The following is a 72,089-nucleotide window of genomic DNA, read 5'->3' on the forward strand; positions in this document are numbered from 1 at the left end:
ATACAACTCTGCCTTCTTTTCTTCCCGTGGACGTAGATTTACCTCAGTAAATCGAACCACGTAAATTCTCTGTGTCGTGATCTGTATTTTCCTGCATTCACAAACATCAAATTTTCGCGGAACCATCACTGGCGCCGTCTGTGGGAAACAGAGAACCAAATTTGTGATAAAGCGAATTTTTGACCCTTTTTCCACCCCAAAAAAAAATGCATACCAGATCACATACCACCCGTAATACCGTTCGTGATCACCGTGAGGAAGCTAGTCCAGCTCGCAGGTCTGAAAAACGGCCTCGGGAGACATCTACCTCCGGTTCTCACGAAGGAGGAACAAGCCACTCCAGGAGTCATCGCACCGAGTCTTCCCAGCAGCCCGATTTAAATGAAGCTGTCAAGCTGTTCTTGGCCGAGAAGCAGGAGGAGTTCTTAACCTTCCTGCAGAAGAGCCAACAGCCGGAGAAGACAACGGCGGATTCTCCCTCCTCATCCAGACATGAAAGTCACTACCGCAGTAGTGACATGTCTTCCAGGAGAAAGAATCCTCAACCCCGACATGTTCCTGCTCCTCCTCGGTACCGGAACCACAGGAGAACTCCATCTCCTCCGTACCGAAGAGATGTCGGGTTCGCCATGTACGGAGCATTAAAGACTCCGTTCTCGGACGATATCACCCGAACTCCTTTGCCGCGGAACTACCGGACACCGTCAATGACTTATGACGGGCTAGAGGATCCTCATGACTTCTTGGGACGCTATCAATATAATATGGCGAACCAAGGTCTCAATGAGGTCCATATGTGCAAGCTGTTCCCCGAGCTGCTCATCGGAAACGCCAGATGGTGGTTCGACAGCCTTCCTCAAGGCAGCATTAGATCCTACCGAGATCTAATGGATGCTTTCCACAGGAGGTTCTTTCAGAAAGCGGAAGCCCGGATCACTTCGGCTCAGCTGCTTTCTATACGTCAAGGTCGCGACGAAAAGATCAGCGACTTCCTGACGAGATTCCATAAGGAATGCCTACAAGTAGATAATCTCAATGATCTACTTGTCATTTCGGCATTCCAAAATGGAATCCTGCTCGGAGCTCTCTACAGAAAGCTCGTGGAATGCAGTCCGCAAACAGCTCAGGAGATGTGGGACATTGCGGACCAGTTTTCCCGTGCAGATGAGGCAGACCGTCGAAAACGGTCTTTAGACAGCTCATCCCGAGGAGACGAAAAGAAGCCCGATCATAGCGATCAGAGGCTTTCTCGCCGAACTCCTTTTGAAAGAATTCAAAGGGCACCGGTACAAGGCAGATTGGGACCACGTCTCAATCCTGAGAAGCCGCCCGCTCAGTTCGTACCCTTAAACAAGTCAAGAGCGGAAATTTTCGAACTACATTCCGATATGTTCGAAAAACCAAGGCGGATGACGAAATCGGCCGCGCGCCGACCTCAGGATCAATATTGCTCCTTCCATCAAACCCACGGTCACGATACCGAGGAGTGCCGAAATTTGGCTGCAGGTATTGATGTTCTTGTGAAAACAGGAACGTTAAAAAAATACCAAAGCAAGCAGCCGAAAAAGAACAAAAGGCAGAGAGGTGCGAACTGCAATCCTCAGGATCCGAAAAGGCATGAGGATCCCGAAGACGACGACGAGCCGCAATATGATGGAGTAATCCAGACTATTGATGCTCTCCCTGCCGGGAAGACTAAGTCGTCCCTAAAAGCAGAACGCAGAGGTTCCAATCAAGAGGAGCCAACACATAAAAGGCTGAAGAAAGACGAAGTGATTACATTTTCAGATGCCGATCCCGTCCCAGCCATCTCTCCTCACCAAGACGCTATTGTCATTCAAGCCGGAGTGGCAAACAAACTGATCCACAGAGTATTTGTGGATACAGGAGCATCAGTCAGCATTCTTTTTAAAGAATGTTTCGATAAAATGGAAGTGGATCCAGCTCGGCTCAGTCCGGCTCCGCTTCCTCTGAAAAGTTTCGCCCAGGAGGACACCCGCCCTGAAGGTATTATCAGCCTTCCAATCACGGTGGGAAAAGCGCCTACAAGCTCCAATACGATGATCGAGTTCTTTGTGGTGAAAGCTCGGTCTCCGTACAACATCATCCTGGGGAGAGACTGGCTCAACACAGTTCGAGCCGTTTGCTCTACTTATCACCTCACCATCAAGATCCCTACTAAAGGAGGGATAGCGGTCATCCGAGGTGACCAAAAGAGAGCAAAGGAATGTCTGCAAATTGCGCTTAGAAGTGCCGAGCAGTCAGATCGGCACCACCAAGCATAGCAATCACAGCAGCCGGAGTCAGAGGCAATGACCGAAGTCATACCGGAGCTGAATTCGATGACAGTTCAGCTGTACGAAGACGATCCATCCAGAACGGTTAAGATCGGCTTCGCGGGAACGCCTCTACTTCGGGAAAAAACCATCCAACTCCTCAAGGAGTATAAAGATGTCTTTGCATGGTCTCCGTTGGACATGACCGGAGTGCCCCCCGAGGTAATCACTCATCGGTTAAATATTGATCCTTCAATCCGGCCAGTAAAACAGAAGCAAAGACTCTTTGCGGCAGAAAGAAGCCAAGTCATCCATGACGAAGTCCGCCAATTACTAAAAGCGGATGTACTATACGAGGTGAAATATCCTTCTTGGGTGGCCAATCCTGTGATGATCAAGAAAAAAGAAGGAGGATGGCGGATGTGCATAGATTTTACCGATCTAAACAAGCACTGTCCTAAAGATTGCTATCCCCTTCCGAATATAGATAAAAAAGTAGAAGTTTTGATCGGCTTCGAAATTTTCTGTTTTCTTGATTTATACAAAGGATATCACCAAGTGTTGATGGATGAGAGTGACGCTCCGAAAACAGCTTTCATTACCGATTTCGGCATTTTCGCTTATAAAAAGATGCCATTCGGTTTAAAGAATGCCGGAGCCACTTATCAAAGGATGGTAGACAAGCTTTTTCGGCACCTAATCGGAAAGCAGGTTGAAGTGTATGTTGACGATATAGTCGTCAAAAGCAAAAGCACTTCGGAGTACGAGCTCAACCTCAAGTCCACTCTCAACGTGCTCAAGAAAGCCAACCTCAAACTTAATCCCCAAAAGTGTACCTTTTTGGTAGATTCGGGAAAGTTTCTGGGTTGTTGGGTTTCAAAGGACGGACTCAAGGCAAACCCCTCAAAAGTTCAAGTCGTTCAGAACATGGTAATGCCGAAGTCCATACATGACGTGCAAAGGCTAACCGGATGTCTAGCCGCACTGAATCGATTCCTTTCCCAAGCAGCCGAAAAGCAACTGCCGTTCTTCAAAGTGTTGAAAAAGGCACCAAAATTCGAGTGGGGAGCTGAGCAGAAAAAGGCCTTTGACGAGCTCAAAAGTTATCTAGCCGAGCTTCCTATTCTTTCTGCTCCAACCGAAGCCGAAGTAATATTCTTATACTTAGCGGCATCCGATCAAACCATTAGCGCGGTGCTTGTACGAGAAGAAGGCCTAAAGCAGTTTCCCATCTACTTTACAAGCCGAGCATTAAGAGGTCCAGAAACAAGGTATCAACCTCTGGAAAAAATTGCTCTGGCGTTAGTAAATGCAGCAAGGAGATACTTCTATGCTCACAAGGTATGCGTCTTAACCGATCTGCCTCTTCGGCAAGTTTTGACCAAGCCAGAAGCATCAGGCAGAATCGCCAAATGGGCCATAGAGCTGGGAGAACACTCAATCGAGTACCTACCTCGGAAAGCCATCAAGGGACAAGCCTTGGCAGATTTTCTTGCAGAGGCCAAGTTCGATCAAGCAATTCCTGTTATTGCCGAACAGAAGAATTCTGCCAATGCCGAACTAGCACAGCCCTTGAAATCCGAAGTAGAGCCGCCGGATTGCTGGAGCGGATTCGTAGATGGAGCTTCAAACAAGATGGGAAGTGGAGCTGGTATTTTACTTGTCGCTCCCGACGGACACGAGGTAACCTACTCACTTCGGTTCCTATTCCCCACTACTAATAATGAAGCCGAGTACGAAGCCCTCCTGGCCGGACTCCAGTTAGCGCAAAGTCTGCTCGTCAAATCTCTCAAAGTCCATTGTGATTCACAAGTCATAGTAAATCACATGTTGGGTACAAGTGAAGCTCGTGACGAGAGAATGAAGAAGTATTTGGACAAAGCGCAAAGCATCAGCCGAAGTTTCTCCTATTTTCGGATAATCCGCGTTCCCAGAGCGGAAAATAGCCGAGCAGATACCTTAAGTAAGTTGGCCTCAGATCCAAGCTCAAAGGCGGAAGAATTAATGCATCGAAGCATTGATGAAGCCGATGTACATTCAATATCCAGCTCGCCGAACTGGATGACGCCGATCTTGCAGTATCTGGATCAAGGACAATTGCCCGAGGATAAGAGAGAAGCTCGGAAGATCACGTGCCGAGCACTTCGGTACGAACTTCATGAAGGAGTCCTCTTTAGAAAGTCTTACCTCCAGCCGTTATTGCGGTGCGTAGGACCAGAAGAGACGGACTACATCCTCAGAGAAGTTCATGAAGGATCGTGCGGCAGCCACATCGGAGCTAGAGCTTTAGCTAAAAAAGTTCTAAGATGGGGATATTATTGGCCAACCTTGGTACAAGAAGCAGTGCAGCTCGTCAAGACCTGCCCGAAGTGCCAAATCCATGCAAATATCCCAAGGATGCCGCAGACCGATCTATCCACTATGCAAAGCCCTTGGCCTTTCATGCAATGGGGCATAGACATAGTGGGACCACTTCCTCAAGCTCCTCGGCAAATGAAATTCCTAATTGTTGCCGTGGACTACTTTACGAAGTGGGTGGAAGCTGAACCATTAGCTACGATAACGAGCTCGAAGGTATTGGATTTCGTCTGGAAGAACATAGTGTGCCGATTTGGCATACCCCACATCCTCATCTCGGATAACGGGACTCAGTTCACCGACAAGACGTTCAAGAATTGGTGCCAAGAGCTGAATATTCAACAGCGGTTCACTTCGGTCTCTCATCCACAAGCAAACGGACAAACGGAGGTAACAAATCGTATCCTGGTGAAAGGGTTAAAAGCTCGGTTAGAACAAGCCAAAGGACAATGGGTAGAAAATCTCCCTCAAGTCCTATGGTCTTACCGAACTACACCCACAACCTCCAACGGTGAAACTCCGTACAGTCTGGTGTACGGCACTGAAGCCGTGATTCCGGTGGAGATCGGTGTACCCAGTCCCCGAACTCTAAATTTCTCCTCAGAAATAAATGACGACGGACTGAGAGCCGAGCTAGATCTTGCCGAAGAAAGAAGAGAATTGGCATGCATAAAAGCAGCCAAGTACAAGGAGCAAGTAGCCCGGTATTACAACCAAAGGGTGAAGAAGCTGCAATTTCAAGTGGGAGATCTCGTCTTGAGAAACAACGAAGTAAGCCGAGCAGAAAAACTGGGCAAGCTCGAACCCACATGGGAAGGTCCGTATCGGGTGTCAGAAGTCCTCGGCAAAGGGTCTTACAAATTGGCTCACATGTCAGGAGAACAGGTACCCCGAACATGGCACATTTCCAACCTCAAAAAGTTCCATTTGTAAGAGACAGTCCGGTCAGTCAGTCTTGAGTCCTGTTCAGTCAATGTGCTTTCTTTGGTTTGCTTGGTCTTTGTTTGTCTCTGTGCGTTTTATCTGTGCGTTTTGTCTGTCTATGTGCGTGTCGTCTCTTACAAATGTTACAGAGGTATCTTGTTCTTCGAAGGCTGATCCCCTTCTTAGAACATATATAAGCCCACGATTGTGAGTCAAAGCTTCTACAGAAGATACAAGACCACAATTCAGCTTAAACAAGCAGTTCGTCTGAAACGAGCTGCAACAAGCCAACGATTGTGAGTCAAAGCTTCTAAAGAGGATACAAGACCACAATTCAGCTTAAACAAGCAGTTCGTCTGAAACGAACTGCAATAAGCCAACGATTGTGAAGTCCAAGCTTCTAAAGAGGATACAAGACCACAATTCGGCTTAAAAATCAAGCACTTCGTCTGAAACGAACTGCAACAAAAGTCCGATTCTCGCGATAAAACTTGCCTGAATTAGGACAAGGGAAAGTCCGATCCACGCGATAAAACTCGCCGAATTAGGACAAGGGAAAGTCCGATCCCCAAATTAGGACAACGGAAAGTCCGATCCAAGCGATAAAACTCGCCAAATTAGGACCAAAGACGAGTCCGGTCAAAGATGTTTATTTCATCAGCCCAAAGACGAGTCCGGTCAAAGATGTTTATTTCATCAGACCAAAGCCAAGTCCGGTCAAAGAAGAGTTCACTTCATCAGACCGAGGACAAACATCAACTTACCCCATATCTTTATCCAGAATGCCGAAGTGATTCACTTCACTTTTCGGGGGGGGTAGTGATGGAGTACGTACTAAACAAGCCCAACAGCAGCAAAGCCCATCAGCCTAAAGCCCAAGAAAGAGTATCAGTTCGGCATGACTAAAGAGTATCAGAGTTCAGTTCGGCACGACCAAAGAGTTCGGCCTCAGCCTACAGCTCGGTAAAAGCCAACCAATCAAACTCTGCTCTCAGGTCGGCATCAAGCTCTACTTTCAGATCGGCAAAAGCTGCTCGGCAATAATTCAGCAGTTCGATCTCAGTATTCGACCGAACTAGGAGATAGTGGACTCATGCAGGATTTCCACCTCCACTACACCCACGATCTATTTAGTGGTGTCAAGCAGTCATTAACTCATGCAGGATAGTGGACCCATGCAAGATCGCCACGATCTCCACGACATCCACTACCTAGTAAATGGCTGCATGCCACGATCTAGGTCAATGTATAAATAGAACCTAGATCAGATAGATAGGGTTACGTTCTAAATACATTCTCTCGATCTCAGGAGATAAAATACAAAATAGCAAGTCTGTATTGTAAGCTGTAGAAAACAGATCAAGCAATACAACTCTGCCTTCTTTTCTTCCCGTGGACGTAGATTTACCTCAGTAAATCGAACCACGTAAATTCTCTGTGTCGTGATCTGTATTTTCCTGCATTCACTAACATCAAATTTTCGCGGAACCATCAATTAGCTGGACTCCATTGTAATTCTTCTTTGTACAAATGAGTTTATTTATGATTATGCAGCTCTTCAATTTAGTTTATAATGAGCAGAAGACAGATCAGACAATTGAAGGAGAAAACAAATGAGCAAAAGAGACAGGGGTGAGATGAGAGAGTGTCTATTGAAGTAAATGAAAGGGAGAAGAATTACAAAATCTACAATAGTAGTAGTAGTAGTAACATTTTTGGCAAGAAAATGCATGTCTAAAATGCCAATAGTTTTCTTTTCTTCAGTTACCGCACATGTAAAACAAATCTAATGGTAATGATAGAATATTTATCCAAGAATAACTAGAAGAGATAGAGAAATTACAAATAAATCCGGTTTTATTTACTTTGGGCAGGCATTCTGTAGACCATACACCAAAATCTACAACAATCAACACACGATCGAAATAATCGAACGATCATTTATTCTGAAGTACGTCTACCAAATTCTTACCCTTGGTCTCGAACGGGGAGAGGAAGACGCTGAGAGCACAGCCAAGAATCACAACCTGGAAAAGTATCACCGCATATGTCTGCTGACACTTAGCAACCAGAGCTACCGCTACGAGCGGGCATATCATGCCCCCAATTCTCCCGATAGCAGTCGTTAGTCCAACAGCAGTTCCCCTTATGCTAGTTGGATATACCTGCCCGACAACGAATTAACATGCCAAAACAAAAAATCAATAACGGTATCTCTAGCAACAATCCTATAAAAATGTCAAAAGATACAATTGTGTGATCCGTTGCTAACTTTATTAAGTTGCTGTAGTTGATATTTTAATACATTTTTAATGTGATCGTATTTACATTTTTAATACACTTAAGAAAAATTAGTATTATAACGCACCGCTCATCCTATAAAGATCATATATAACTATAGTGTTGCATAACATTGCTTGGATCAAGCAACCCTTTTTCACTAAACAATATAGTAGTAGTATTTTCAGGAAAGTGTACCTCTGGAGCGTAAATACAGGCAACTATGAACGTTGCTGACACTAGCGCACGAGCCCCAAACAGAAGAGCTGTGGTGGTAGCTTCAATCTGATGAGTTAATAGAGGAATGAGCAGAATTGAAGCTACCACGAACATGATTATCATGGAAAGCTTGCGACCGACTCTGTCCACAATGAAGGCTGCCACGATAAGGCCGGGAACCTCTGAAAGAACACTTGTTGTCAGCCTAATTCTTAACAATCCTAGCAATACATTCAGTCAGATCAAATTCGGTCTTACCTGCCAAACTGGTAATAAAAACATCGAGATAAAGGTTTGCGTGTTGGCTTTGGTTTGAATGCGCGTTGGCTGGGGTGCACTTACTTCCACCACTGCTCAGCTCGGACGTCAGCAGTATAACACCATAGTATGAGAAGGTATTCCCGAAAAACAGAAACCACAAAGCAAGGGTAGTTGTAATTAGTTTTGGGGAAAAAAGGAGAAAAATCGTTGAAGTAGACGGACTTGATTTGTGATTGTCTACTTCATCGATTACAGGGGCATCTTCTGGTGCTGCTGCAAACTCGTTATCATCCTTGATGTGATCAAGAACAAGTGTCCCATTCTGGAGCGTTGTCCCATTAACGCGCGCTGCTCTTTCCAGAATACCATGAGCCTCTTCGAATTTTCCTTTCATACATAACAACCTTGGAGATTCTGGTACAAAACGGTACAAGAGAAGGATGACGAAGCATGGTACAGCAGAAAATGCTAGTAACCACCTCCAGCCAAGTTTTGGCATGACAATCTGTAAAAAAGTAGTAAGTACTAATCATGTCTCAAGGTTTCAATTCTAGTTTTTCAAACAGTGTTCGATTAACATACCCATGCCAGACCGGCCTCAAATATCGTTCCAACGGTCCAGAAACTTGAAAAGACAATCATCCAGACGCCTCTGTTTGGTGCCGGGATGAACTCCAAAAACCATGTGGTGAAGGTATGCATGCCCCCGAGGCCTGCTCCAGCTAGGCAACGAAATACGAGCAACGATGCATAATTCGGTGAAAAGGCACTCAACAGCCCGGCAACAGATGTAACAATGGCAAGACATAGGATTCCCTTCCTGTACTTCAATGAATGAAAATCAAGCTTCTATTAAATTAAATGAGAATCCAGAAGATAAGTCCGAGCATCTCACTTTCGTCCATAAGCATCGGATATGACACCACAGACGTACGAACCGACCAACATCCCTGCGAACACCACAGTTGATATCAAGCTCTTCTCACCGGGAGAGAGATGCCACTCGGCTTCAACTGCTGCCCCGATAAACGAGAGAATCATAATCTCCATTGCATCAGCAATATAACCAACTCCTCCATAAGCTAGCAGAAGACCTTGGAATTTGCCAAAGCCAACCATAGCAAGTGCTTCATCCAGAGTGTACACAAGCTCAGAATCTCCCATCTGCACCATCAAGAATCAGAACATCACAAATTGCAAAATAGTACTACACTTAATAGGTGCAAGTCAATCATTTTATCAGCAACATATGTTGTGAATTACACATAGTAAAAGAGTATTAAAAGAAAGGAACAAACAAAGAAACTACTACCTCAGCCTTCTAAAGAACAAACAACTATCTAAAAAATTATAATACCTCCGTCCACAAAAAATAGACTAGTTTTACCCTGTCCACAAAAACAGACCAATTTCTAAATATATTAAGTTTTAAATAATTAAATATTATTAATAATATGGATACCACAATCCACTCACACGATTTTCACTACGTTTCCACCTTTATTTTTTTTACCAATTATGCATTAAAATCTGTGTCATTTACTACTCAGTCTATTTGTAACATAAATTATTGGGGGAAGTTTACATTAATCATTATTCATAAAAGATGGTAAATACATGTCTTAGCTACAATAAAGTGCCTACAAAAAGAAAATGAACGGAAATGGGGCTAACAAAGATGGTAAATACATCTATTAGTTACCATGTAGAAAAAAGAGTGAGTAAATTGCTGTAAGATATCTCAAATAAATATCTAAAACGTATTTATCAGTGTAAAAGAGTTCCGATTGTACACCATAATTAAATTACAAAATCAAATCGGATATGCGCATGCACTATTCACAAATACAGAAAGTTTGAGAAATTGCCTTAAAACTGCTATTTATGTGGTATTTTTTATATATAGAAGAATATGAGTACCTGGAAAAGTGAAGATGATAGAAATGAATAAAGAATGCGAACACATTTTATAGGTGCATAAAAATAGGTTAATAATGGGCTTTAAAAATGGGTTGAATAGTAATGGGCGTTAGATTAGTTATTTGAGTTTGCACAATCTTTAAAAATTCTTTTTATCTTTAGTCTGTCTCCTAAAATTAAAAACTTTCTATTTAAAAAAATTTCTTTAAGTGAAACCCATTTTCTACTAATACTCTTTTTTTTACTATTATTAATTTATCAATTTTGCATTTTTAGGGGACTGGGAGAGTATATTCTTTTATTTATTAAATGGTCACTCTTAGAGCTTAATTAATTGATTTGATTTGTTCAAATATAAATGTATTTGGTTTTGATTATATCAGTTTAGTCAATTTGACATAACTCAAAATGGGTTATTCTTCATTAAGTATATGAGTTTAATTACTTAAATTTGGTTAATTTCGTTTAGTATGGTCAATTAACTAGTTAAGTTTAATTACTTGATTTAAATAGCATTGAGTTTGTCTAACTGAGTGGACATTATATTAGTTGTTCATGCGTCAATCATCTTGACATAACTTAAAATGGGTTATTCCCATTCATTATATGAGTTTAATTACATAAATTTGGTAAATTGCGTGTAGTACGGTCAATTTTATTAGTTATGTTTAATTACTTGATTTAAATGGCATTAATTGAGTTTGTCTAAATGACTGGACATTATCTTAGTTGTTCTTGTTCATGCGTCAATCATCTTGACATAACTTAAAATGGGTTATTCTCCATTAATTATATGATTTTAATTACATAAATTTGGTTAATTTCGTGTAGTATGGTCAATTTAATTAGTTAAGTTTAATTACTTGATTTAAATAGCATTGAGTTTGTCTAAATGACTGGACATTATCCACATTTTTTAATGGTATGAGATTTTTGAAGGAATTATTAGGTGAAGTAAGTAAAGAGATAAAGGTACTCTCTCCGTACCAATCAAGTTGAGTCGTATACCTATTTAGATGTTCCTACTAAGTTGAATCATTTTAATGAGAAGAGACGAGAGAGTGATATATTTTCAAATATAGAAAGTGAGTACTTTGACCGGAGGGAAACTAAAAATAAAAGGTAGATATCATGAATGGGAGGGGGAAAACTTAAAAAAAAAAGGTAGATTATCATTTTGAGGGATATTAAGTTGAGATTTGTGCTTTTTTATTCTATAGTTGTCTTAATATTTCTCGGTTTCACTCAATTTTTGTTAAAAATATGATAACGAGAAAATGAAATCAAAATCACTCATTTCAACCATTAGAGCAAATAACCTTTAATATAAAAGAGAGAAAAGTTCTTGATGAAACAGAGGCTGTCAAATTCCTACTGTCAATATTAAGGTTATTGTATAAAAAAGAAGATAAATAAAAAGATTGGCCAATAAAATTTAGTGGCCCTATTTTCAATGAACATTGTTGAGTATTATTGATTCTGTTGCAAAATTTATTATATTTGTACTTTCAATTTTCTGATGCAAAATTTATTATATTTGTATTCTTTCAATTTCGGTAAGCGGCTATCAATTAAGGCACATTAATAAACTATTAAAATTTCTTTAACTTTATTTCTTCATGATTCTGTTGCAAAATTCATTAATAAACTATATTTGTATTATTATGTATTTAATTATATTGAGATAATTTTATTAAATAGTTTTTGTTCTTTTAATTGTTTATATTGTTCTAGGAGTACATTAGGAAAAAAAATCATTGTGTCTTCGAGTTTTGAATAATTGAATTATGAATTAAATTATGTGCTAATTCATGCTCATATTAAATTGTTGTAGGAGTATATTATAAAAATTCATTGTGTTTATTTCATATGTATTTCATTAATGTGGAATTACATATTAATTATTCTCGAACATAATTTTAGAATATTTTCCCTGTTGAATTTTTATCTATTTTTAGATCAATCGAAAGGTATTTTTTGAAAAGATATCGTGGTTCTTCTAGTGCTAATATTAATCAAGAAATACAACAGTTTATTGAATTTCAGACGAAATTGAAACTAATACAAAAATTTATTGATAGTTTTGATGTAAAAGGATTTTCAGTCGTTTTCTAAATATGGATATTCGTATGAATCAATTGTTTGAAAGTTAATGTTACTTAAACTATAATTTATTTTTATAATATTAAAAATTTAAATATTTTATTTATTCATTTATTTACTATGTTCGACCCACCAAAATATAATTTCTGAGTCCGTCACTGGTTGTATCCATGTTATATAAATGTATTTCAAAATTTAATATACTTGATGTCTAAGGGCACCCGCAGCAGCATCCCGTTGCTGCCCTTAGCTCGTGGGGGAGGGAGGATCGGCGGGCCATCTCGACACGCGCTAGCGCCACGTGGCGGCTCTAGCGCGGGGCGTGACGCCCACTCGCCGCCCCGCGAGTGGGCATCGTCATTGCTGACGCAATAAATATTTTTTTAAAAAAATCGATTTTTCATAAAAAAAATAATTTAAAATTAAAAAGTTTAAAATTTTCAACGGTAATGTTTCCGTTTTTAAACGGTAAAAAAATTTCTTTTCTTTTTCTTTTTTTATTCTATAAATACTCATACTCTTTCATATTACACACAAACACACTATCCCTCATCTTTTTTTCTTCTCGTCACTATCATATCATCTCTCTTTCCTCTCCAATTCTTGTCCCAAATTTAATCCATTCATGGATCCATTTGAGCAAATGCGTCGAATAATGGAAGAATCGCTAGAAGAAGAGCGACGTAGGGAGGAGGAGGCCGCCACAACGCGTCAAAAGCGACCCCGAAAATACATCCATCGTGACCGGGAGGAAGCCGCTGCAGGGTTAGTACGAGATTACTTTTATGAGAACCCGATATGGGGAGATACCTACTTCCGTCGCCGTTTCCGCATGCGGCTAGTTATTTTTGCATATCGCAAATACATTGGCGGCCTGGGAAGAGTACTTCCAAGAAGGGTTCGACGCTACTGGCCGTCCCAGTCTCACGACGCTGCAAAAATGTATTGCAGCAATCCGTCAGCTTGCTACTGGACAAACGACGGATTTGTTCGACGAGTACCTGCACATTGGGGATAGCACTGGGAGACTGTGTTTGACGAACTTCTGCAAAGGCGTCAAGGCAGCCTTCACCGACGAATTTCTGAAGAAGCCAAGCACCGCAGATTGTCAGTTTCTGCTCCGACTTAACGAACAAGCGCATTGATTCCCTGAGATGCTTGACAGCGTCGATTGCATGCATTGGCAATGGAAGAATTGTCCCGTGGCGTGGAGGGGATCATACACGAGACAAAGGCACCCACCCCACCGTTATACTCGAGGCCGTTGCCGACTACCGACTATGGATTTGGCATGCGTTTTTCGGAGTCCCCGGATCGAACAACAACATCAACGTGCTCAACCAATCCGATCTCTTCACCGAAGTTTTGAATAGTAAAGCGTTGGCCATCAACTTCACCACTAACAACCTCCAGTTTAAAATGGGGTACTATCTTGCCGACGACATGTATTCGAAGTGGCCAACCTTCGTGAAGACGTTCAACAGGCCGATAAACGAAAAACAGACTCTTTTTGCGCAAAAGCAAGAGGCTGCTTGCAAGGCTGTGGAAAGAGCGTTCGGGGTTCTACAAGCTCGATTCAACATTATCAAATCCCCGGCCCGTACGTGGTTTATGGAGAATATGGTCGACATCATGTATACGTGCATAATCTTGCACAACATGATTGTCGCTCTTCCGCAAGTAGTCCGCCTCGCAGTGGAGTGCATCATTCTTTGCAAGAGTGAATATCTGTTCGTGAAAGGACACGTGATTCTATGGCCCACACTCAACTCCATAAGGATCTAATGGAGCACATTGGACAAAATTTGGCAACCGTTAGACGATCACCACATCACTTTCTATGATTATGCAGATTTTAATAAATTGTAATATTAGGATTTCAATTATATATTTTTCATATTTTCGGATGTTATAATTTTCGTGATTTTTAATGATTTTATGAATTATTAGTATTAATTTAATAGTTCAATGAAATATTAATTGAATTTGTTAGAAATAAAAAATGAAATTGAATGAATAGTTAAGGGATGAGATGGTTAAGAGATGGATGGATGCAGGTGTTGTCTCTTAGTTAAGAGATGAGGTAAGTGCAGTGGAGCCCATAAATAGTGAATGGATGAGACGGTTAAAAGACGATATTGAGACACGGATGTGGATGACCTAATATCACAAAATATACATAGATCAAAGTCAACTATTTAATTTGTGATCAAAAGTGAACTCAGATGAAACATTGTCATTGAGATTTAATGCCATCGCACAAACTATCTATAACATCACATCACTAATAAAATTATAAATATAAGTTATATATCGCTAAAAAGCAACATAGTACTCCCTCCGTCTCATAATAAGGGCCTGTTCAAGAAACATGATATGAGTAGAAATGAGCTTATTTCTTGGACTTATTGGCTGTTCAAGGTACAAGGTGTAATTTACTGAAGCCCGCCGATAACATTCGGGCCCGCACTGTTCATATGGCAAATATGCCAAATCCAATTCTGTCGCTGGAGGTGCTTTTTGATTTCTGCATAGAAATTCGGATCCAGAAATGGAGGGGAGATTACCATTTTGCCATCTGAAATTTTAAAATCACCCTTGCTAGCTCTCTCATTCTTTCCCCTTCAACTAATGTCGACCCAACCCTAGCTCTGCACAAATCGAGCTCCAAACGGTGCTCAGAGCTGAATTGGTTGTACATGGAAGAGTTTCGTCGGTGGCCGACGGCGCACCAAACGGTGAGAATCGTTCATACCTTTCCCGTGCTGGTTTCCCGATTGCATTGATTTTGTTTTTATTCTTCAGTATGCATACAATAGCAGCTTCCGATATTTATCCCCAAAATTTGGGTTGAAATTGTGTTTGCGCCAAAATAGATTTCATGGCGGGCATCGACAGTGACGAGGGTAGAATAGGAATTTGTATTTTTAAAATAAAAAAATGCAAAAATCCACCGCCTATATCCGCAGCCATTTCTGTAACCTTGAACACACGATTACTTTTCGAAAACAATGGTGGAACAGTGGTCAATTAAGATCAGATTAGATTTGGGCTTATATGATTTCGCCTAACTTGAACACGCCCTAATTGCCACTCTTTTGCCACTCAAACATTTAGGTACTTGAACGACTTACCGTTCATGGATTGGTAGGTGCTCAGCCCCGCAGTGATGATGTCGACCTCGCTCCGGCCGCTCCCGGCATTCTGCGACTCCTGGAGGAAATAGCCATTGAACTTGCCAATTTCGTCGTTGGCTCGGCCGATGCAGTTGCGCACCATACTCTCGTTGCGCTCGATCGTTCCCGGCGGCCGGTTTGCATTGTACGTCCGAGAGAAGCGCCACCAAAAGTGATCGCCGGATTGGTTCATGCCAACCACCGCATCTTCGGAGATTTCCAAGTACGCCTTGAACAATCTATCCATCTCCTCCGGTGAGTACGGTGTGCGGACACCGACGCGAGATGGAGGAGTCGGAGTTTGGGAAGGGACGGGAGGCCTAGGCTCCGGTGTCCACCCGTATCGCCCATCGGAGGCACCTTGCTCGTCGACTGGGTATGGCCGGTAGCCACCCGGAAGCCCGAATCTTGGGTGAGAGGAGGGGCCGAATAGTCCGTTTCCGGACTAGGAAACGGTTGTGAACCGAACCATTCGGGGTTCCAACCGTGGGAGCCCGTAGGGTTATCGTCTTGGCCGGACATAGTGATGTTGTAGGGTATGAGAGAATGAAGATGAAAATGGATATGAGAGATTGAAGATGAAAATGGATATGAGAGATTAGAATTGTGTAGTTTGATGTGAATTTTTGGGAGTGAAATTAGGGGTATTTATAGATGAAAGTGCTTATTTTTGGGGTAAAAAAATGAAAAAAAATTAAAAAGTGGAAAAAAAAACGGTTATAAACGGATATATTTTTTTTGGGAAGTGATTTTTTATATTTTTTATCTGTTTTTTAATTAAAAAAAAATTTAAACACAACGGCTATGCCATTGACGAATCCCAGCGCGCCACGTCAGCTGCTCGCTGGCACGGCGCGAGCGCAGCGGCGGTGGGTAGCGTCCGTACCAGCGGCGCGGACGACCGTGGCGACGGACGCCACCGTTGTGGATGCTCTAAAATAACACACATATTTTCAATTTAGTTAACGTGGGCATCGAAGCATTAAAAGTTCGTTGTTGGCAGAGATATATCAAACTTCTTTCCACTCCCAACAATATTAAATTATTGAACATTCCAAAGCAAACATAACTAATAGTGGGTATCCAAACGTCAATATTTTCACTATAAAATGATGAGTCCTATTCTCTTCACTCCACACCTTCTTCATTGTTTACAATGGCTGATCATAAAAGCTCCAAACATACCTCATTCAAGAAAAATACTCCCACAAAAAGTCCCAAACCCAATTACCTAAATAGGAACCAAACTCCCGAAAGATAAACATACTTCATTCGTTTTATAGTAATTAATTCATTTTCTCATTTGAAATGTTCTATAGTAATAAAGTCATTTCCCTTTTTAATAAAAGTTAACACATTTCTTCTCTCTCCCTTACTTTCTTCTTTATCTCCACATATATATCATACAACTTCAATAAATGGGGTTGTCCAATAGCAAGCCATCAATTGGTTGGTCGTTACCAGCCGATGACAGCCGGTGGAACAACTCGTTCACTTCTTTCTTCAATTTTGTGTGGTCCTCTTTGAGGCTCCTGCACACGGCTTCCAAATTTTTGGAGGGTGATGGTTAATAAGAGGCTTAACTTTTTCTTCTTTTGTTGGTGTTACGTCATCTCTTACTGTTTTCTCTCCTACTTTCTTCTTTTAACTTTTTTCTCTCACATACTTTATTATCTTTTTATTTTATACATTATACACAATTTTTTTATCTTGATGCGGAAAAAAATGTATATGCTACTATGGAACGAAGGAAAGGCGTAACACCAACGAAGAAGAAAAAGTTGAGCCTTTTATGAACTATCACCCTCCAAAAATTTGGAAGCCATGCGCAGGAACCTCAAAGAAGACCACATAAAATTGATTGAAGAAGTGAATGAGTTGTTCCACCGGTTGTCATCGATTGGTAACGACCAACCAATTGATGACTTGCTATTGGACAACCCCCATTTTGTATGATATATTTATGGAGATGATATTGGATACTACACAAAAGGATAAGAAGGAATTTCCAGACTATTAATTAAAGAAGTATTAAAAAATTGGCTATTTGTTTGTGTTTTCAAAGTTAATTTTTATTTATATTTACGCTCTATCAGTGTACTCTTTTCGTCACATTGAAAATGACATGTATTCTTTTTTTTTATCCCAACCAATATGACTTATAACTAAAAATAGAATTATCTTTATCTTTACTCTATTTACTATCTTTACTTTACTCTATTTAATTCAGATATAAAATAAAATTACATAAATTCACGTGTTGTCCAAAAAAGAGTCATTTATCATGTGGTGGAGTGTTTTATACCACGACCTGCAACGTTATAACGTCAACCCTCTTTCTTTTATTAGTATGTTATTTTATTTTTCTTTAATATTCAATTTATCTATCTCATCCAATTTTCTTCTTTCTCGGCTTAATTTTTTTATCCATGCTTCCCACAAGTTAATAAATGCCAAATTATTCGCTCAATTCATTTGGAACATCAATGGAATTATGCAGTTGATTTTCTTGTCAAATGGGTAAAATTTATGAAAATAAAAAATAATGTTTTCAGATATATTTTCACATCAATTATATGAATGAGAAATAGTTTTCAATTAGAGACCCTAAAAGGGAAGATGAACAATAAACAGCGTGATAAGAAATTAAGAATGGGCAAGAAAGAGGCTGTGATAGTAAATTTGAGAATAAAAAAAAGATGAAGAGAGAGGAATTGTTAAACAGAGCAAAATTAACGATGAAGAAAGAGGCGCGTCGCTCAAAAGCGCTAGTTTGTGAAATATTAAAATGTGCAGAATATTGTGTGTAAAATGTAAAATGTATGCAGAAATATTAACTTTTTACTTTTCTTTTTAAATTGTAAAATATAATTAATGCATTCCTTTAATTTAAATTTGAAAAAGTAAAGCATAAGAAATTCAAATTTTTCATAAAAACGAAAATGAGGAAGGCTAATTAAGTATTTAGCAACTAACTACATTTAATATTTTAATATATAATTATTACATCAAATTACTAATCTATCTCATTTGATTGTACAAAATTTGGTTGTTTATCGTCACTCTTTCAAATCTTATCAATCCTAGGCGAAGTGTACAGAAATGTGTGGTTGCAGAAATGAAATTAGGCGAAGTTTGTGGTTATTAATCCGGCCACGAAATTGCAGAAATGTGTTTTGTACTATTATATTATTTTTTAAAAATCATTTACCTTTTATAAACCTTTTTCCTTTGAAATGCGTTATTTTTTGGACGTGTACATTTCACTTTTTGAGAAGGTAAATGGATGATATACCTCTTCTATTTACCTTTTCTTATTGGAGATGCTCTAAGTGATGTTTCCGTCTACGATTTAAAGAACCAATTTGCCATTTTGACACATCACAATTTAAAAAATCATTTATTTTTTTCCACTTTTGATATACAGACCCCACGTCCCACTAAAATTTTTCCACTCACATTCAATTATAAAATTAATATTAGTGGAACCTACATTTCACTAACTTTTTCTATTCAATTTTCTTCACAATGTTAAACAATTTCCTAAAATCCGTGACTTTAAATGTTGGACAAAAATAAAGTACAACTGCATAACAACCAACTCTTCTTCTACCATCCTTTATTGCTATGAAAATCTATAACAACCAACTCTTCTTTTTTCATCTCCTCCAATCCTCTCTGCCTTTTACTGTGAATGATCACAGCGAAGATCTCCAACAATAGCCCCATTCAAGCCATTAAACTCTGCTACCTTTCGACTAACGCGACGGTACACCAGCGGAGTTATTAGTTGACCATCGCGCCTATTTTCACTGGCCGGAAACAGCTTCTGGTGGAATTGGCGGGTCGGGACTTATCAAATCTTCTGGCAATTGCATCTCGACCGCTGAGTTTCCAACCGCCTTCTTTAGTAAAGATACGAGGAAAACCGGATGTATTCGAACCTTCCGGCTGCTGGAGTCTAGGCTACAACTCAGATTCTCCTTACAACTTTATAACATGAATGTTTGATATCGTGGTAAATATATGAATAATATTTTGGGTTGATATATGCATAATTACTATCCAAGTCTATATATTTTGTGTGACAGAATCACTCAGCTTTCTTCCTTTGGTTTCAATTGGGAAGAAAAGCACACTAATTCCAGAAAGAAGTATTGCAATTTCAAATAAAGTTATTGCTGCCATTTGATGGCAACCAGAGACGAGCTCCACAGCTACAAGAGGACATATCATCCCTGCAATTCTCCCCACAGCATTCGCAACACCAGCTCCCGTTGTCCTCACCGACGTCGGATATAACTGAAAACATGAAGGCAATGTTATTCCGAGGATAAGCGAGCCTGCAAGGGAAAAAAATGGAGCAACTAACCTCTGGACAGTAGATACCAGCCACAGTATAGTTACCGATGATGAACATTCGAGCTCCAAACAGTAGAGATATGACCACAGCTTGTTGCAGTTGGAACATCAACGGTAAAAGGCATACGAATCCACAAGAGTACATAACCACCATTGACATCTTGCGACCGATTTTGTCCACTAGTATTGCTGATAAAACGAGGCCGGGAAGCTCTGAGATTTGCATATTAATTTCTCAAGTCAGACAATGCATGTAATGAAGAAGAGAGGTGGAACGAACGAGGATAATACAACGATACCTGCAAGGCTGGTGATGAATACATTTATATAGAGGCTGGAATCTGTCATGAGGTTTGGATGCGAACTCGTGTGGCATTTACTTTCTCCACTGCTTAACTCCGAGGTCATCAACACAACACCATAATAGGAAAATGAATTGCCAAAATAAACCACCCATAAGAGAAGGGTTGTTTTGACTAAACTTGGCGAAAAGAGAGTGAATATCGAGGAGCATCCCGATTTGGTCTGTTGTTCCCTGTTGTGAAGTAATAGGGTGCCTTCCGAAGGAGTAAAATCCTCGTTCAGGTTACTCATCTTCACAGAAACAAGTTCGCCAGAAGGAAGCTCGGTTTTGTTGATCGTTGCCATTTTCTTCAAGACATCATGCGCATCACCGATCTTTCCATGCATGTATAGGTACCTCGGAGTCTCTATCGTGAAGAAATATAAGACAAGTGCTGCAAAACAGGGTGCTGATGATACTGCAAGAAGCCATCTCCATCCCAATCTAGGAATAACGATCTGTTTAAATTGTGGAGAGCGTGAGATTGCTAGTTAGTGTTTGACTCGTCACTTCGTTGAAAGACTGCAATAACTCAGGATGAATAGATATTGCCTCAAAAACCCATGCACGACCGGTAATTTTTCACATGACTTAACAATAGTGTCACTTACAAGAGAATCAACAACATACCCATGCCAATGAAGCCTCGAGTATTGTTCCGATTGTCCAGAAAGTGGAGAAGATAACCATCCAGATGCCCCTATTTTGCACGGGTACAAACTCAAGAAACCAGGTTGAGTACACAGGTCCGCCGCCCAAACCAATGCCAACTACCATTCGGAAGAGGATCAACAAAATATAATTCGGGGAGAGGGCACTGAGGAAAGCAAATATGCTAGTCACCACAGCAACACTTAGAAGGCCTACCCTGATTGATGACCAAGAAAACAGTATTCGAGCGTCAGTGACAGTTCTGATGCTTAAAAAACGTTGCAGCAACTATAAAATCAAAGTAACTAAAGCTTGTACTTGATTCTCCAATGGCCAAAAAGCTCTTATAAGAGAGTCCATATAAAAATGCTAGTTAAATTACTGAAGTAAGTTATGATCAAAATTTTGATTATGCAATAAGCACTTGTAACTGAAGTAGGTTGACAGAGGCCACATACTCTTCTAAACAATACTCCCTCCGTCCCATAAATATATTCTTCTTTTTCCATTTTGGGTCATCCCACAAAAATAGTCATCTTCCTCTTTTGGTAAGTATTTCTCTCTTATGAGGTGAGTACCATTCTCCCCTAACAATATTCTAATCACTTTTTCTTTCCACCTCTCTTTTAATTTACCAATTTTGCATTAAAACTCGTGTCATCTCAAAGTCTCTATTTTTATCGGATGGAGGGAATATTAGGACAAGTAATCTACAAGTTGAGGTTATCTTGGTTGGGAAGTCAACTATTACAAGAAATGCAAATCAGGAACCAGTTGAGATCCATATACTATGTCGGTGTTCGGTTTCCTAGATAAAATAGTACTCTCTCCGCCCCACTTAAGATGACACACTTTCCTTTGTAGTTTGTTCTTAAGATGCTAAATTTCTATTTTTTGAAACTTTCACTCTTCAACACCAACCACTTTTTTCTCTCGTCACTTAAATATTCAACTCTCTTTTTCTCTCAATTTAATACCTACACCTATCTTTTCTCTCTCTAATTAAACACATTAACCAACAATTCCTAAAATCCCGTGTCAACTAAGAAATGTGTCATCTTAGTCAGGACGGAGGAAGTACAAAGATATAATTTGAGTTGTGAGATTATTTTAGTTGGGGAGGATTAGCTATGACTAATTATCTCATGTTATCCATATATGATTGAGTTGTCGGATTGAATCTCATGAACAAACACACTACATATTCAATCCCGAGATACAATCTTGTAAACCGAACACGATTTTGAAGAATAAATAGCATTATAGTCGAGGAATAAGTAATGAAGAAAACTTGCCTTCTACCGTAATTATCAGACAATATGCCCCAAAAATAAGCCCCAATTAGCATACCAGCAAAGACCATGGTGGTGGTGAAGCTCTCCTGGCCTGAGGAAAGCCCCCATTCAGCTTTCACAAAAGGGCCAATAAAAGAGAGGATCATCACCTCCATTGCCTCAGCCATGGCTCCAAGGCCGGCATAAGCCAGCACCAGAGATTGAAATCTCCCAAAACCCACACCGGAAAGAGCCTCATCCAGAGTGTAAACTGGCCCACCATCCACCACCTGATCAAATTGATGAAGTTTAAGAGATGAAATCAAATGCCCTTTTCAAATTCGGCAATAATACAAGTACCCGAAAATTCAATTTGAGTTCTTGCTGCTACTGTTTTTCAGATCAATTGAAATAGTCGTATAGAATTATTACCTGAGTGTTCATGATGGGCTCTGGTTCATTAGCTTGATTGATCGAATTGTTTGCCAATTGGGGACTCTGCCATCAAACTATGGCAGCCAAGGGAGCTCTGTATACCGAACAACTATTTGATCCAATCTTTTGCACTAATTTTGATAATTTCAAATAGATTCAGTTTTAACTACGTTTGTAGAACTGATTGAGTTGCGATTTTCGATGACAGTGAGAAATGAGGCCAATGGATGTTAGCATATCAACATCTAAGAGTATCCGCCAATCTCGGCATACGTCGGACCGGCGTGCTGGACGTCCGTCTTTAGGCAGCATGCATACGGATACGGACATCCGCTGCGGACACTGGAGTTCCGCGGCTTTTCGGGACGTCTGTCGGGACGTCCGCCATTGGGTTGACACGACTGACGTCCCGGCGGACGTCCCGATTTTTTATTTTTTTTTTGATGTCCGTCGGGATGTCCTTAGAGATGTCCGTCATTATATAGTGAGATGCCTTTATGACGTGGCTGTACAGTGAGAGGATGTCTTTATGACGTGACAGAAGGTATTTTTAGGAAGTCAGTTAGATGTCCGCCGGAAGATCCATCCCATTGTGGATGCTCTAATCCATTTAAAATCGTTGTATTGAAAGCCCAACCAAAACCAGTCAAATGTCCACTGCATTGCCAGTCAAAGTTGAACAACTTTTTGATTTTAAGATAATGTTTAATGATACTCTAAAATTTAAAATAGAGTAGGTAATTAATTCTAGAGGGAACATTTTTTTAGGTTCACGAACTTTGTCAAAGTATCATTTTAGGTCCGGGAACTTTGAAAATATCATTTTAGGTCCGTCAATTACTATCATTTGAGGTATTTTAAACTTTTTCTGAACGAAAATGCCCTTAAGGTCTTCAAATGGCAATTTGGACAATTCTTTCGCCACTCATCTTGCGCCAGAAGCCTATAGTTAGGGATGTCAGTATAGCCCGCAACCCGTGGGTTGGCCCGAATAATCATCTAAATTTACAGGGTTAGGGCCAGAAATTTCTAGCCCGATAAAATCAAAAACCCGATAAACCCGCAGCCGATTGACCCGCAACCCGTTAGGACCAGACCTGAGAACCCGATTGACTGGCCCGAAAACCCGATAAAATTGCTATTATTCTATTTTTTACTCCTAATTCGACACTTCATTGACTAATTTTATGATATATATAACTAAAAAAATAACTTTCATTTTTATATTAAATATCAAATTATATATTAATTTTTTTATTAATATTATAATTGTAAATAAATTAAATTCACTAAAAAAATACTTAACATTCTAAAACATGCATTAAAATTTCATGAAATATCTCAAATATTAGTATTTGACCATATTTATGATCGAGTTTAAGCATATATCTCAAATTTATCACAATTAAATATTAAATATTTTACAAATATAACTAATTTTCATCATGATTTATTGGATTGTTCGCATCTTAATCTTATCGGTAGAAACCCGATTACCCCGCTGGGCTAGCCCGAAACCCGAGCTTTTAGGGTTAGCGCCAAACTTTTATAACCCGAAAGAAATCACAACCCGAATAGCCCGCAACCCGAGTAGGATTGGCCCAAAACCCGATGGGCCGGCCTGATTGACATCTCTACCTATAATCTAACAATTTTTAATTTGACAAATTTTTATAATTAAATTCAATTTGGATGGTAATTGATCTCTATTCTGAAATTCATATAAATAATACCCCGAATGACCATCCAAATTAATAGCTATCTAATTTCAAGACAAATAAACTAAATATAATTCACAAATCACCTAGAGTAAGTTCTTAAAATGCAGTTTAGATTGAAAAAATAAAATAAAGTATCAAGTCTCAATTCACTATCCCTATATAATTGGTCATCTAATAATTAAAAAATTAACATATAGTACTATTTTTACAGCAAATTTTAATTATATTTAAATTCAATTTGAATGGTAATTGAATTAAATAGTAGTAAAACAATTGTTGGACTCTAGGTGTTTGACGCAAGATGAGTGGCGAAAGAATTGTCCAAATTGCCATTTGAAGGCTTTAAGGGCATTTTCGTCTGGAAAAAGTTCAAAATACCTCAAATGATATTAACTTGTAGTTAACGGACCTAATATGATATTTTCAAAGTTCACGGACCTAAAATTATACTTTGACAAAGTTTGTGGACCTAAAAAGATGTTCCCTCTTAATTCTAATAATATTTTAAAAATTTATCTTAGTTCATTTAAATTTTATCTCATTTTAGTTTTGTGGGTAAATTATACTCCCTCCGTTTTATTAAAGATGATTCACCATTTTTTGGTTTGTTCCAATTAAAATGATCTATTAGTAAAAATGGAAACATCTTTATTTCTACTTTATTCTTTTCTCTTAGTGCTCTCTCCGCTTAACACACAGAATAAAAATCCATAAAATCTCATGCAATCCAAGGAAGGGGCCACCTTTCTTGAGACGGGGGGGAGTACTCATGTTAGGATTTACACTAAAGCAAATTCAAACCACTTTTTCAAATTTGGTAAGTCAAAAAGGGAAGTGGATAGAAAATATTTTTTTAAGTTTAAGTTTAACTGTTGAAGTAAAACTGCTATTTAATGTGATGTATACACGTTTGAATTTAGGGTAAATTGCTATTTGATGTGACATTGGAATTGATATATTTGTTCCATCCAACTTGAAATCAACCTTGGTTTTTTGTGTTGGAGTGTAAGGGTATCCACTATAAGGCGGACACGCCCAATAGCCTCGCCCTAATTTTTGTCCATAGCCCCAGTTTTGTTGTCCACGGCCCCAAAATTTTATTTCCGCCACTATAGTGGACACCTCTAATAGCTTACAAATTTTGTAATTAAAACAAACGCAGTGTAAACAAATAGAAAACAAGGTAATTAGGGCAGAATATTCGTTGTATTGCAAAGGGGAACCCGGACGCTGCTGGTGAAGCGCGTCTAGGTTGGGTGTATAATCTCCAAAAGCGGATCGACTCAGATTCCGCTGTAAAGGTGGGGGCTTTGGAGAAGACCTCCACGACTGAGATGGAGGAAGTGGTGGACTCGATGCCCACGGTGGGGGAGATTGATTACAACTCCAATGCTGGGACAGAGTCGCGCCAAAGCCAGATGGCTGAGAAGCATAGGCGCCAAATCCCGATGGCTGCGAAGGATAGCCCGACGGATGTGATGGATTGCTGCCATAGCCCGATTCCTGAGAGTCGCGTGATTCGTCGTCGCCTCGGTGCATTTTTAGAGAGTGGTTGTGTAGATAGTGAGTAGATAGATTTTGTGAAAGTGGTGAAAAATAGGTGGTGGGGAGTGGTATTTATAGAGGTAAATAAAAAAAAATTCGAAATTGAATCCGCCGCGCCGGTTGTCCGCCCCCTATAGGCGCGACTAATTCTCCCCAGCCGCGGGCTCGCCCCAACCCCGCCTATCCCGCGTCCGCCACCCCTACCGCCCCCAAATGTTGTCCGCCCGCCCTCCGGACAACTTCCCCACTATAGCCGCCCGCCCTCCGCCCCAACCCGCGGCTATAGCCGCGGGCTCCCCATAGTGGACACTCTAAGAATTCTGTCAAAATAATAGTATTTGAAACTACATCCTGTTCGTCTTCAATAAACGATAGATTATCTTATAAGCATGAATGATGTAATTTATTACTCCCTATCCTATGTCTTGCTTTAGCAGTCCCAATTACTTTTAAGCACTCGTTTTGTAAAAATGATAATAAATAGTTAAAGTAGAAATGGTAAAGAGACTTCTCTAAATTATTCTCTCTCTTACTTTATCATTTCTCTTTTTCTTTTACTTTACTATTTCTTCACTTTAACTATTTAGTATTATTTTTACAAAATGAGTGCTAAAAAGTAACTGAGACTGCCAAAGGGGAGTAATTTAAATAAGAAACAAATTAGTGAACCACTAAAGGATGATAGATGATGCACACTATAAGACCACAACACCTTACCACTAATGCACAAATGACACTCTACATCAAATTCTTCAGCAATATGCATTTTAGAAGAGCATACTCCACAACCACAGCAATATACAAATCATTTTAAAGTTAGTGATATTATATGTCAAGTTCAAAGTTCATAAGAAAAAACAACTTTTTTAAAAATTTCTTTATATTAGACTCCAATATACCTTGTTTTTATGATACCTACTAGTACTATCACTAGCAATAGTAAAGGTGAATCATCCAACTTTATCTGTTGCTTTGATGCCACCTCAAATGTGTTTTTAGGTTGACGAGATTAAATCCTAAAGTATAAAGAAAAGATGACGTTGGGTTTAGATTCTCAAAGAGTATTATTTCCCCTCCATTTGTGGCTGCCTGCCTGAACAGCCTAAGGAAGAGCAGCCATGTGTGGGAGCTCAGCAACTGCTGCCATTTCTTCCACAAGCACAGCCTGGAGAGGTGGCTGGCTTATGACAACAAGCTGACTTGCCCCCTCTGCCTGGCCGATGCAGCCTAGCCGGGCGGTGGACCAGATGCTTTACTTGTTTGGAGATGATCTGCTTCCTTGATTTCTTGCTGCTTCTTATTCATGGGGTGGCACTTTTTTTTGGCAGCCTCCCTCCAAATTTAGTGCAAATGATGATGATCATTATTAATTTATTATTACTAGTTCAAAACCGCCGGTTCGGTGGTTCGTAATTTTTTTTCTTTTTCTTCTCGTTTTAGTGTTTATTTCAACGAGACTACTAGTCACAAGTCACAACTTATAAGTTATAATTTACACGTAATGTTCGACTTGAGCCTTTGGATTGAAAAGAGAATGTATTGGATGATTCCCTTTTATAGCTACATGTTCTTGGATGTGTTGCTCTTTATTTCAATGTGGAATAAAACTCCTTATTTATAACTACATGATACATCTCCATCATCTTTGTTTATATTAGTTTATATCTTGACTATCTTCTATTATTATAACTTAACAACAAATATAATTACATAAAGTATTATTCCTTTTTTTTTTTTTTTTTTTTTTAGGAGGATCGACGATGGTTCCCCATCTACCCTCCGATGTGACTCGGACCCCCGACCTAACAGTTGGAGTGAAGCGTCTTACCCCGTAGGTGCGCTTCGTTGTCATTCTGGGCCCACAGACCCAAGGAGAAATTAATCCCCAAATCTGCACTTCCTAGGATTCGAACCTGCGACCTCCTAGGAAGTGAAAGCTCCCTGATATCAACTCCCAAGCCACTAGAGCAGCTTGGTTGGATAAACAAACAATATCTTTAATTCTTTATCATTATCGATTTGTTTGTGTATAAGTTTATGTGTACGTTAACTAATAAATACCATTATACACATTAAGAGAATAATTATTATACAAATTGTATTAATCTAGCGATAACTATAATATGAATAATTATTTATCTATATACCAATCGCATTACTCAATAAGTATTTATTCTTATCTATCAAGAATATATTCACAAATAATAATTTTATTTATATAAATTATACTACATCTATTAGAATAACAACTTTTATACAAAATCATACTATTAGTCTACTACTAATATATAAATATATAAACTATATTATACCACTAAACAAATCATTCTTTAGTTATCTATTTTTATCATTATTATACCAATTATATTAATTGTTGTTTTTTCACATTTTAATCAATATATTGAGAAAAATTAGCAACATACTTACATTTAAATCCAATTATTTGAACACGTCCACATTCTATAAATATACAAATTATTAGCAACATGAAACATTCAAATTTAATTAAACCATTCTAGTTGATGCTATTATTATCTATAAATTTGTCTTAGAAAAAGAATCATAACAAAAATAAAGATAAAGTTAGTGAATGATAAAATGTAGTAAAAAATAAAGAAAAGTAGAAAACAAAAGAAAGTTTTGTATCCCACATTGGAAAAAGATGAATGAATGATCTAAACATGTAGTTATAAAAGAAACTTCAACATATTTTGTCCCACATTGAAAGTGAAACAAAAAATATTCAAGGATGTCTCTATAAAAGAGAAACAACTTAGAATGGTTTCATAAATTCGCAAGCTCATCAAATATATATGGGCTATTATGAATTTCTTGTATTCATTTATTTGTAAAAATTGTTTTTAAATATAAAAATCAATTTTTTAAAAATATATTTTTTAAAAATTTTGGTTGAATCGCCGGTTGAACTGTTGAACCGGCGGTTCAGGTTTCGCATTTCGTTGAACCTGAACCGGACCGTGTGAACCGCCGAACCGTTCGGCGGTTCGGAACCGCCGCACCGGTTCTGGTTCCGGTTCCGGTTTATGAACCGGTGGTTAACCACCGGTCCGATTCGGTTTGTGCATGCCTACCTTTATATAGTGGAGTACATAGTTTTTCAACATTTGGGAAGTAATGCATTTGTAACATTGAGGAAATATTAATATGAAAAGCAATTCTTTTCCCACTTCAGCTATCAAGTTTTGATGTTTCTTGAATTGGATTTGGTCAACTGGATTCAGATTGGTTATAATGCACATCATGGATCTGATCAGATTGGTTATTACCACTATATTTAGCGAATAATATCTTCTCTATCAAACTAATCAACTATGTTAAAATTACAATAACATCGTAATATGTTTAGCATATAATCATAGATACATGATTACATGTATTATCAGATTGACATGTGATAAAGTTGGATAAAAGTTAGGTCTCTATCATGATTTACCAGTCAATTAATAAAGTATAGTACAACTAATATACTGGAATGACTTTTGCACTATTTTGATATACTCCATCCGTTTCATAATAGTGGAGACATTTATTTTCGGCATAAAAATTAAGAAAAATTATGTTAAGTGAGTAAGTAAATGAAGAATAAATTAAGAAATGAAAAGGGTAGAGAGATGAAGAGAAAATAAAGTAAAAAGAGAGTAAAGTAAGTGAGAAAAATGTGTTGACTTTTACAAAAAAAGGAAATGACTCTACTACTATGGAACGTACAAAAATGGCAAAATGACTCCACTACTATGGAATAAAGGAATTACTATAAAATGACATTTTTGTAATTTTACTATTACAAAAAATTGGTACACTTTTAGTCCTTGAATTTTACTTCCATATCATTTGCGGTCCTTATTCTTTTAAAATAGAGTGAACTATAAATTAATAATCTATATATGCTATTTCGGACGCCACAAACACTTAGGTTTAGAAAATATCATCACAAGAATCTACATATCGATAATATCACCTTTAATATACTTTTTCATTATTTTGAGTCTTTAATGTCATTTTTTCCTTCTGTGTAAACCATTACGCCACTCGAGGGCATTTTAGTCTTTCTTGTTGATAATGCCCTTTTCAAGTCTCTTGTCATCTATATTCTTCTTTCTTCTTTCTTTTTTCCGCAAGCTTGTTGACTGAAAATAGCCACACTCTGTTTCAGTTTAAAAACAACTTGCTGGTTACTCATGTTAGCCATCTTTCGATGCTTTACTGAATTCTATACCGAAATCACATTCTAGATTCGTATTAATCCAACCATAACATGTACCACATCAAAGAGATGATTTACCAACCTCCATACATAGCTTTTATTTGATGTAGGGTGGAATTCCACGAGTTCATGTTTCCCCTAAAAGCTGCGGTCGATATTGTCGTCTCTTTGGCCTATACTTTTCGGATTCTTTCGATGGAGAAGAACCTGATATATTTATGACTTTTTTGTATACTTTAATATGTATGTATTCTGCAGATTTTCAGCTTATCAATCTGTAGAATCTGATAGCATATATATGTAAGTAACTCACCCTTTCGTTAAAGGTTGTGTCCGATCGCTCGCACCTTTTCATATATACACATCAGATTTATCCTACAGCTTTTCCTACAGCTTTTAATATTCTACACACATTAATATACACATATTTATATCATCTATGTAAGGCAAGAGAAGAGGGTTATCAATACACCCGATTCTAATTCTTTAATCGAAACCGATCCATCACGGTATCGTCTTTTATATTAGAACCCAATTGATATGTTTGAACTTGATCTTTACTATTAAACCAATATCTATATAGGTCACATATAGGAATAAATATTCCTACATTCTCCCACTTGACCTTTGTAGCTTTCAATGGTTTAATTACTTTTCTGCGCACTTTACCATCAAGTTCATATATCCTTTAAATACCTATAAAGTTAGACTTTATTGAATCATGGCGGTCACACAATCATTTAGTCGACATGATTCCTTCCATGTATCACAAATCAATTCTAACCTTATATGAATAAACATTTCATTGAGATGAACTTTAATTCTCAATACAACATATGTTATCTAAACAACCATACTGTATACAAACTTTAAATGATAACATATAAACAAGCAGAAACATAACTTTTATTGAATTCACAAGAGTGTTTTACAATTCATGAGCACACAACTAAAATAGCAAGGCTTTATCTATAATACCCATACGCTCTACATGGCCAATAAACATGTTGGATGGTAGTCCTTTAGTTAACGGATCCGCTACCATCATATCCGTCCTAATATGCTCAAAGTACACTCTTTGCTTCTGCACTTCTTCTTTAACAGATAAGTATTTTAACTCCATGTGTTTAGCCCCTTTCGAGTACTTATCGTTCTTTGAGAAGAAGACAGTTGCGGAATTATCACAATAAATTTTCAGTGGTCTAGCTATAGAGTCGACAATTCTAAGCCCTGAAATAAAGTTCCGCAACCACAATCCGTGAACAGTGGCCTCAAAGCAAGCCACAAATTCGGCCTCCATAGTGGAAGTAGCAATGACAGACTGCTTTCCATTTTTCCATGATACTGCTCCCTCTGCTAAAAGGAACAAATAACCAAACGTTGACTTTCTACTATCAACGCACCCGGCATAGTCTGAATCTAAATATCTAATGACCTCTAGATGATCGGATCTTCTATACGTAAGCATGTGCTCTTTGGTGCCTTGCAAGTACCTGAGGACTTTCTTTGCAGCCTTCCAGTGGTCCATTCCGGGATTACTTTGATATCGACCCAACATACCAACTGCAAAGGTGATATCTGGTCGAGTACATGTTTGAACATAGTTCAAACTCCCAACCACTGATGCATAGGGAATCTTTTCCATCTCCTTACGCTCCAATTCATTTTTCGGACATTGCATTTTACTAAACTTGTCTCCCTTCTGAATTGGAGCAATTCCTGCGGAGCATTTTTCCATTCTATATCTCTCTAATACTTTATTGATATAACCTTTCTGAGACAAACTTAACAATCCTTGTGATCTATCCCGGAATATCTCTATTCCGATCACATAAGATGCCTCACCCATATCCTTCATTTCAAAGTTCAAAGAGAGATACTCTCTCCGTCCGGAAATAGCAGTCCCATTTCTCCATGGCATGAGTTTTAAGAAAGTTTTAGAGTGTGTAATAAATGGTGTGTGGTAGTGGAATTTGGACCCACATAAATTGTTTTTCTTAAACTTCTCCATGGCACGAGTTTTAAGAAAGTTTTAGAGTGTGTAATAAATGGTGTGTGGTAGTGAAATTTGGACCCACATAAATTGTTTTTTTTTAAACCCAACAAAAATGGGAGAACCTCAGATCTGCAAACCAAACAAAATGAAGAACCCAACAAAATCGGACAAAATCAAAATTTATCATCAAATTAAAACACGAAAATGACTCACAAAACTTATTCAATTTATCTGTAAATTGAACCCAGAACTTCTTCAATTTCAACTCATCAAATTTCAACTCATCAAATTGAACCAAGAACTTTCGAAAATGACTCATCAAATTTATCTGTAAATTGAACCCAGAACTTCTTCAATTTCAACTCCAAAACCAACAAACCAAACAAATAGAATCAGAAGAAGAAAACATCTGAAAACAAAAAACTCCAAAAGTGGAACCAACAAAATCGAAATCTGTAAATCCCGGCGAGAGTTGAGAGAGAGAAGCGGTGGTCCTCGTAGGCGGCGGACACGTCGCCGCTGATGTCGTCAGTGGCAGCGGTGAATCGGATCGACAGCGGCGTGTCCTCGATCGAGACGTCGGCGTCGGAGTGGAAGGGGAGCTCTAACACATTGGGGTGGTGTAATTGAGAGAGTGGCGAGAAAAATTAGGGTTGGGGTGAGTGTAATTGAGACAGCGGCGATTGGGAGAGGAGGAGGAGGGCGGCGATTGGGAGAGGAGGAGGAGGGTGACCGAGAGTGAGAGTGAGAGAATGAGGGTGAGAGAGTGAAATTAAAGTTGGGTGGGGTGTTTTTTTATGGCAATTGTGTAAATTAGTGAGAAGGGAGAGGGTAATTAAATTGTCCAAATATGGTAAGTAGAACCGGGACTGCTATTCCCGGGCATCCCAAAACGGAAAAACGGGACTCCTATTGTTGGACGGAGGGAGTATTTCTTTACATCAAGTAATAAACTCATGTCATTTGCGGCTAGCAAAATGTCATCAACATATAGGACTAATATAATAAACTTGCTCCCACTGATTTTAATATAGATACATCGATCAACGATGATTTCTACAAAACCATATGACACAATGATATCATTGAACTTTATATACCATTGTCTAGAAGCTTGTTTGAGTCCATATATTGACTTTCTCAACTTACATACTAAACTTTCTTGTCCTTCTATCATAAATCCTTCGGGTTGTTTCATGTATACCTCATCTTCAAGTACTCCATTTAGGAAGACCGTCTTTACATCCATTTGGTGAAGCTCTAAATCATAATGAGCCACCAAAGCTAACACAATTCTTAAAGAATCCTTCTTTGAAACTGGGGAGAAGATTTCTTTGTAGTCAATGCCATTCTTTTGAGTGAAACCTTTGGCGACAAGGCGAGCCTTGTACCTTTCAATGTCACCTTTCGAATCACATTTTGTTTTAAAGATCCATTTACAACCAATGGCTTTAAAACCTGTAGGCAATTCTACTAAGTCTCAAACATTGTTATCGCCCATAGATTTCATCTATTCCCTTGCTGCATTTAACCAATTTTCAGAATTGTTACTTTCCATGGCTTGTTGGAATGAGATCGGGTCTTCATCAATGCTCAAGTCACATTCACTTTCAACAGAATATACCACATAGTCATCCGATATGGCCGATCGACATTCCCTTACTGATCGCCTTAAAGGTTCTATTTGTTCATCATTATGTTCTTGAATTATGACTGGTTCATCTTCAATCTCAACAAGTGGGTTATGCACTTCATGTTGTTCAATATGGACAACAACTTTAGGTGCAACAATAGGTGGATGAACAACTTTGTCTTGAACTTCATTAAAGTCCACTTTACGAGGTTCAACACTACCACTTGTTTCATTGTTTTCAATGAACCTAGCATTTCCCGTCTCAACTATCCTCGTACTATGGTTAGGACAATAGAATGTATATCCCTTCGACTTATCTGGATAGCCAATGAAAAATCCACTGACCGTCTTTAAATCCAGCTTCTTTTCATGTGGATTATACAACTTTACTTCTGCAGGGCAACCCCAAATACGTATATTCCGTAAACTGGGTTTCCTTCCCGTCCACGGTTCAAAAGGGGTCTTTGGAACTGCCTTACTAGGAATCCGATTAAGCATATACGTTGCAGTCTTTAATGCATAAATCCATAACGAAAGAGGTAAATTACATCCACTTAACATGTATCTAACCATATCTAAAAGAGAACGATTCCGCCTTTCCGCTACACCATTCTGTTTCGGAGTATCGGGCATTATATACTGTGCACAAATGCCCTTACTTTCGAGGTACTTTGCAAATGGGCCCGGACATTGTCCAGACTCATTGAATTTTCCGTAGAATTCACCACCTCTATCTGATCTCACAACTTTTACTTTTCTATCTAGTTGTCTTTCCACTTCATCTACGAATATCTTCAAGACATTCACTGATTCAGCCTTTTCACGCAATAGATATATTTAACCATACTGTGAGAAATCATCAATAAAGGTGATAAAATAATTTTTACCATCCCATGAAGGTACATCAAAAGGACAACATATATCAGTATGAATTAACTCAAGAAGTTGAGAACTTCTTGTGGCTGATTTCTTTACTATGTGTTTAGTTTGCTTCCCCTTTATGCAATCTATACACATATCTAGATCACTAAAATCCAATTGAGGAAGAATTTCATTCTTTACCAACCTCATTACCCTTTATTTGGATATGTGACCTAGTCTTTAATGCCACAAGTAAGCCGAACATTCACTTGATATACTACGTTTTATGCATCTACTTTCAATATTAAACAAGGATTCAGAAAACTTTGCATCAAGATTGAAACTGTAGAGTGAATCAAACAAAGTACCACTTCCATAGAAGTAATCATTTCTGTACAATGTGAATACACTATTTACAAACTTGATTTTAAATCCTAATCTATCCAACCTACTAACAGATACAAGATTTCTAGCACAATCCGGTACATAGAGACATTCCTTAAGGTCTATATGATAGCCTGTGTCTAAGATCGGTCTGTAGGTCCTGATGCCTTTAATTTGTGCCTTCATCCTGTTTCCCATGAACAAGAATTGTTCACTTCCTTTTATAGGCTGGATCGTACTGAATCCCAGTTCAATATTAGACACGTGAGTAGTAGCACCAGAATCTAACCACTAAGTAATATTAGGCACTTCAATAAGATTCGATTCAAAGCAAATGAAACTGTTATGTTTACCTTTCTTATCAAACCATGCCTTTCTTTTCAGACAATCCTTCTTGAAGTGTCCCGTTTCTCTACAAAAGAAACAGTTCCTTTCCTTCTGGATCTTCTTTTCGGGGCCTTTAGGATAAAAAGAATCCTTGCGTTTGTCCCTTTTACTTGACTTTCCCTTACTGGTGCTTGCTCCTCCATGACCCATTAGATTCACAACTTGGCCACCCATCTTCTTTAGTCTCCCTTCCTCTTGAACCAACATGGCATTTAGCTCTTTAAGGTCTCATTTTTCTTTAATGGTGTTATAATTCACCTGGAACTGGCCGAATTCAATAGGAAGAGAGTATGATGAATTGAACCAAGAACTGTTCGTGAACCTCCATTCCCAAGGTCGAGAGCCTTGCTGCCAAGTTTGACATGTGTGTTACATGATCGTGAATAGGTTGGGACCAGTCAAACTTTCTTGTAGTGAGTTCACTCATTAAGCTCCCTACAATTAACTTGTCGGCCAATTTCGATTGTGAACACTCCTTTATCTTTTCTATGAATTCCCTTGCATTCTCTGTCTTAGGCATGGATGGCTTAAAACTTTCAGCCATCGTCATCCTCATAAGATTGAGACTTAGCATGTTAGAGCGCTCCCAAGTCTCATATCGAGACTTGTCAGTTTCAGAGCTCTCTTCCGTAATGGCTGTTGGCTCATCTTCCGTAAGTATGGCATGGTCAAGTGCTATAATACTAAGTGAAAACTGGATCTGTTCTGACCATTTACCATAGTTCTGCCCATTGAACTTTACGACAGAGTTTGCAGATGCATATATATTAGATGAAGCTGCAATATTTATACATGCTTACAATTAGTGCTTTGAACTTTAAACACCGATTTAGATAACTGTAATAAACTTTAAACAACATGCATTCAAGCAACCTTTGGGTAATACTTAAAACACACATACTTTCATCGATGCTAGAATAAGCTTTAATGATCAATCACATCATACACATATCAAATAAGCATGTTGCCTTTGGGTATACATACTACATATGATACTGTAGACAAGATTAATCCCTTTTGTTTTTATTAACTTATATACAATGATCCACCTTTGGGTGATCTCCAAGTATATAGATAATAAAGATATTGATCAATCAACTTTTATGTCATTTACAACATCCTTTAATAATGATCAATAAATAACCTTTCATCTTTTTCCATAATCATAATATCATACAACAAGACCACTTTGGTGATTAACAAGTCATAAAATATCTACATGCATCTTAAAAGGATTTAAAAAAAATAACACTTTTCAGAGAGTTTGCCTGGTCGGGCGTTCTTATACCGTCTAAACTCCCGCCCGAGCGTCGGCATCGGTGAGTCCATAGAGTTTGCCCGGTCGGGCGTTCATCAACCGACGTATCCAGTGATAAAGCTCGGTCGGGCGTCTGTTTGCTCGGTCGGGCATTTTCTCTGTACTCATTTTTCTCCCTTCGATTTTTATGTTTCAACATTCCATGAAACATTCACCCAATGCGCCGCGAAATCATATAACATCAAAACGAAATAAAGGCATTCATATTTCATTTTTGAACACTTAAAATGGTGAATTAACCAAATCTAGATTGGCTCTGATGCCAACTGTTAGCCATCTTTCGATGCTTTACTGAATTCTATACGGAAATCACATTCTAGATTCGTATTAATTCAACCATAACATGTACCACATCAAAGAGATGATTTACCAACCTCCATCCATAGCTTTTATTTGATGTAGGGTGGAATTCCACGAGTTGATGTTTCCCCTAAAAGCTGCGGTTGATATTGTCGTCTCTTTGGCCTATACTTTTCGGATTCTTTCGATGGAGAAGAACCTGATATATTTATGACTTTTCTGTATACTTTAATATGTATGTATTCTGCAGATTTTCAGCTTATCAATCTGTAGAATCTGATAGCATATATATATATATATAAGCAACTCACCATTTCGTTAAAGGTTGTGTCCGATCGCTCGCACCTTTTCATATATACACATCAGATTTATCCTACAGTTTTTCCTACAGCTTTTAATATTCTACACACATTAATATACACATATTTATATCATCTATGTAAGGCAAGAGAAGAGGGTTATCAATACACCCGATTCTAATTCTTTAATCGAAACCGATCCATCACGGTATCGTCTTTTATATTAGAACCCAATTGATATGTTTCAACTTGATCTTTACTATTAAACCAATATCTATATAGGTCACATATAGGAATAAATATTCCTACAACTCACCCTTGAAAATGCTTTCGATTTCATTATATTTACATGTGTTGGCTTAATCAAAACTAACATTACCTTAGCATTCGAATATTGCAGGAGTATCCTAAGTGGGAGATTAAGAATATGTTTGTGTTTTTCCAAAGAACTAAGGAATCTGTACCTTGCAATGAGATTCCATCATTGCAGATGATCAACTAGACCACAGTTATGCAAGGGAGATGGAGCGCGTTGTGTGAGGGGCCTATACGAGCTAATGCATCTTTTATCCGTGCTTCCTTGCACCTTCTTTATTTTGGTTGTATCACGGATAAGAGATGCATTGGCTCGTATAAGCCCCTCACCAGCGAAAGGATTATCCAGGGGCAGAGCTAGAAATTTGTAGGAAGATGGACAAATTTATATACGAAGAAATTTTAAGAATTTGAGGAACATTTAGTGAGAGATTAAAAGAAATAAAATTTAAAATATGCAACATATTTTATATATGGGATGGAAAATGTGAGGTGGGGCAATTGCTGCTCTTCACCTCCATGTAGATCCGCCCCTGCTTTTATCATTAGAAAGGCTTGAGAGTCGGATAACAAAAGAAGAAAGAATGGAAAAGAAAAAAAGAGAGTATTCCATAAGTAGCTCTTTGTGATGATATTTTTTAAAACCAACATACATAAAAATCCTTAATTTGTAGTTTACTCTTTAAAATATTACTCCCTCTGTCCCCCATTAATTGACACCGGTTGATTGGACACGAGTTTTAAGAAATATAGTGGAAAATGAGTGGAAAAAGTTAAGTAGAATGTGAGTCCTATTTTTATATATTAATTTTATAATAAAATATGAGTGAATGAGTTAGTGGAATGGAAGGTACATTACCAAAAAGAATAAAAAGTAAGGGTATCAATTAATGGGGGACGGAGAAAGGATAACACATCTATGAACTTTGATGTCTTCGGAAGGATTTGTACTTTAGGTTTTTTTGGACCAAAATGTCCAGCCTTAAGGGCTATTTTTGTCAAATTTCTTTATTTTTATTTTTCTATCTCATTTTTCATTTCTCCTCTTGCCATTCTCTCCTTTCTTTTTTCAATTACTACACCCTCCATGTTGTTTTTCTATTATTAGTTTAGATTTTAAAAATATGTATATTATGTGTTTACAAGAATTGAAGCATGAAGACTGGAGAGATGATAAGGACTCGAACCCTACCGCGGACCCGACGATGATGAGCAGCCCATTCACGCCCGAAGAAGTGTAGATCCACACAAATCCTTGAATATCTTAAGTTTATTTTTATTTCCATAGTTAAACTTATTTTTTGTTATTTAATTACTTGCCTTGCAAGATATCGTTTGGGTCGAGATTACGATATCCTCGGGTTTTCTTGTCTGTTCTTTCCAGAGACGAACTAGGAAGGTCGAACTATCTAGGGTTGCGGATTCTATAAATACTAGAATCCCGTAGATAATTAAATCATTGTGAAACAATAAACAAATTATTCTCATTCCTGGTTATGGCGGAAATCGCCCTCTAGTACCTCAATTAGGGTTTATCTTCCTTTTGTCCTCATTACAAACGTGTGTGTTCAACTCCAATAAAACAAGGTTCTATCAATTGGCGCTTTCATTGATTTATTCTTCCTCCATCAAATCAATTCCTCCCAAAACATCAAAATCTCATGAAAACAAAAACTCACGCCAATCCATCTTCTAATTTTTTCCCAACCCCCCACTTGTTCGATGGAAACGGAAGTAGTCTCTAACGACACCCATATCCGTTGCATGAATATTCCAGCCAAGTTCACAAGAACATCGAGGAAAACCATACCAAGCTTACGACTGCCATTACCGTCGCGAGACCAAAGGAGCCGCCGGACCAATAGTCGGTCGTGACACCGCAGCGAGGTTGGTCTCTTCCGCCCATCGGTCACAAAGGCACCGTTGGGTATCAAACCCTGGGTCGTACCACGCCTCCGCCTCGAGTCACCACGCTTCGACGCATAGATTGCCCCGTAGTGGATCCTTAAGATCCAAAATTACTATAATCACCACTACACACCGCTAGATGATCGTCTTTATCTTACACAATATTTATTCGATCACCCAACATCGGACTGAGGGGAATATTGGTCATAAAGCAGCGACTCGATCCCGATTTATATGATCACTACATCAGTCAATTGGCTACTTTTCGGCAAACTTCAACAGTCGAAGCCTATCAAACATCCTTCGAAGCCTTGCTACCACATGCTTCACACGTTGGGGAATCGATGCTAACCTATTTGTTCATCGCAAGCCTCAAATCATTGCTGAAACAGGTAGTACTCATGCGACGGCCGAGCACGCTTCGGGATACTTTCGTCATCGCTCAATGATTACAAGCTTGTCACGCGATGACGGCCTCACCTGGACCGTTCCGCAGATGGATTGGACCAGCCGGGATTAACAACGACCCAACCGCACAGCGGCGTATCCAGCCGCGAGTCAGGAGCCCATTTGCCCGCCACCGTAACGAAACGAGGTGGTCACACAAGAGGTATTTGCTCCGGCATTCTTTGACGTTGTGATTTCATGTGTGGTTGATGACAATCAACTAGATGTTCTACCTTTAAGAGACAACCTCCCTCCGTCCATTGGTCGAGCAACATGAGGGAGACAAGACGCTTGCAACGCGCCCTTTCATGTGTCATCCCTTTAAGACGAACCACATGTGTATAGTCTAGTCAAAATGAGATACTAGTACATTATTCATGGAGGGAGATAGAACTCCCTCCGTCCATAATAGATGTCACCTTTTCTTTTTTAGTTTGTTGCACAAAAAATATCACATTTTCTTTTTAAGAAAAAGCTTTCTCTCACATTAATATAAATATATTTTTCTCTCTCCACTTGACATACAAAACAATATTTCTTAAAATCCCGTAGTACCCGTACCATATTTCATGTGTCCCTTTGATAAGTCGTATTCTAGGCCTTGGTTACTGGTCAGTATAATGTGCATAAGTGGAATATATCTGCAAAACAGTTGCTAAAGTGTGGAGGGAAGTGTTCTAGCCAGTATGGGATTGTTAGAAAAATTCAGGTGAAAAGGGCGTCAGGATGTTGCTATCCTGACCAGTATGGATGCCAAAAAGGCTCGAGATGGAGAAGAAGGATAGCTGGGAAGATTAGCTGCAAGCAAGGGGGCAAAAGAGTCATTTCATGTTTGAAGTCTGCCCTAAAAATCAAGGGAGGCCTCCCTATAAAAGGAAGCCACTTGGAGAGAGAATCATCATCAATTAGTTCATCAACTCCTACATTTAGTTAGCAATCTCTCTTCGGCAGATCAATCCTTCAGCGTTATCTTTCATATTCTCGTTCCTCGCCACAACCATGGTCACTTGAAGATCATCAGTTCGCCGGAGTTCCATTCTCTCGTTCCAGTCAGCACGCTTCGTAGTGTTAACAGTTTCATCGCCCGGAGTGGCAAAACAATCTTTATTGCTTTCTTAGTTAATCGCACTTTGTTTTCTTACGTTGGATTTGTTGCACTTTCAATACTTGCTTACTTTGAAGTCTTAGTTGTGATCCAACGTTTCTATGATATGAAGTTGTTTTTGTGCATCGGTTCTTGTTTGATTTTGTTCTTATCTGCCTAGATAGCTTAGATCTAATCGTTACGGTAATTTTCAGTGTTGAATCGCATGTTTTCATTTCTGTAGTTAATCTCTTTGAGTTTGCAAGTCTAGATAGCTGTTAGATTTTAGATCTGAAATGGTTAAGTGTGAAAGCCTAGTTTACGTGATTTCTGCCACCTTGCATGTCACCCAGTAAGTTTAGTTGCAGTTTCGGTATTTGATCTTTTGATTTGAGGTTTTAATTGTAGATATGTGTTCATGAAGTTGTTAATCTGTGTTTCTATGGTGATAATTCTGGATTCGCTGATCTGATTTGATTCATGTTGAAGAAGATAACATCTTCATACAACTTTGGGACCACTTTTGCTTTTTAACCACTTTTTACTTTTGTCCTTTACTTTTCAGCTGTTACTTTTCAGATCTGTAGGCCTAGTCACCTAACTACCTTTTCCCTATGATATTCCGTTTAGCCTTTTATAGTAAACTCGTACCTTCCGCATATTCCTAAACATCATGTTCCCCAATCTCACGTACACAAATGCCTGTCAAACATCTTTCACACCTCCTAGTCAGTAGAGTACCATCTTAAATTCCAGCCTAGATAAGTCTCAACCCAAAGCGTGGTAGCTAACCAAACCTCTCCAGAATATCACCACAATTCCCAAAATGCATTCATCTCTTTGGGATTCGACCCTTACGTCCACTATACTAGTCAGTAGAAGTGGGTTGAGAAATTATTGATACCAGGTTCAAGCATAGCTGGGGTTCCATCCTGATCAGTAGGATACATCCTGTGCTCGACATGACACCTGACACAAACTTGCTCTTTCAAATGGCGCCGTTGCCGAGGATGAATGGCGTTATTGACTGTTATTGTGTGTGATACTTTGGCGTATATATTGTGGATAATTTTTTCTATTTCTTTTTATTTCAGTTTATGAGAAGCAGTTCGGCTCCTAATCATTGGAGACCGAAGATACTTCAGCGAGGCTCTATACTCGTAACCACTCGATCCGGCCTGTCGACAACTTTGTCTGATTTAGGTTCGAGTAGTGACGAAGAACAAGACACCATAGAAGGAGAAATACCAGAACAGGTGCTACAGTTGGAAGGCAATCCAAGGAGAATGGCTGACCACAATGATGATGATCCAGAAATCGGAACGCTGAACGCGCATACTGAGGGAGAACCACCGCAAGCTATAGTAGTCAACCCGGGGCAGACGGCTTGTGATGTGAATCCCCATGTTATTGCAATTCCGCCTACGTACTGCGGGAAGAGCTATGAAGGCCCTTACGAATTCCTTCATGTGTTCTGTAAGATTTGTAGGGCACAGAGAAGGACAGCAGGGGCGACCGAGGATCACTACAGATTAAAGTCTTTGCCGTTCGTTCTAAAAGGAGAGGCTAACACCTGGTTCATGCGATTGCCCCCCAATTCCATTGAGAGTTGGGCAGATTTCAAGTCAGTCTTTTTAGGAGAATTCTTCCCGTCATCGAAGACGAGCGCATTGCAGAGAGAGATAACCAGTGTGAAGCAAGGGTATGATGAACCCTTGAGTGATGAAGCAAGGGTATGAAGCAAGGGTATATGAGTCTTTTGGATGCATGTCTGAACTATCGTATGGCCGATATGGAAATACATCATACATTTTATGAGGGGATGAACAAGACAACGAAAGACTTGGCAAACTCTTCGTCGGGAGGAAGTTTCACGCAGTTAAGGGTCAGTGAAGCTAAAAGGGTCTTAGGGAAGTTATTGAGTGCAAAGAAGGAGTACGACAATTCAAGATATGGTTACAGCAGAGAAAGGATTGCTAGTGCCTTGTCTACTGACCAGGAGCACAAGTTAGAGCAGAAGATGGATTTGAAGATGGACGAATTGAAGAAGACACTCCTAAGCGCGATCGAGAAGAACGCGCCACCACCTTCCCCAACTGGAAGCTACAAGGGTGCAGAGCAGGGGAACCAAGGGTCGAGCTATGATCAGCCAAATGACTTTGTGAATATGGAGCAAGTCAATGCTGCCGGGTACTACAATTCTAGTGGGCACTGGATCCAGGGGAGACAACGGGACGCACCATGGAGGGATCATCCGAACTTTCGATGGGGAGATGGGAGTCAAAATCAAAACCAAGGTCAAGGTCAGAACCAATACAACCCCCACCCAAACTAAAATTTCAGCCGTGGCCCAGAAAATCCCAACCACCAGGCCAACTGGTCAGGAAGGAACCAACAAACCCATAACCATAACTCACAAAACCAGAACCCGAACTATGTTTATATACCACCCCACCAGAGAAACTTTCAAAATTACCAGAATCAACCTAATCAGGGTCCACAACATCAGCAGAACCAAAACCAAAACCAGAACCAATATCACCAAGACCAGTACAACCCTCCTGGCCAGTATAACCAATACCCACCTCACCAGAACCAGCAAAACTTCCAAAATTTTCTGCCCAACCAAAATTCCCAGTATAACCAGCACCAATGGCCAAATCAGTCCCAATATCCTAACGTGGTCAAGACGATCGATGGAGGATATGATGGGAGAATTGCTTGCTTCGCAGCAGGGCATCAAGGGTGAGTTGCAGTCCAATAATGAAGTAGTGCAGGGGATGCAGAATGCCCAGAAGGAGCATAAAGCGAACATTGATATGATGAATAGGCAGTTGGCCCAGCTGGCCAGTTTGATGGGTGAGTTAAAATGAAATTCAGGGAAACTCCTGTCTATAGTCCATGTGCCTGAGAAGGCAAACGTGAGCAAGGTCACATTGCGGTCCGGTACCACCTATGAGGGGCCCAAGCCAAAGAAGTACAGTGGGGAATCAAGTGGAGCAACATTACTGAGGGACGTTGTCTCGGAAGAGGAGCTACGCAAACCTCTACCCCAAATGCAAGATCCATTTTTCTTGAGTGAGGAACCGTCGAGGAACAATGAAATCGGAGGCAGGCAGCCCAAGGTGGACTCATCTAAGGAAAAGGAACCGACGAAGGAAACTCCAGCCCAGAATGTGCCCGAGAAAGACTCCGGGAAGGCTGTCGAGGAGCCGGTTGAAGAAGAGAAAGGGAAAAAGCCATTCCCTTATCGTTTCGTGACCAAGAGGAAGAAGGAAAACCCAGTGGATTACATGTCAATTTTTGGGAAGCTGGATGTCACCATACCATTCCTCCAAGCCGTGAAGCTACCCCCGCTTGGAAAATTTATCAAAGAATTCATAGCCGGGAAAGCCCAGAAGGATGGGAAGATCATGGTGGAAGGGATAGCGTCAGCAATTGTGCAAGAAAAGCTACCGCCCAAGAGAGCAGACCCAGGCATGTTTACTTTGCCTATAACTATAGGAGATGTAAAAATCGAGCATGCAATGTGTGATCTGGGAGCTTTTATAAATGTTATGCCATTGTTAGTTTATAATCGGCTGAAGGGAGGAACGTTATCAAGTACCAGGGTGTTGATCCAACTGACTGATAGATCATGCATAAGTCCTGAAGGTGTATTAGAAAATGTTTTGGTGAGAGTACATGATTTTACCTATCCTGCTGATTTTTACGTGATCAAGATGGGTGAGTATGAAGCTAGGGAGTCTAGCGGTATTTTGTTAGGAAGACCATTTCTTAGGACAACCAAAACCGTTGTAGATATGGCTGAAGGAACAATTTACATTGATTTTCATGGAGAAAGTTTACCTTTGATATGAATGAGGCCATGAAAAAGCCTATCGATTCTGAAAATCTATGCTATGTGGATGTAATTGACCCATTAGTCTAAGATTTTCTTGAGACTGAATTATTGCAGGAGAAACTCCAAACTTTAGATGTATATGGGCAGGCGGATGTAGAAGCAGCTGCATGGTGTGAACTGATCAATAGCCAAAGGTTAACTGACAAGGAGATAGAAGGAGCTATTAAGGACTTCTGCCAGAAATCAGAATTTATTGGAGCCGCAAGGGCTAAGCTACCAGTCGGTACAGATGAATTTTCAGAGGAAGAATTAGAGAATGAAGGGGATGCTGCAAGGAACCCTCTACCAGCAGACACACTTCTCCCACAAGTTGAATTGAAGAAGTTACCAGCAACCCTGAAGTATGCCTTTCTCGGGGAGGAAATTTCATATCCGGTGATCATAAGCAGTAGCCTGACAAAGGAGCAAGAAGCAAGGCTACTGACCGTTCTAGGCAGGAACAAGAAAGCAATTGGATGGAGCCTTACGGATTTGGTGGGAATAAGCCTTGACGTCTGCATGCATCATATTAGGCTAGAAGAAGGGGCGAAGGCACATCGAGATTCGCAGAGGAAGGTGAATCCCAACATGCGGGAGGAAATATTGAAGGAAATCTTGAAGTTGCTGTCATTAGAGATTATCTACTCGGTGGCCGATAGCGAGTGGGTCAGCCCTGTACACATGGTCCCCAAGAAGTCCGGGATTCAAGTGGTTCAAAATGAGAGGAATGAGCTGATACCGACAAGGCTAGTCACTGGTTGGCGGATGCGCATAGACTACCGCAAGCTGAACGCCGCGACCAGGAAAGACCATTTCCCCCCTACCATTCATCGATCAGATGTTGGAGCGACTGACTGGGAAGAAGTACTTTTGTTTTTTGGATGGGTACAACGGGTATTTTCAGATTTACGTGAATCCTGAAGACCAGGATAAAACTACCTTCACCTTCCCGTTTGGAACCTATGCGTACAGACGCATGCCGTTCGGTCTTTGCAACGCTTCGGGAACATTTCAGCGATGCATGATGAGCATATTTTCCGATCTGATCGAGGAGTGTATAGAGATATTCATGGATGACTTCACAGTCTACGGGGACTCTTTCGACTCATGCCTTCATCATTTGGATGTAGTCTTAGAGAGGTGTCAAGCGAAGAGCCTAGTCTTGAATTTTGAGAAGTGTCATTTTATGGTCGCGGAAGGCATCGTCCTAGGACACGTGGTGTCTGAGAGAGGTATCCAGGTGGATCAAGCCAAAGTGGACGTCATTTCCAAACTACCTTTTCCTACTGACCAGAAGGAAATAAGGGGTTTTCTGGGGCACGCGGGATTTTATCACCGATTCATTAAAGACTTCGCCAAAATTGCCCAACCCCTTACTAGACTTCTCCAAAACGAAGTGGAATTCAATTTTGACGATCAATGCAAGGCTGCTTTCAACTTGCTCAAGGAGAAGCTGATATCCGCACCGATTATCCGGGCTCCTGACTGGGATCATCCGTTCGAAGTGATGTGTGATGCCAGCGACTATGCAGTGGGAGCTGTTCTGGGTCAGAAGATCGAAGGAAAAAGGTATGTAATTTTCAATGCGTCTAAAACTTTAAATCAAGCCCAAAAGAATTATGATACCACTGAGAAGGAGATGCTAGCCATGGTGTATTCATTCGAGAAGTTTCGGCAGTACTTGTTGGGGTCAAAGGTCATCGTTTATACTGACCATGCAGCCATTAAGTACCTGGTTACCAAGAAAGAATCCAAACCCCGCTTAATCCGATGGGTACTCTTGTTACAAGAGTTCGATTGGGAGGTAGAAGACAAGAAAGGGATTGAGAATAAGGTTGCGGACCATTTGAGCAGGATAGTGCAGGATGGGAATAGCGAGGAGGTGAGAGATCGATTCCCGGAAGAACACTTGTGTGAAGTTATTTTCGCCGCCAGAAAAATTGACTGGGAAGAAGTGATGAAGCTTACTGGCCAGGATGTGACAGAGAAAGGAAAGGAAAAAGTAGGGCAGGAGCCATGGTATACGGACCTAGCCAACTACCTCGTTTCAGGGGAGCTTCCAGAAGTGCCGAACGTCACCAAAGCTCAAAGAATGAAGATCAAGAGTGAGTCGAAATACTACTTTTGGGATGACCCATATCTTTGGGGGGTAGGAGCCGATCAAGTGATAAGAAGATGCGTTCCTGACTGGGAGCAGAGGGACGTATTGACGCATTGCCACTCTTTGGCATGTGGAGGACATTTCGGTCCCAAGAAGACGGCGAGAAAGATTATGGATAGCGGATTTTATTGGCCAGCCCTCAACAAAGATGCCTACGAGTTGTGTAGAAGTTGTGAGCGTTGTCAACTGACCGGTGGAATATCAGCGCGAGATGAAATGCTGCAAGTCCCGATCATTGTTTGTGAGCTGTTCGACATATGGGAGATGGATTTAATGGGGACTTTTCCCTCGTCGTATGGGAACTTATATATCTTAGTTGCAGTTGACTACGTCTCCAAATGGGTAGAGGCCAAGGCCACGAGCAGTGTGAAGCAAGGGAGGTAGTCAAGTTCCTCAAAAATAACATTTTCAGTCGATTCGGAGTACCAAGGGCCATAATATCCAATCAAGGCACCCACTTCTGTAACCGCACCATCGAAGCCTTGATGAAGAAGTACGGTGTGCACCACAGATTATCCAGCCCCTACCACCCTCAAGCAAACGGTCAAGCCGAGATCTCTAACCGAGAGATAAAGAAGATTCTAGAGAAAACCATCAATCCTTCCAGGAAAGACTGGAGTATGAGGTTAGAGGATGCTCTATGGGCATATCGCACAGCCTACAAGACCCCTATAGGAATGTCCCCGTACCGAATTGTTTTTAGAAAGATGTGCCACTTACCCGTTGGAATTGAGCACCGAGCATACTGGGCAGTACATCAAGTAAATGTGGATGCTACAGCCTGTGAAGAGGAAAGGAAGCTGCAATTGCAAGAGTTAGAGGAACTCAGATTGGAGTCGTTCGATTCAGCCATGTGGTACAAAGAGCGAACCAAATTGTGGCACGACAGGAATCTGAGGACCAAGGATCTCCATGTGGGGCAGAAAGTACTACTCTTCCAGTCGAGACTGAAGCTCATGCCTGGGAAGCTCAAGTCGAATTGGACAGGGCCTTATGTCATCACCGCACTCCGTTCTAATGGTGCAGTGGAAATTTCAGTGAGTCTTACTAACTCTGAACCTTTTATTGTGAATGGGCATAGGCTAAAAGTATTTAGGGACAACAGTGATGTGGCTGTGGTGGATGAGATTCCACTGCAACCACATACTCAGGTTTCATACTGACCGGTAGGATGGGGATTGGAATTCCACTGGGCTAGCTCCTTTTAGCGTAATGTACATATGCTGGCAAAGTAGAATTCCAATTTTCCTAAGGAAGATGTAAATATGGTACATATGTGGTAGTTAATTAATTTGAACCTTTGCATGCTAGTTAATTTAAGAAAACCCAAAAATATTTTTAGGACCTCAAATGTTAATTGGGAGTACGTACTGACCATCAGAATACCATTTTGGTGAAACTCCTCAATTTATTTAAGTGTCCTTTTTACTTTGTTTCTACTCTAGGAAAATATAGGGGGAAATCATTATAGGGCAGAATTTGAATTTGGGGCTTGCTGTAGCTTTGCAGGCGGGCAGCGACTGAAAATGGGCGCGCGGTGCATTGAAAGGACGGGCGACATCCAATTAGGAGACCGCTAGCTAAACCGTCCCTCACACTAACCAAAGCCAACCTGGAACCGCCTATCAGCGGTTACAAACCCCAACTACCCTTTTTCCACCCCATAACTGAACCGTTTCTCCCATGTTTCATTTTACAAACCCTCGATTTTTCCATTTTTTCTCTGCAAAAAAATATTTCCCCATCTCTCCACAAACACCACACCCCCACATTACACACAGAAAATCACAGATCTAAGCCATGGGGAAGAAAGCATGGGCAAAGAAAATCAAACCCACTTCAACCCGCAGGGAAGAACCTCCAGAATCATCACCACCGCGGGAAGAACGGCCGCCGAACCCACAACCAGAACCGCAACTACCGGAGCCTACTCCTCAGGCACCAACAATGGTCTCCTTGGATGCAATGGCGGAATTCTTGCGACTGCATGACCCTAACAGAGATTGGACGGCGGCGCTGGCCGGTTTCAGTCAAATGGGGGGAAAAGGGAGCATGACCGGAGGAGCCATCTCTGAACCGAATGTGCAATCCACGGTACAACCAACTGTTTCCATTCCGACTTCCGCCGAAATTCCACCAGAACGAAAATCTCCGTCGGCAACCATTCCGCCAGAATCATCCAAGCCCCTTGGCCTAGCGGTAAAGAGTGCTGGATACTGCGTTCATCCTGGAGGTCTCGAGTTCGAACCCTGGGTGGCGTAATTTGTCTTTCCTCCTTGTTATAGGAGTTGATTTGTAATTTCCTCCTTCATATATATGATATAAATATATGAAGTTAATTTGTGCAAAAAAAAAAAAAAAACCATTCCGCTAGAATCTTCGGAACCCTCCCCAACTCCACAACAAAGTGATTCGATGGAGGTTGACCCCATCTCCGCCCATTATGATTCCGACTCGGAAGAACGTGAAGCGAGAAGAAGAGGGGAGGAAAAGGGCCAGAAGGGAGACGATGAGTCAGAGAAAACGCAGACGGCAGAGACCGTTTCTCAAGGAACGGCGAGGGAAGAGATAGATTTAAATGAGACGGCCAAGAAACAAGGCCTAATGACGGATGACGAACTTCAGACGATTTTGGATGGAGTAAACCAGAGGGAAGATGATACTGCCACGATGGTTGAGGATCTGAACCCCACATCTAGGGCAGTAGGAGAAGATGAAGAAGCCACTGCAGGGAACAACCCGGTTGATCTATCCAACCAGCCAGTAGACCAGGTGGAAGAAGGCAGGGCAGGAGAGAAAGAACCAGAGTCAGTGAACCCCCAGACAGAGGCGAGAAAGAGTGATGTGCCTACGGAGAAGGAGGACACAGTGGAAATAACCGAGATACCCGAACCAGTGGTACCGCCGGTGATAAAACCAAAGGTCGTCAAGAGGAAGTTAGTGTTGAAGGGCGACCCTAGGGCAGAGAGGCCGAAGCCTAAAAGGGTGTCACAGAGATGCTTAGGAAGGTGGGCAGCTAGTAAGGCAAAGCTGAACACGGAGGCAGATTCGGTAGAGGTTTTAAGTGATGAGGAACGGACCACTCCCTCAAAACCTGGGGAGGAATCTGTATCCGCTACTGACTTGGAGGATACTGCGATGGCAACCGAAGCGGTCTCTCCAACGCTGAGTGGCCAAGGTAAAGAGGCTGACGGGATGGCTGAGGGTCTGGACCTCACATCCAGGTCAGTAGGCCACAGGGAGACCAGTCCTACTGCCCAAGATCAGTGTTCAACACAAGCTGAGAAGGAACTCGAAGAAGAGAAAGGCGAAGATGATGGAGAGGAAGCCAGATATCAAGAAGAAAGGAAGCGAAAAGGGAAAGCCCCTATCACGAAGAAGCTCAGCAGCAAGAGGCAGCGCACAGTCAATACTGGCATAGTCATAACTGAATCCGCTCAGAGAACCTTACCAAACCGCAGGGAACAGAGCGATAGCGAATACGCTGTCAGTGAAGAGTCGGACTCAGATAGCGACATATCTTTGGAGAATGAGGAGTGCAGTGAGCAACAAGTCCCGCACGATCATCGGGAGCTAGTGCACCCTCCGGTAGAGAGACTGAGATACCGGCGCTGGACAGTGGACCTTACTGACGATATGGTGGAGGAAATGAAGTTATTCGACACTAAGAAGCTGCAAAAGGTTTTTGATGGCAAGGATGAAGGGAGTAAGCAGGTTAAAAGCGGAAAGGTACTTCATATTCCCTCTTTAGATGAATTGGTGCCCGCGAGCAGTTTCTCGCGTATTTGCATGCGTTAGGATTCGAATGGTTGTTGGAGAATGAAAACCCGAATATCAGTGTTATGCTAGCAAAAGAGTTCTTTACTACTTTCAGATTTCGGGTAACTACAGATTTGGATGAGGTCTCTATAAGTTTCCGGTTGTTTGGTGGAGAAATAAGTATGAATTTAATCGAGTGGACTGTAAGGTTGGGAATATGCAGTTTGGAGGAAGCGATTGGGCCAGACTGGAGGAGCCGGGAGCGGGGAATCCCTTGTAGGCATGTTGATTTCGAACCTCAGGAAGCGTGGGAAGAGTTGACTCACCCGGCTTCTGGGGAATTTGCATCCACTCTTTCTCGCTCAATCCATTTCAATAACCCAATTCTACGCTTAGTCCAGCTCCACTTGGATTTCAATTTGCTGGGATAGTCAAACTCCGCGGTAAGAACATCAATGACAGAGTTATACCTACTGTGGTGCGCGAAGCGCGGAAGGAGGTTACTTCTTGGTTTCTGGACAACGTATCAGTGTCATCTTATTGCAACCCACTCGGCGAGAAATCTCACTCTCTGCAATATCTTGGGAATGTTCGTCCGAAATAACATCATCATCACGGAGGCCGAAGACTTATCCGACCACATCATGGTGGATCCTCCTGGTCTGTTTGATACACCGTTCTTTGTCCGAACGAACACTGTGTACATGAGGCAGGGGGTACCGCGTTTCTATGCAATAGGAGAAGAAGCTATACCGACGGGGAGATCTGCAGCACATCCGAGTACCCAAGATCATGAGTTGAGACATGAGAGGTTAGGGAAGGCAGTGGAGGAGTTGGCTGAAGAGAATAGACAAGCTAGGACAGAATTGGCTCGCCTGACTACCATGATGGAAGGAATCTTGAAAGTGTTAGCTGCTGGGAAGTTAGTACGAGAAGCTGGAACAAGCGGCCACGGAGGCTAGGAAGTCAGATCACAAGGACCCGAGACACACGGAGAGGAATCAGGAGAAGGAGATGCCGAAGAGTCGGCAGAATCTGGGAACAAGCAGTCCGAGAATGAGGAGGCACAATCGGAAGAACCACATGCACCACAACCTGCCCCGCGAAGGAGCAGGAGGAACAAGTGACCAACCATACTGACCAGTTAGTTTTCTTTTTATTTTCAGTTTTTAGTTTTTCGTATTTTAATTGTGTTTTGCTGTGTTTTTAGGTAGTATAATCTGTGTAGTATGTGAGCAAACCCCCTTTCATAACACTTAGCCTACGCAATAGTCTAAGTGTGAGAAGTAAAGGGTTTGCCATTTTTGGCGCATGTGTTTGTGTTTTCTGTTTTCTTTTTCGTATGCATGTCAACTCACACTTAGCCTATTATATAGTCTAAGTGTGAGGAGTTTGTTGTATATATGTGTTTAGGATTGTTGGTCTCTGTTTAGATTTTTAACTCTCCCACTTAGCCTATTATATAGTCTAAGTGTGAGAAGTTTTTAGTATAAGTATGTCTTGTTGTGTTTTGGTATGTCTGTGTGTCAATCATACTGGCCATTACCTTTTTCCACTTCACAGCCTCATTTGAGGGCAGACACGTGTGAAGTGGGAGGTGGAATGCACTGGCCAGTATGACATGTGTGCATTTGTGTTATCTGTGTTTAAGTGTTTGTGTAGTGTCTAGGTCTAGTTTTTTTTTATTTTAATTTTATTTGATTGGGCTTAAAACTCAACTGTCTCGAACTGACGGTGAGGGGAATTGAGGGAGATAAGACATGCTGGAAAATGGAAACCACCCCCTTAGTATCTCCTAGTCAATATAGATGATGCGAGTATGAGAGAAAAGCCCACACTTAGAGCCAAAACACAAAAGCCCTCTTAAAATGTGAGTTAAAAGCCTAAAGTGGAACCACTTTCCACTAATGCAGAAAAGAAAAGAGTGGCTGCCACAAGGTTTCTAGGTTGAAGTGACCATGTGTAGCAACACTGAAGGCAGTAGGAAACCCCCCTCAATATATATATATATATATATATATATATATATATATATATATATATTCCAACCCTTAGAACCCGCTTTCTAGCCATATATACCCAGATATAACCCCTAGTCCCTGGAATTGTGTGTGTGCAAGGCATAAGGCAAGGAGGCAACTGGCCAGAAGGACATACAATAAAGAAACCAACTGGAGCGAAAAGAATTGAGAAGCAAGGAGAAAATCGACCAGGAAGTCATTCCAGGTCCACAAAAAATAATAATAAGAAGGAAAGAAGAAAAATGTGAAGAAAATGGTCGAAAACACTTGACCACAAAAAATGAGAAGGAATAAGGGTGGCGAAGCCACACGACGCTACTGACCAGTTGGGCATCAACATCAGAAAAAGTCCAGCCAAGCAGAGATGACGGCCACGAGCCTGAGCGCACACAGCTCCCCCACATCGAAATAAGATAGAGATTTTTGAACCTTAGAGCCTTAGGAACAACCACCCAAACACTACAAGCCAATAGCCCCGTTACAAGCCTTAAGGACCTTCGGTAGCCGCACGTGAGATCTAAGTCCAAAGCATCTGTGGTTCAGCGCTATGAAAGAATACAGTCCTAACATCCCCAGTGAGGAGTGAGCGACTGAGAGAATCTAGTGTTAAGCCGAGAGTGTGGGTGATCTTGACAAGCGGATGTACTGACTGGGAAGGAAAGGGGGGGCGGCAGAAATTCAAGGTTGTCTAAGGTCGGATTGCACCTAATCCCAAGGGGAGGGATGGTTGAAAATATAGCCCAATTACTGTGTTTACTGTGTTAATGTGTTTAAGTGTTTTTAGTCCTGTTTATGTGTAAGTGTCCGTGCTTATGTGTTTTTCTTTGCGCCATAGTTTAGGGTCTAGGTAGGATAGAGTCGGTCAGGGGAGTAACCAAGCTAGAATTCAACTTACTTCTTTTGTTTATTCTTCACGCTTGAGGACAAGCATGTGGTAAGTGTGAGCAGTTTGATAAGTCGTATTCTAGGCCTTGGTTACTGGTCAGTATAATGTGCATAAGTGGAATATATCTTCAAAACAGTTGCTAAAGTGTGCAGGGAAGTGTTCTAGCCAGTATGGGATTGTTAGGAGAATTCAGGTGAAAAGGGCGTCATGATGTTGCTATCCTGACCAGTATGCATGCCAAAAAGGCTCGAGATGGAGGAGAAGGATAGATGGGAAGATTAGCCGCAAGCAAGGGGCAAAAGAGTCATTTTTTTACACACACACACACACAGAGACACACGCCCACACACACACATCGGAGTTCGTGATACATTCGGCAAGCGAGCTAACCCTGACACACAGCCCCTCATGGCTCGAAGACTAACCCTGACACACGCAGCCGCGCACCAGCCTGTGAGCAAGCCCCTCCTTAGGCTCGTTCTCTAGCCCCCCGTTCGACGGGTCCGGGGCAGCCGGGGTCGGGACCGTAAATTCTCGCCATCAAGCGGGTCGGGGTCTGCAAGCTTGCCAAGTCCAAAGGCCCACAGGGGAAATTAATCCCAAGTTGCGCCATCCAGGATTCGAACTAATGACCTTCTGGATGGGCGGTATCCTTGCCTCCCTTCTCAACCAGTTGAGCTAGGAGGCTTGGATGAGTCATTTCATGTTTGAAGTCTGCCCTAAAAATCAAGGGAGGCCTCCCTATAAAAGGAAGCCACTTGGAGAGAGAATCATCATCAATTAGTTCATCAACTCCTACATTTAGTTAGCAATCTCTATTCGATAGATCAATCCTTCAGCATTATCTTTCATATTCTCGTTCCTCGCCACAGCCATGGTCACTTGAAGATCATCAGTTCGCCGGAGCTCCATTCTCTCGTTCCAGTCAGCACGCTTCGTAGTATTAACAGTTTCATCGCCCGGAGTGGCAAAACAATCTTTATTGCTTTCTTAGTTAATCGCACTTTGTTTTCTTACGTTGGATTTGTTGCACTTTCAATACTTGCTTACTTTGAAGTCTTAGTTGTGATCCAACGTTTCTATGATATGAAGTTGTTTTTGTGCATCGGTTCTTGTTTGATTTTGTTCTTATCTGCCTAGATAGCTTAGATCTAATCGTTACGGTAATTTCCAGTGTTGAATCGCATGTTTTCATTTCTGTAGTTAATCTCTCTGAGTTTGCAAGTCTAGATAGCTGTTAGATTTTAGATCTGAAATGGTTAAGTGTGAAAGCCTAGTTTACGTGATTTCTGCCACCTTGCATGTCACCCAGTAAGTTTAGTTGCAGTTTCGGTATTTGATCTTTTGATTTGAGGTTTTAATTGTAGATCTGTGTTCATGAAGTTGTTAATCTGTGTTTCTATGGTGATAATTCTGGATTCGCTGATCTGATTTGATTCATGTTGAAGAAGATAACATCTCCATCCAACTTTGGGACCACTTTTGCTTTTTAACCACTTTTTACTTTTGTCATTTACTTTTTAGCTGTTACTTTTCAGATCTGTAGGCCTAGTCACCTAACTACCTTTTCCCTATGATATTCCGTTTAGCCTTTTATAGTAAACTCGTACCTTCCTCATATTCCTAAACATCATGTTCCCCACTCTCACGTACACAAATGCCTGTCAAACATCTTTCACACCTCCTAGTCAGTAGAGTATAGGGCTGGCAAATCGTGCGGATTGGGTCGTTATCGGGTCAACCCGATAACGACCCAACCCAATAAGGCCAAACCCGAACCCAACCTGTTAAGGAAACCCCAAACCCGAATACGAACCCGACCCGGCACCTCCAAACCCGGACACGACCCAAACACGATAGCAACTTGAACCGCTTTGGGTTGACCCGACACGATAGCAACACGATATCGACCTGAACACGATAGCGACACGATAGCGACACGATATCGACACGATAGCGACACGATAGCGACCCAACACGATAGCGACACGATAGCGACACGAACCACTTTGGGAGATAATTCTAATTTCTAAACCCTAATCTATTTTTTTATTATTTTCCTAAGTGAAAGTGACCAAATTAAATCTAATAAAAAATAAAAATAATAAATTATTAATTTTTAACAGGTTACCCGCATCCGACCCGCACCCAACCCGCATCCGACCCGAATTTTTCGTGTTCTTATTGGGTCAACCCAATAATGACCAGTATCCAATAAGACTTGATCCAAACCCAATTATTTCGTGCGGATTCGTGTCGGATTATAGTGTCGTGTCAAAAATTGTCAGCCCTAGTTGAGTACCATCTTAAATTCCAGCCTAGATAAGTCTCAACCCAAAGCGTGGTAGCTAACCAAACCTATCCAGAATATCACCACAATTCCCAAAGCACATTCTTCTCTGTGGGATTCGACCCTTACGTCCACTATACTAGTCAGTAGAAGTGGGTTGAGAAATTATTGATACTAGGTTCAGGCATAGCTGGGGTTCCATCCTGATCAGTAGGACGACATGACACCTGACACAAACCTGCTCTTTCACCCTTCTATTATGAGACAAAGAAAATATCTATTATTCTAACCAGATATTATATTTTATAGTATTTCTTAAAATAAATCACATCCAAATTAAAAATCCGTAAGATGTCAATATAAATTGTACTAAAGCCGATTAGTTACACTATTGCTCCATGCGTACGTTTACAAAAAAAACACTCTCTATTCATGAAAATTATGGATTCTTTTTTTATAATCCGTTCTTGTAAAGTATAAACATAATAATCCATCTCATTCTTCCCTAACAAATCATATGTTTATACTTTTCAAGGAGGCATTTTATACTTCCCTAACAAATCATATGTTTATACTTTTCAAGGAGGGATGATGTATAAAAAATTAAAAACAAATATGTGTGTCTTGTAAATATTTGAACAATAGTAATAACTATTCTTATTATTAAACTAATACCATTATTTTTAAATTAAATGAGTAAATTAAACTTTAATGTAGTACTAATACATAAAGAATTAGGGGAAAATTGTTTTATGAATCTACCTATCATGTATGATTCTCTGGCTTTTAAAAATTTTCATAAATATATATACTTGATTCGATGAAACTATGGAATTTGATATATTCCGCCATGGATAATCCGCTCTTCCCCTCTATTAATAGGCCTCGGTTTCCATTAGATCTTTTGCTGTCCTAAATATCATCCCACACTAGAATCCGCCATTGATTTCTCTGTTTCTTCTACTTCGCAATCCCCAATTTGTGAATGTATGAGAGGTCGGCATGATAAAGAGGCCTTCTTGGCAAGCAATTTTGTCGAACACTAATTGCTTTCCCCGATTCCGCCGTTTGGTTCGTTGTTTTATGGCGGCGGCGGCCTCAAATTCCTTGTTGAGCCAAAGAGATTTCAATATGTCTTTCAGAAGGCTTTCTTCCGCTGCATCGTCAGCAATTGATTCGAGTAGGGGGAGATTTTTCGCGTATGGATTCAGCCGCGCCTCTGATAAATGCAGTAATGTTTTGCGGAATTGTATTGATCCGAAGAGCGACCGCGTTGGTGCGAATGAGGCGCTGAAAGCGCGGGCGTATGGCCCGTCGATTCCGCAGCTGCTGGATCTTTCGGAAGAGGTTGTTAGGGCGGAGGATCAGCGGCGGACTGTCGATCCTAGGGTTTTTAACGGTGACTCCTCTGCAAATTGGGGGAATTCCTCTAGAGCTATGGACCATTCCTCCTCCGAGAAACTCATGATTGCCGTTGATGTTGATGAAGGTATCTAATATTCACAGATTTTGAATTTCGCGATATGCAGTGTAATTTTATGGATTAACAATGAATTGCATCTTTTGGTATTGTATCGAATAATATATTAGTTGGTGATTAGTAAATTGAAAAAGTGCCCTGTGGTATTGGCATAATTTAGGATTTTATTAGAGTCTAATCGTGTTTAGTATCAATTTGATTCTACTTGACTTCGTGATTCTATCGTTGAAAGTCTAGAAGCATTTGTTATCTTCGTGAAATGTTGAAATCCATTTTATTGTGTTTGTTGGCAGTTCTAGGGAACTTCGTATCTGCTCTTAATCGATTCATAGCGGATCGCTACTCTCTAAACCACTCGGTTTCTGAATACCACGTCTATGAGTTCTTCAAGGTAACTGTGAAAGACAGGATAACTCGTAGTACTCTCTTTTGTAGTCTCTTCAAATTGAATTATCTCAATTTGAATCCTATTGTGATTTATATAAGTAAAATTTGCTTATCTTTTTTCTGTTACACTTATTACACATTGTTTCTGCGTGGAGGATTTTGTTCTGCTATATTGCAACCAGTGAACCAGAGTTAAATATGTTGTTCTGGCTTCTATCTATGGACTTGAGTTCCACCTTCGTTTGCAACAAGCACCAAATGAATGTAATAGCATTCGAGATGTAAAATAAATTTGAGGGGGTTTTGAGGTAGTGATTCTGCTCAAAATTGAAAATTTATTTTACGCTTCAACGAGTGACCTACACAGGCATGGGATTGGGTGGACAATAATGTCATAGTCTGCTATATGATTACTTCGCAGTCCGTTAATTGAGAAATTGCAAGTAGGGTGGTTTGGTTATCCTGCCTCCTATATTATCTCCAAACACAATTGCTATATCATCTGTATCCTGACCCATCCTTATTTTTCTTGCAGATATGGAACTGTTCACGCGGTGAAGGTATTACAGAATATGCTCAACTTGGCTGGTTGCCATAGACTTAAATCACGTTTTTCTTTATTTTTGGGCTTATATGTGATTTCAATGATTTGAAGTTCTTTTTAAGCATGCCTTTCTATCTTCCTTTTCATCCAAGCTGCCATTTTTAGGATAAATCCATGATTTTATTTCCTCCTTTTCTTGAAATAAAATACTGCATTTTTTATATAGATTTTATCATAGTACCATGATACAATTTGTATTCTGTTGTTTCTGAATAGTGGAATATTGGCTTCAACTACAATATTGACGCACTCTTATGTCCGATCTTTTAGTTTTATTTGTTTTAGATATCAGAGATCTCTAATTGCTGCATTGGCTGTAATATGCTGTGTTTCCAAATCTTGTTTGGATGAGGTTATATATTTATATGGACCTGATGGTTTGGTCTGATAAATTTCCTGCCAAGAGCTTGATATATCTGCCTCAGTCGAGTTGAATGAATCATTTCCTTCCTCAAAAAGGAAGAGAACAAAAAATATGTGCATGTTCTCTTGTATTCCATGACTATTTATTTGGAATTTGAATGAATGCATGTTGTTTCTCTTCTTGTGGCAGCTGATCATCGTGTACATGAGTTTTTCAAGACACCTTACTTCAAGAAAGGGATAAATCCAATTCCAGGAGCTCGAGAAGCACTTGAAAAGCTATCTGAAATTTATAACTTGTCCATTGTGACGTATGTATACTGACGTTCGATATTTCCCCTCGGTTCCAGCCAAGATCATTATCTGATTTTGTACATTATGTATAGGTCTCGACAGAATGCTATCAAGGACCACACAATCGAATGGATCGAGAAACATTACCCAGGTCTTTTCCGAGAAATCCATTTCGGGAATCACTTTGCTTTGGATGGCAAATCAAGACCTAAATCCGACATTTGCAAGTACAAATCAAACACATTTGTCCTTATTTCCTCTGTGATTCGACATTTTTCCATTTGTGAATAGAACCATGTATGTCGTGCAGGTCGTTGGGAGCAAAGGTGTTGATAGATGATAACCCGAGGTATGCGGAGGAATGTGCAGCAGTAGGGATAAAGGTTCTTCTTTTCGATTATGAGAATTCGTATCCATGGTGCAAAACAGAGCATGCTGCTCATCAACATCCTCTTGTAACCAAGGTCCACAATTGGGAAGAGGTGGAACAACAATTATCTTCTTTGCTTGTTTCTTAGTCATTTTTATTTACTAAATTGGACAATTTTTATTGCGATTCCTTCAAAATTGTGAAAGAGAATCCTCTCGAACATATATAAGTAGTTTAATTTGCTTTTATCTATAATTTCCCTGTACAGGTAAAAAAGGAATTTTGTAGGGAAGTACATGAAATAGCTCATATCTACTTTTTATAAAGTAGTGTATTGCATTTAGTACAGGCTCGACATTCATTGTTACGTCGTCGTATAGCATTACACATTTCTTTTGAATAAAGTATATTTTTATTGCTCACACAACTTTAAATACGCCTGCTCAAATAAGAATAAAAATTGTGTCATAAGTAATATTCCCTCCGTTCCAACGTTTCTTTCCGGCACGGAAATTAAGAAAAATTATGTTAAATGAGTTAAGTAATGAAAGAATATAACAAAGAACGAAAAAGGTAGAGAGATGAATAGAGAATAAAGTAAGAGAAAGTAAAGTGAGTGAAGAAATGTGCTGACTTTTATTAAAAAGACTAAAGTCTCAATTTGATCCTTAACATATTGCGTTTTTTTTTAATTTTGGTCCAAAACATTATCTTTTGAATTATTCGGTCCATCACATTTGAAATCGGATCACATTTGGTCCATTTTGGACGGTTCTGTCAAATTTTTGACGGTTTTAATTACCGGGTCACAAATCCGTCACTAATCCATCACTAATTGGGAGAAACTGATCTGTCACTAATCCGCCCAATCTCTTCCACCTGGCCTGCGATGCTAAAATAAGCACCCTCCACGCTAACTTGAGCCGCCCGCGCGCATTTTAATCCATACCCACCAAACCACCTTCATCAAATCATGGCAAGCCCTCTCAAACTCACAAATTTCTTCATTCTCCACGTCCATAAACCCTACAGATTGGAATTCGCCAATTTATCCTCTCCCTCCCACGCCGCCGCCGCCGTCGATTCAAGGAATATCCCGTGGCTCACCTATCTCTCCAGCTGGCGGTGCAGGACAACAACCCAATTCCACACCCCCTCGCGCGTTAGCCCCGCCTCCAAATTCTCCCACGGCCAGAATCTCTGCTTCTACACAACCGATTCAGGGAAATACGACCATTTTGATCGCGGGAGGAGCGATAATTTGGGGACTCCAATGGGGGGCGCTGTTGATGGAAAGGTGGAGACCGAAACTCGTGAAGAATTAGATTTGCCGACGCCGCCGCGAAAGTCATCAAATTGCTCACGTTGCCTACGATCCTGACGATCGGCAGCGTCGCCGCCATACCGATTCTCGTTTACAATATGTGCTTAAATTTATGATTCTGATCGCAAATGTGTCTAAAGATGGTTGAATTTTTATGCGGATGGAAAATTGAGAAAAATTGAGAAAAATTGGTGATGTTGTGCGTTCGGTTTCAGCAGTTGTACCTTTTACCGAAACTCGCGAAGAATCAAATTTGCCGAATCAGTTTCTCCCAATTAGTGACGGATTAGTGACGGATCAGTTTCTCACAGTCAGTGACGGATTAGTGTCGGATTTGTGACCCGGTAATTAAAACCGTCAAAAATTTGACGGAACCGTCCAAAATGGACCAAATGTGATCCGATTTCAAATGTGAGGGACCGAATAATTCAAAAGATAATGTTTTGGACAAAAAAAAACGCAATATGTTAAGGACCAAATTGAGACTTTAGTCTATTAAAAAATAAAATGCCTCCACTATTATGGAACATATCAAAATGACAAGACGATTCCACTACTATGGAACGAGGGGGGTATTAGAGTACAAAAACACTTCACCCGTCCTTTAAAAACAGACAATATTTGTCATTTTGGTAGTCTCAAGAAATAGACTTATTCTATTTAAGAATTTTATTCTCTCTAATAAGTTGGGTCCTATTCTCTACTGATAATACTTCAATCACTTTTTCTTTTTATTATTCTCTTATTCTACCAGTCGTGTAGTGAAGCTTATGTTGTTTCACATATTATCTATTTTTTTAGAGATATAGGGAATATGTCTTAGAAAGCTGATTTTTAATAATATCACGATCCACCCTAGTGGAGGTCATATTCCCAAAAAGTTTATGTTCTCTAGAAACTGAGGAAGTATGATTACCTTTTTTTGAGCTGATCAAAGGCCTTTTGAGCTTATTCATTCTAGCAACTTTGGGCTTTTGAGTAGTTCTTTTAGTGGCTTAAGAGCATCCGCAACGGTGGCGCTACTCGCCACCGCCGTCCGCGCCGCTGGCACGGACGCCACCCGCCGCTGCTGCGCTCGCGCTGCTGGCACGGCGCTGCTCGATGCATCGAGCAGCGCCGTGCCAGCGAGCAGCTGACGTGGCGCGCCCTCATTCGTCAACGGCATAGCCGTTGGGTTTAAATAATTTTTTTTTTAAAAAAATCGGTTTTTAATTAAAAAAACCGATAAAAAATAAAAAAAAATCACTTTCCAAAAAAATTATATCCGTTTATAACCGTTTTTTCCCACTTTTTAATTTTTTTTAAATTTTTTTTACCCCAAAAATACACACTTTCATCTATAAATACCCCCAATTTCACTCCCAAAAATTCACATCAAACTACACAATTCTCATCATCATTCTCTCATCTCCATTCTCATCTTCAATCTCTCATATACATTTTCATCTTCATTCTCTCATACCCTACAACATCACTATGTTCGGCCAAGGCGATAACCCTACGGGCTCCCACGGTTGGAACCCCGAATGGTTCGGTTCACAACCGTTTCCTAGTCTGGAAATGGAATATTCGACCCCTCCTCAAACCCAAGATTCGGTTGTTCCGGGTGGCTACCGTCCATACCCAATCGACGACCAAGGTGCCTCCGGAGGACGATACGGGTGGACACCGGAGCCTAGGCCGACCGCCCCCTCCCAACCTCCGCAAGCTCCTACTCGCGGCAGCGGTGTCCGCACACCGTACACGCCGGCGGAGATGGATAAATTGTTCAAGGCGTACTTCAAAATCTCCGAAGATGCGGCGGTTGGCACGAACCAATCGGGCGATCACTTTTGGTGGCGCGTATCTCGCCGGTACAATGCAAACCGGCCACCGGGAACGATCGAGCGCAACGAGAGTATGGTGCGCAACTGCATCGGCCGAGCCAACGACGAAATTGGCAAGTTCAATGGCTATTTTCTTCAGGAGTCGCGGAATGCCGGGAGCGGCCTGAGCGAGGTCGACATCATCACTGCGGCGCTGAGCACATACCAATCCATGAACGGTAAGTCGTTCAAGTACCTCAACGTTTGGCAGGAAACGCGGTTCCACCCGAGGTATCTGGGAGGCGTAACATCCTCCTCTAGCGGCTCCTCCAAACGGTCAAGGTCGGTATCCCTATCTGACTCCGGCTCCGAAGAAGTGGCTAGCCAACTCGCCGGAGCTAACTTGGGTAGCCCGACGCCGGACCAAGCGGTTCCCAAAGCCGACCGCAAGGAAGGAAGAAGGCGGCGGCCGAGCGCCGGCGCTCCGCGACTCCATCGGCCCCCGCCCCCGAACCCGCACCCTATGTTCCACCTCCACCCCCGAACAACTCGTTGTGGGCCCTTTTGGCTCAACTCAATATGGCCGATAGGTCAACTATGACCCCCACGCAACTTCAAACGCACGAGGGCATGATAGTGGGTCTCCAAAAACAATTGGGGTTGTTGCCGCCGGATGAGTAGTCTTCCTCGGGTAATATTAGCCAATAATTATGTAATTTTTAATTTTTAGTATTTTAATTATGTAATTTTTAATTTTTAGGATTTTAATTATGTCTTTTTTATTTTATTTGTATTTAGTAATATTTATTGTGATTTTTAATGAATTTTAGTATTATGGAAATGTTTATGTTTAATTGAATATTAAATTAATTGTGCTCGTCCTTGCGGAAGAGCACAATTGTGGGTGTTGTGCTCTTGCCAGAGAGCAGACATGAATAGTACCGCCCGGGCCCACAACCGTGCCGCTGGCAAGAGCACGGTTGTGGATGCTCTAACTATCACTCCATTCACTTGTACAAATCTCTTATTTTCCAATGAGGACCAAGAAACTCTTGACTAGTAGACTTGCTTTGTTGATTTGGTTTGAATAGCAAAAGTTCATAACGAAGCTGACGTGGAAAGTGGAATCACACACTTCTTCTCGGATGATATACCGCACTACTTTCTCCGTCAACCATTAGCAGTCTCATTTCTTGATGACACGAATTTTAAGAAATATTAAAAAAAGTGAGTGACAAAAAGTTAATACTAGTATAAGAGTCCCACTTATATACATTAAGTTTAAATGAAATGTGAGTGGAATATGAGACCATATTAGCATTTATGCCATGTTTGGTTGGCGGGAAACTAAAGTTGACAAGGAAAATGATTCCTGGGAAAATGAATCCCGGAAATATGATTCCTAATAACTTTACTTTCCCTTGTTTGAAAAATATCAAGATTTTAAAGTTTATATTTGATTTAAACACTAAACTAAAAATATAATTATCATTTTTTATTTATAAAAAATAATAATACATATTATTTAATAAATTATTAATTACAAATGATAATAATTATATTATTTTATTTATTATTACGATGGATAGTTTAAATATGGATTATACATCATAATATATAATAATATAATAATAAATTAGATTATTATTATTATTATTATTATTATATTTACTAAATTTTTAATTGAATAAATTTTATAATTTAAAATTTTACTACAATTTTATTGTTAATTACTAATTTATAAAGTAATAATTATTATATTATTATAATTATATTTAATTATTTAATAAATTATTATTATTATGATAATAAAAATTAAATATAAATATTAATAATATAGTTATAATTATGATAATTTGAATTATAGTTATTTATTATCCTGAAATTAAGTATTGTTTATACTTTTAAATTATTTTTTAAACATTGTAATAAATAATAATAATAATAATAATAATAATAATGATAATGATGATGATGATGATGATAATAATAATAATAAATAATAATAATAATAATAATAATAATAATAATAATAATAATAATAATATAATAATAATAATAATAATAATAATAATAAAACTATACTATATTGCATTAAATATGTAAGAATCCTAAAACTGGGAAAAAGAATAACTAAGAAAAGTTAGCATTCAGAATCCTGGAAAGTTGTACTAACTTTCCTTGTTTTAGGATTTTGATTACTTTCCCAGTTTGATTAAAAACGAAAACAAACACATTAATTTAAAATTTAAGGAATCAAATTACTTTCCCAAGCAGAATCCTGGCAACCAAACATGGCCTTATAGTAAAAATAATCAGAACTACTATTAGCACGGATGAACTAAAATGGAAAACAAGACTCAATTGCGGTGCAGCGAATAGAGGGAGTAGTTTCTTTGACTTTTAGCAACTGATACAAAAAAATTATACATTTGAATTTGAATTTGATACGCTAGCTTCGTAGGGAATTAAAGGATGGAAAAAACTTTTTTATTTTACTCAATAAAACTGGAGAGATTTAGAGAATAAGAAAGTTAGGTTTAGTTAACGCGTAATCGTGGGGACCGTTGCTATCCATGATTAAGGTTTCGGAATCAATTAATTTTGGAAAAACACTAATTTTTTGTAATGTTTACGCATTGCAAATTGCATGCCATTCCTAATCTCCTTTGTTTCTAATTACTTTCGTTAAAAAAGAATGTCAATTATTGTGCCTTCTATGCCTATAACTGGAAATTGTGGAAAAGGAATCGAAAAAAGGTTCGTGCATGCATGTTCACCCAATTATTTAGGAATTAAATTAGTTAAAAAGTGGTAAAAAGTCCAAATCATTTTGCACCTAATGTTACTTCTGCACTATTTTGATGCAAATTTCACTATGAGCCAGAATCATAGTAGTTCTCATATTCTTTGGTTTGCATCCAAATGCAGGGGAGTCTTTCCATTCTGCATTATATAGGGAGTAGTATTTTTTTATGAAATATTTTCGATCCCAAAACTTTAGTGAATTGCGCGTCAAATATACTTTTATATAGACTAAGAAGCACTACATTTACATTTTTTAATTTTATCAAGATTTTTTCATATTTACTCTTGAAACTCTGTTGAAATGCCCGTGCTAAAGTGTATTTCAAAAAGTTTAAACTTATTAGGCTAAGAATAAGATCACTATAGATCTATAAGAAAATATTAATTAAATTTAAAATATTGGGCTTAAGCCCGGCCCTATAAGATCCCTTGCTCACCTTTTTTTGGTGTACCAAATCAAATTAGTTATATTAATAACAATGAGATCTTAATTATGGAAAACCAACCGTTACAATCAACAATGATCTATAATGATAAAATCTAAAAAACAATTACAAATCCTAATTAATACCTAGCAAAATTAAATATGTCCAGAGAAAGAACAAATCGAACAAAAACTAAACCCATATTGACCACATATTTTTTGACTCACAATTATTATAATCTAGCTAATTCATGTTTGAAAATTTTAATAATTCTATTGTAGTATTAGAAATTTTCAACATATGATCAGTTTAAAAAGCCAACAAACTCTAGTGCTTAGATGTTTGGCTTAGCTAGTTCTTTATTTCTTTTTAATAAGTCCTAGCTGGTTTGGTTAATTTCCATTTAATCACTCACGAATCTTTAGTTGCTTAAATTAACTGGATTTTTGTTTAATTTATTTAAAACATTAAATTCCAGAACAATGGAATTTGTTATTCTCACAATTTTAAATAGACTACTTAGACTAGAAGGAAATAAAAGCCCTCACAAACAAGTTCTCAAACCTGGAAAGGCTTAAAGAAAAAGAAGAGAGCCCTTCGCTGGCACCTATTCTCCATTTATCCTTTTCTATTTTATTTTATTACACTAATAAAAACCGAATTTAGAAAATATATCTATATATATACCTTGATAAACAGTGGAGCTAAAAAAAAAGCTAAATAATTCTTCTTCTTGAAACTAATATGGCTTGTGGTTTATGGAAAACTTTGTTTATGTTGGTGGTTGTGTTTTTGGCTGATGTTGGGCGTGGCGATTTGAGCGAATCGGCGTGTTTAAAAGTTCCGGTCTCGGAATTTTCTGGGACGGTGAAGTCCACAGTTGGGGTAGTGCAGAAGGTGGTCGCCATCGTGTCCAAGTTTGCCGGAAAAGTGGGAGATTTCCGGCTTAGCAATGCCGTCTCTGACTGCCTCGAACTCATGGACGTGTCCATGGACCAGTTGAGCTCTGCCCTGTCTGCTTCCCTTAATACATATGGTAAGGTTGTTTTAAGTTTTGACGTAAACTCGTACAAACTCCAAACTATGATCTGTACCCCGTTAGATTTCAAGATTTGATGTCAACCGATGACGAATAGCGTCAACGGAAATGTAACACTGTCGACCGATTGGCGTTGTGTTGACATCAAATCTTGAAATCTAACGGTACAGATAATTGTTTGGGGTTTGTAGAAAAGATGCAGTTTGCATATTATCACTGCCCTAACATTTGTAATACTCCCTCCGTCCCACAAATAATAGTCTTATTTAGTTATTTCTGTCTGTTCCACAATAAGAGTCAAGTTTCACTTTTTTCATAAATGGTAAGTATGCCCCACATTCCACTAACTAATTCCACCCACGTGATATCATAAAACTAATACATTTCAGTAATTTATTCAACTAACTTTTCTTTACATTTCTTAAAACTCATGTGCAAACCAAATAGGACTCCTATAATAAGGTGATAATGATGTACCACATTCCATTAACTTTTTTAACCTACTTTTGTCTACATTTTTTAAAACACGTGTTTGGTCAAAGTGAGCTTCATATTCGAGGACGGAGGGAGTACCGGTGATAATGATCTACACTTTGCACTTTGCATGGATGAAATGATCCTTGAAATTTAAAAACCATTCCTTATGAAAATGTTTGCTTAAATATCTTCCCTACAAACTACATATAGGGAAGAGTAACGGCACCGGAAACGTGATTGACGACGTGAAGACGTTACTGAGCGGAGCATTGACGAATCAAGACAGTTGCATAGAAGGATTCGACGGCACAAACGGCGTCGTAAAAGGCCTTGTTTCCGGCAGCTTAGACCACGTCACCTCATTAGTCCTCAACCTTCTCTCCATGGTCAAGTCCAATTCAGGCGGCGGCAGAAGACTGACGAGCAGCGATCGATTTCCGCGCTGGATCGAATCGCGGGACCGGAAGCTCCTCGAATCCGCCAGCGGCGCCACTGCGGACGCGGTGGTGGCCGCAGACGGGAGCGGGAACTTCAGCAGCGTGGCGGAAGCGGTCCGCGCAGCGCCGGAGTATAGCGCCAGGAAATACGTAATATACGTGAAGCGAGGCGTGTACGAGGAGTACGTGGAGGTCGGGAAGAAGAAATGGAACATAATGATGATCGGCGACGGTGCCGATGCGACGGTTATTTCTGGTAATCGGAGCTTTGTTGATGGCTGGACTACTTACCGCTCCACTACATTTGGTAAGAATCTCATCATTAATTAATTTAGTTTTTTCCATTTTAATAAGTGGATCTCATCAATTCATTAAACATTACACTCACGGTTTTTATTATAAAAACAATATAAAAAAGAGTTAAATTAACTCATTTTTACATTTTTCTTTATAAAATTAAATAATTTCTTAAAATCTGTACCAAGTAAAAAATTGACTATAAATTGTATACGGATATACATATCGATTTACAGATCAATCCTGACTAACTGCAATTCCTATTTAATTCTGTGCATTTAAGATTGGCTTTTCAAAGTCTCCCATTGAGATTTCTAGGACACGTCTCGTGGCATGTCTATGCTATTGATTTACGTGGTATGCATAGTGCATATTCACTTGTAAATAATATAGATCATCTTCACATGGTCCCCATACATCTCTACTCCACGCCTTGCATGTTCAAAAAGGGATATAAAATGCATGTTACCCCTTACTCCTCCGTCTCCAAACACACGTCTTATTTTTACTCGGCACAGATTTTAAGAAATGTAAAGAAAAATAAGTTGAAGAAGCTAATGATATGTGAGTCCCACTTTTATTGATTAATTTTATAATATATTGCAAGGGGAAATATGTTAGTAGAATGTAGGGTCCATTACCAAAGTGAAGTGAGCCAATTTAAAGGACATATCAAAATGGAAAACTGAGACACATAATGGAGGACAGATGGATTATTTCATGTTGTCTTGATTTTTCAACAATGGAATGAAGGATAGTGATAATATGCAAACTACATTTTTTCATACAAACTCCAAACTTTGATCTGGATCGCTAGATTTCAAGATGCTGTGTTGACATTTTCTGTTGACATCAAATCTTAAAATCTAACAATCCATATCAAAGTTTGAAGTTTGTAAAATATATAAAGTATGCATTTAATTATATCCCATGAAATAAATATATAAGTTTTATAAAGAGATCTTGTATTTTGACAAAAATCAAATTTTTTTAATATTATGAGATGTCACACACAAATACACTCATACACTTAATTTGATGAACATATTTACTAACAAGCCTTGATCATGAAACAAAATGAAGCCGCAAAGGGGCAAGGATTCATAGCCCGCGATATGACATTCGAGAACACAGCCGGCCCGCGAAAACACCAAGCGGTGGCGTACCGGTCAGATTCCGACCGCTCGGTGCTATACCGCTGCAATGTCAGAGGATATCAAGACACATTATACTCTCACTCGATGCGCCAATTCTACCGCGAATGCAAGATCAGCGGCACGGTCGACTTCATATTCGGGGACGGGAAGGCCGTTTTCCAGAACTGCGAGATCACGGCCCGAAACGGCCTTCCCAATCAGAAGAACACTATCACCGCACAGGGCCGGAAGGACTACAGCGAAGAAACGGGCTTTTCAATCCAGTTCTGCAACATTTCAGCCGAGCCCGGGATTGCAATCCCAACGTACCTCGGGAGGCCGTGGAAATTATATTCGCGGACTGTGGTGATGCAGTCGTACATCGGCAGTGCAGTTAGGCCCGAAGGGTGGTTGGAGTGGAACGGCGATTTCGCGCTGGATACTCTGTTTTATGCAGAGTATATGAATTACGGGCCGGGGGCAGGAATAGAGGCCCGTGTTAAGTGGCCAGGTTTTCGGGTTTTGAACGGTTCGGATGAGGCGAAGAGATATACGGTGGCGGAGTTTATTGTGGGGAATACATGGCTGCCTACGACGGGGGTTAGGTATATTGCTGGATTGACAAATTGAATGTTTTTATGAAAATTTATCATTTATTGACATTAATTTAGCTTTCATTATTTGATTTGGGTCTTCTCTTTTATTAATAGTAACTAGTATTAACATCCGAGCTATGCACGGGACATAAGAGTTTCAAATAATGAATATAAAATATAATAAATATATAGAAAATAAGAATTGAAAGAAATATGGAGATTTAAAAAAACAGAAATGTACTTATCTTGTCTCACTCAAAATGAAGAATTTACTACTCCCCAGTGAATGAAACATTTATGCAATTTTAATTTATAATCTAAGTGAAGCAAAAATAATAAAATTAATGACAAAAATAAGATGTGTGACTAATAATCAAAGAGTATGAATTAATTAGAATAAGATATACAAATAAAGAAAATATGTGTGAGTAAAGATGTTTATTGAAAGTGCTATGCAAGTCATTAATCCAAATAAAAGGTAAATTAATATATAAATTTAATAGCTTAATTTATAAAAAATTAATTTGAAAAAATATATGGAATATTAAACATATCCACATTAAATATATGAATAATTTAAATCATATAAATTTAAAACTTCTTTGAGAAGTCAAGTTATAAAATTTGTATTATCCAATAATCACATTTTAGTTGACTGTTTATTTCTTTCTTTTAATTTCAGACCATAGCATAACTTGATATACATTTCAAAAGACTAAATGATTTTTTTATATTGGAAATAATAAATTTCTTACTTCCCGCCACATATACATATAAAAAGTAAATTACTACTATCACTTAAAATAACGATAATATTTTATGCATCTTGTTTGTTTTGAATAATGTGATAATTTACACTACTATTTATATTAAAAAGTATTGCAATAAATGATTAAATCTCAATTTTAACCTAAATAAATGGAAGGCAAACTAAACTCTCTAGCACAATTCTAATTTAACTCAAATATAAGGCTAATTAATATATAAATTTAATAACTTAATTATAAAAAAATTTAATGGTAGTGCACTATTTAAATGCGTTTTAAAACTTTTTCAAGAAGTTAGCATTTTATTGGACTATTATTTGTCCAATTGTTTTTGCCTTAAAAAATTATTTTTGTATAGAAGACACCTCATCTTTCCATTTTCCCTCCAAAAAGGGTATTAAAGACTTTTTATCAAACTTGCACTTTAGATTAGTATAGATAATAATATGTACTCCGTATTTCGTTTTGTGTCATAGTATTACTTAAGAATTGATTATATCATTTATATATATATATATATATATATATATATAGGGTTGTATTATATACCAAACTAGTTTAAAACTCTAAACGCCAAACACATCATTATATAATAACGCGGAGTTCATTACAACTTTATGTGTAGTTCATTATAGGGAATTCTGAGATTTAAAAACAATGATATCATCATGCATAGTTTAGAAATCTGAAGTTCATTATAAGTTTGTTATTAGTTCATTATAATGAACTCCAGGTTATCATATAATGATGTTGTTCGGCGTTTAAGGTTTAAGAGTGGTTTGGTATTGATCACAGTCCTATATATATATATATATATATATATATATATATATATATATATATATAGTTGTATTTAAATTCTTCTCCCCTTATTAATCCTTTCTTCTTCTTAATCTCCAGCGTTGATTTATGCTGATCAAATGGACTAAATATTTGATTGAAATTATCTTATTTCATGAATTTTTAACGTGCGAAGGGCAAAATAGAGAATCTCTATTAGAATTAGTTATGGAATGGTCCATGATTTCCTCCGTTTGAGGATTTCTGCAGTTTTTCATCAAGATTTGTTCAGATTTCGTTTAATTCTTTCTCCTTCAGTCCGCGTTTTATCAACATTCAAGCACACGGCGATTAATTCGTGTTTCACAGCTTTATCGAATCTAAATCGAACTCATACCGATTTTCCACCATAGTTCGATTATCAATGGAAGAAGGTAATCCAATGATTTACGCCCACATTTATTGATTTGGATGGTGTCAATTTTTTTTTGAAAATCAGTCGCATAACCCAAACTGTCTACATCAGGAAATTCGTGTTTCATGTTGGTGTGCCTCTTTACTGTTTTATCGAAACATGATTGACTTTTGATGGTTATGTGGTGGCTACGGTGCATTCATACTCCTAGGTTTGTTATTTCATGTTACATAGGAGTTCATTCATTCCCCTAGGATTGCTGATTTCTGGGGCTAGGAGT

At 39.4% G+C, this 72,089-nt stretch overlaps 4 protein-coding genes across 4 annotated transcripts; 2 read left to right on the forward strand and 2 right to left on the reverse strand.

The window, feature by feature from the left end:
* Positions 1–7,362: 7,362 nt before the first annotated feature.
* On the reverse strand, positions 7,363–9,516 carry LOC121750617 (organic cation/carnitine transporter 7-like). The gene is made up of 5 exons (XM_042145183.1): positions 9,214–9,516; positions 8,901–9,138; positions 8,316–8,823; positions 8,037–8,239; positions 7,363–7,723 (listed from the first exon to the last, which is right to left on the reverse strand). The coding sequence occupies exons 1-5, from the start codon at positions 9,489–9,491 to the stop codon at positions 7,496–7,498; spliced, it is 1,455 nt and encodes a 484-aa protein (XP_042001117.1). The 5' UTR covers positions 9,492–9,516; the 3' UTR covers positions 7,363–7,495.
* A 9,985-nt stretch (positions 9,517–19,501) lies between these two features.
* On the reverse strand, positions 19,502–22,788 carry LOC121750503 (organic cation/carnitine transporter 7-like). The gene is made up of 6 exons (XM_042145041.1): positions 22,580–22,788; positions 22,169–22,437; positions 20,853–21,090; positions 20,179–20,680; positions 19,890–20,092; positions 19,502–19,819 (listed from the first exon to the last, which is right to left on the reverse strand). Exons 1-6 carry the CDS (start codon positions 22,589–22,591, stop codon positions 19,589–19,591), a joined length of 1,455 nt encoding a protein of 484 aa, XP_042000975.1. The 5' UTR covers positions 22,592–22,788; the 3' UTR covers positions 19,502–19,588.
* Positions 22,789–56,784: 33,996 nt separating this feature from the next.
* On the forward strand, positions 56,785–59,758 carry LOC121752396. Its single transcript, XM_042147443.1, has 6 exons — positions 56,785–57,494; positions 57,779–57,876; positions 58,408–58,432; positions 59,030–59,150; positions 59,226–59,360; positions 59,444–59,758. The coding sequence occupies exons 1-6, from the start codon at positions 57,008–57,010 to the stop codon at positions 59,649–59,651; spliced, it is 1,074 nt and encodes a 357-aa protein (XP_042003377.1). The 5' UTR covers positions 56,785–57,007; the 3' UTR covers positions 59,652–59,758.
* Positions 59,759–66,428: 6,670 nt separating this feature from the next.
* Positions 66,429–69,958, forward strand: LOC121750655 (pectinesterase/pectinesterase inhibitor PPE8B-like). Its single transcript, XM_042145230.1, has 3 exons — positions 66,429–66,901; positions 67,592–68,125; positions 69,199–69,958. The coding sequence occupies exons 1-3, from the start codon at positions 66,610–66,612 to the stop codon at positions 69,879–69,881; spliced, it is 1,509 nt and encodes a 502-aa protein (XP_042001164.1). The 5' UTR covers positions 66,429–66,609; the 3' UTR covers positions 69,882–69,958.
* Positions 69,959–72,089: the final 2,131 nt, after the last annotated feature.

The sequence above is a fragment of the Salvia splendens genome, chromosome 10, assembly GCF_004379255.2.
Source record: "Salvia splendens isolate huo1 chromosome 10, SspV2, whole genome shotgun sequence".
Classification (NCBI taxonomy): domain Eukaryota; kingdom Viridiplantae; phylum Streptophyta; class Magnoliopsida; order Lamiales; family Lamiaceae; genus Salvia; species Salvia splendens.

Coding starts and splice junctions, on each gene's coding strand:
- LOC121750617 (XM_042145183.1), bottom strand. CDS start 9,491: ATGGTGCAGATGGGAGATTCTGAGCTTGTGTACACTCTGGATGAAGCA. Junction 9,139..9,213: donor TCCGATGCTTATGGACGAAA/GTGAGATGCTCG, acceptor ATTGAAGTACAG/GAAGGGAATCCTATGTCTTG. Junction 8,824..8,900: donor TTGAGGCCGGTCTGGCATGG/GTATGTTAATCG, acceptor ACTTTTTTACAG/ATTGTCATGCCAAAACTTGG.
- LOC121750503 (XM_042145041.1), bottom strand. Junction 20,681..20,852: donor TCGAGGCTTCATTGGCATGG/GTATGTTGTTGA, acceptor CAATTTAAACAG/ATCGTTATTCCTAGATTGGG. Junction 20,093..20,178: donor ATTCATCACCAGCCTTGCAG/GTATCGTTGTAT, acceptor TGCAAATCTCAG/AGCTTCCCGGCCTCGTTTTA.
- LOC121752396 (XM_042147443.1), top strand. CDS start 57,008: ATGATAAAGAGGCCTTCTTGGCAAGCAATTTTGTCGAACACTAATTGC. Junction 57,877..58,407: donor ACGTCTATGAGTTCTTCAAG/GTAACTGTGAAA, acceptor TTTTTCTTGCAG/ATATGGAACTGTTCACGCGG. Junction 59,361..59,443: donor CCTAAATCCGACATTTGCAA/GTACAAATCAAA, acceptor TATGTCGTGCAG/GTCGTTGGGAGCAAAGGTGT.
- LOC121750655 (XM_042145230.1), top strand. CDS start 66,610: ATGGCTTGTGGTTTATGGAAAACTTTGTTTATGTTGGTGGTTGTGTTT. Junction 66,902..67,591: donor TGCTTCCCTTAATACATATG/GTAAGGTTGTTT, acceptor AACTACATATAG/GGAAGAGTAACGGCACCGGA. Junction 68,126..69,198: donor TTACCGCTCCACTACATTTG/GTAAGAATCTCA, acceptor AACAAAATGAAG/CCGCAAAGGGGCAAGGATTC.